Source organism: Medicago sativa, chromosome 7 (genome assembly GCF_051527215.1).
Source record: "Medicago sativa cultivar Bolivia chromosome 7, Bolivia_mono, whole genome shotgun sequence".
In the NCBI taxonomy this organism is placed as follows: Eukaryota; Viridiplantae; Streptophyta; class Magnoliopsida; order Fabales; family Fabaceae; genus Medicago; species Medicago sativa.
The window spans coordinates 50,223,456-50,295,076 of NC_140755.1; the positions used below are offsets into that span (position 1 = coordinate 50,223,456).

The 71,621-nt window shown below is 39.0% G+C and overlaps 6 protein-coding genes and 1 long non-coding RNA gene across 7 annotated transcripts; 3 read left to right on the forward strand and 4 right to left on the reverse strand.

Annotated features, from left to right (window-relative positions):
• Window positions 1-11,992: 11,992 nt before the first annotated feature.
• LOC146906479 (uncharacterized) lies at window positions 11,993-12,520 on the reverse strand. Its single transcript, XM_085728842.1, has one exon. It carries the CDS (start codon window positions 12,518-12,520, stop codon window positions 11,993-11,995), a length of 528 nt encoding a protein of 175 aa, XP_085584968.1.
• A 147-nt stretch (window positions 12,521-12,667) lies between these two features.
• Window positions 12,668-14,998, reverse strand: LOC146906480 (uncharacterized). Its single transcript, XM_085728843.1, has 2 exons — window positions 13,850-14,998; window positions 12,668-13,678 (listed from the first exon to the last, which is right to left on the reverse strand). The coding sequence occupies exons 1-2, from the start codon at window positions 14,996-14,998 to the stop codon at window positions 12,668-12,670; spliced, it is 2,160 nt and encodes a 719-aa protein (XP_085584969.1).
• Window positions 14,999-20,990: 5,992 nt separating this feature from the next.
• On the forward strand, window positions 20,991-22,413 carry LOC146906481 (uncharacterized). Its single transcript, XM_085728844.1, has 2 exons — window positions 20,991-22,074; window positions 22,325-22,413. The coding sequence occupies exons 1-2, from the start codon at window positions 20,991-20,993 to the stop codon at window positions 22,411-22,413; spliced, it is 1,173 nt and encodes a 390-aa protein (XP_085584970.1).
• An 11,834-nt stretch (window positions 22,414-34,247) lies between these two features.
• LOC146906482 (uncharacterized) lies at window positions 34,248-36,126 on the reverse strand. The gene is made up of 4 exons (XR_015019643.1): window positions 35,782-36,126; window positions 35,321-35,363; window positions 34,718-35,220; window positions 34,248-34,494 (listed from the first exon to the last, which is right to left on the reverse strand). It is a non-coding gene; the product is annotated as an uncharacterized LOC146906482 (long non-coding RNA).
• An 11,858-nt stretch (window positions 36,127-47,984) lies between these two features.
• Window positions 47,985-48,627, forward strand: LOC146906483 (uncharacterized). The gene is made up of 4 exons (XM_085728846.1): window positions 47,985-48,047; window positions 48,099-48,134; window positions 48,226-48,496; window positions 48,599-48,627. The coding sequence occupies exons 1-4, from the start codon at window positions 47,985-47,987 to the stop codon at window positions 48,625-48,627; spliced, it is 399 nt and encodes a 132-aa protein (XP_085584972.1).
• A 9,171-nt stretch (window positions 48,628-57,798) lies between these two features.
• LOC146906484 (uncharacterized) lies at window positions 57,799-58,329 on the forward strand. The gene has a single exon (XM_085728847.1). It carries the CDS (start codon window positions 57,799-57,801, stop codon window positions 58,327-58,329), a length of 531 nt encoding a protein of 176 aa, XP_085584973.1.
• An 11,550-nt stretch (window positions 58,330-69,879) lies between these two features.
• On the reverse strand, window positions 69,880-71,298 carry LOC146906485 (uncharacterized). The gene has a single exon (XM_085728848.1). The coding sequence runs from the start codon at window positions 71,296-71,298 to the stop codon at window positions 69,880-69,882; it is 1,419 nt and encodes a 472-aa protein (XP_085584974.1).
• Between the last annotated feature and the right edge of the window lie 323 nt (window positions 71,299-71,621).

Consider the following 71,621-nt stretch of genomic DNA (forward strand, 5'->3'; position numbering starts at 1 on the left):
AAAGAGATATTCAAACCAAAACCAAGCTTCTACACTTCTCCATGATCTTGAAGGAACCTAGGGTTAATTCTTACCACTTGAGGAAGAAGATCTTGAAAAGGATTGATTGTGAGAAAGAAAGGAAGAGATGGATGAACTTCATGAGAGAAAAAGAAGAGGTTCAATCTAAAATTAACTTGCACCAACTTAGGGTAACATGAGAGAACATGGAATGGATTCTTATCATGGGAGAGAAGAAAACTTAGGAAGATTGATGGTGAAGAAGAGAGGAGGGCGATGGAGAGTAGAGAGAAGGAAGAAGAAAGTCTTTGCCAACCCTAGAGAGATAAAGAGAATTGAAGAATGAGATATTTTGGGTCCAAACACAATTAAATATCCAATAGACGCGCAATTACCAAATTGCCCTTGCCTTAAAACGTGTTAAAAGCGACACTGATACTTTATCCATATTAGGCTGACATCTCATAATAAATATTCTCCATAAACTTTCTTTCAAAATAATAATCCTCTGACACACTCGACTGATAATATGCCAATACTGGCAGGCGGGATATTACATTCCACCCCCTTGAAAGAATTTCGTCCTCGAAATTCGAAAACCATCTACCAAACCCTTAGATTAAACTCGTCTTCTTCAGTTTTCAGTTAAACAAAGTCCGTTCATACTCACTCCAACAAGTTCAAAGCATACTTCCCTCATCAAAACATGTAATTCATCCTCTTTCTTAATCCGCATAAACGAACATAATCTCTTTATCAAAACACAAAACTATCTTAGAACATCTTGATTGATTCTTACCTTAATGGTTCCACACATTTCTTTTAAACTCTTCAGGACTTTTCTATCTTTCCACAATTTTCTCACACCCGAAACCATGGGTAGCTCGTCTATCTTGGCATGGAGAAATGAAATCAATTACTCCGATTCTCTTAACAATCAATAACCAAATGTATTTGTACTTGTAATTGAATACTCTTAGCAAAAATTAGTGCACCCCGTATGATATTAATATCACACCAACATTGCTAACTCCTCTTAATACTTTATCTCCATAAAACTGGCATACTTCCGAATACCGCTTCTTGTCAGTCAATAACGATACCCATCTAGTACTTTACTTCAAGAACTTTCTAAACTCTAATACTTAGGTTCTTGGAACGAACATTTACTTGAATAAAGAAAATCCCAATTTGAAACTGAGTTTGCAATGATACCTCAGAACCACAGGACGGGTCTTTACATTTATTAAAAAGGTTTTACCACCCGCCACAAACTTGTCTATATCAAGTTGGTCCTGAAGTCGGTACGTCTTAAGTGAGATTGCTCACTTATCGCGCACCTCATTGGTTTCATCAATGTTTAATATTATACTTTTAAAACAATTTCGTTTCCAAGTTCCTTAATACCAATCTTAACTTTAAGAAAATTTCAATCATATCTTGTCACTATTCTAGCAAGTATTGTTATCATTTAACAAGTTTGGTATAGGAGGGTATGTACTTCATCATGTAATTCTCGTGAACCTTACTACATCATTATAATTTATGCTCTTCTACATATTCAACAACAACAATTAGACAACCCGAATACTTCCTCTGTGGCAACTCTAGTCTTCTTTGTCTTACTTAAGTAAAGATACACTTCTTATCCTTTTACCTTAATCATCTCTGACCACATAAACATCAATACTTTCTCGCTACATCGAGAATTCCTTGTTGGTCTCATAGTACTTCTTATTAAACTTATATCACTTTCCCAAACATTCTTCGTAAAGATTCTTACAACCAAAGTTCCATAGTCACCGTTCACAACTTTACCAATTAATTTCCTTAGCGCTACTCTGATTCCCACCGGTTGTCTTTGACTAGTTCTCTAATCCGTTGAGACGAGTGGTCTTCACATTCCTTCTATTATTTCGATAATATCTTCGTGAGCTCTTCTCAAACTTTCTATGTTGCAACCATCTCTGCTATCCTGCTCTACCCTTAGCTTGTAAGATTAATCTCAAGATGACCTTTTCTCTTGACATACACCTACTTCACTCAACTTATTCTCGGTAATCTGATTTCATAGTACACATCTTTGATATTACATACTTACTATTTATATAATTCATCCTTCCAACTTCCTAGGGTAAACTCATCTTGCACCCTTACGTACCTTCCTTATGCATCTAACATTACAACTTGACATTCTCTCACGCTATGTTTTGCTCAATCTTACCATTGCTTGCTCGTTAGTTTTCTTTTAAAGAAAAATTTCATAATCTAGCACACGGGCCATTGACGTTGATGATTTCCCATTGTTTGTATATAAAAACCATACTGAACCTAGGCTCCAATCGTTACTCTAAATTCACAGAACGGGTTGACAACACAACCGTGCTATCAAATATTAGTTCCAGTGAGTTTAGTCTACGTTATATGAGTCGTAACAACCGGTACCTACAAATTCCTCTTTGAATTTCCAAAAATATCAACTTCAATCACCCATATGCGTATGTTTTTTCTAAAATCTTGTAAACTTTATAATTCAACATCCTAACGAGCCTTTGCAAATCAATTAAGCAAAACTTAGGTTCGAGGGATACTCATAACTCCACAAAACCAAGAACCTTGTGATTTCCTATAGCTCCACACCACTTTAATTCTTACTTCATGTCTTCAATTCCGTGACATCCATTCTAAATACCAGAACTTCTAGACTCTTGATCTGAACTCCTTCTCGACCCTTGACACATTAACTTCCAAAGTTACCTTGAATCGAATCAATTCCGTTGATAGTTGCTCATGCTTTCTTCTTTTGAAAATCTTAGGGTGTGATATGCATTCGTCACTTGTTGTCATAAAGGTTTTCATTACTTAAAATATTACTACGAAAATAACTCTCGAATAGTTACTGCAAACCCTTGAGACGAACTGACCGTTTTCGGAAAAATAGAAACCTCGCCTCAGGTTCTCTATTGGTGAGCTTCTTCAGTTCAACATTCTTTTCCAAAAACTACTTTGCATAAAATCCTTATTTCTCAAGTACCCCAATGCATATCATTCATTCCCATCATCGTAAAATGTTCTTTAATATGTGCACAACAACCATCAACCTATATCGATACAATTCTTGGCACGTCGGAAATTTAACGCCTTAGCTCTGGCAATCATAAACTTTCGCTTAAATCCTTATCTTCATCTACTACGAGTAACTTTCCTAGTTACGTCTTCGCTGATTGCAGTTCCCGTATACTAGAACCTTGTCCACCCTGATCTTACAAATTCACCAACTCATTTACATAACGCTATCCCTGCGAGCCTACTAATTCCGTCAACAACGTCGACTTCTTCCTGTACAATAAATCTGTTCCACAACAGCTCTTACTAAAACTTCAGATCATACATAAACATTTCCAAACTCTTACTTACGGGTATGCGAAGTATCTTCCACATCTTACCCAACACTTTCGGAACATTCCTACTTAACCTTACCTTACATCCCCAGTGGAACTATACTTCTACAACCTAGTTCACCGTCCACCTTCTGGCACTGCAACCTCTTACTAATACTCATCCCGAGTTCTTACCTTTCAAGGCAACTTCATCTCTTACTTCATTCCTCCTAGGTCCTATTCAGCTCTCAGGCGTCTATCCTAATCGTCAATTGTTAAATTGAGTTGATCAGGCTCAACCAACAATGACAACTAGAACTTTTACCCGGAACCCAATGGTCCCACTACCTTGTTGTAACTTAATGACCCAAGGCACGGTCTGAATCGAACTGCTCTGATACCAAATGTAACACCCATGCTAGACTTTCTAGATACGTCTAATATGGGTGTTACATTTAGTACTTCTTATTAAACTTATATCACTTTCCCAAACATTCTTCGTAAAGATTCTTACAACCAAAGTTCCATAGTCACCGTTCACAACTTTACCAATTAATTTCCTTAGCGCTACTCTGATTTCTAGATACGTCTAGTATGGGTGTTACATTAAAAGAATTTACAACATTAAAACTTCGAATGAATAATTTTATACAACAAATGTGTTTGTACAACATAAATACTACTCAACTCTTAATAAATATACTATATGCAACCTTGAATATCCATACATCCTGCAGCGGTACAAACGAACACTTGTCGCATCATCCATTCGGCTACTAGCTTGCTAAACCAACCTGATATCTGAAACAAAATAAGGATTGGGATGAGACATAATGTCTCAGTGAGTTCCACCTAATCCTAGGCTATAGACGACCAAGGGGGAAAACCTACGGTCATCACGTGTCTATTTTACAACCTAACGGTTGATTATACGTGTGTGGTCATATTTCCTAGACGGTAGTGCATGCTAGACCCGTCATAGGCTTATCTCACTTGTTATAGGCTTCTCATCCTATACATGTCATGGCGGTCGAAAGGGAACCTAGAACCGCATTGAACAAACATTATTATCTTGATTCATTTTACGGATAGTCCCGGGTGGAGTAACCCCGAGTACAATCCCATACATAACCGATGTACGTACATCAGACTCCCTCGGTGTCGTGCTGGTCCCTTGCGGCTTAAACCGTTCCCCTTAGGTCGAGAACCTCCCGTATCCCCCTAGCGTGGATAACAAGAGACACGAGCACCTACGTCTTGCTTATTTCAGTGACATGCGGGTCCCTTACGGCTTGAATCGTTCCCCTTAGATCGAGAACCTCTTGTATCCCCCTGATGTGGATAACAAGAGACATGCCACCTACTTAATAGTCATGGTCTTGTCGTATACATAAGTTAAACATGTACATACTTGATTGTTTACCTCGGAACCTTAATCGAACCGATTAGTGGTAAACTCTTACTTGTTCATATACGTACCTAATCATGGTGGAGTGATTGACTAATCAACCCACACTAATCATGCTTACTAACTTATTCTTGTTCATGTGCGAATATATAATTCGCATCCTATCATTCTAGGAATTCATGCTAACTTGCTAGTTATCGACGACTATGTCGAGGTTCTAGTTTTCCTTCGCTTAATGATTTGCCTGCTACCCGATTCAAACATACTCATTTCATTAAAAAGAAATCTCCTTTCAAAGTTTAACAATTAGGATCTTGGTTTGAGGGGTTTATTTCTCTTAAAAAGACTGCACAAGAAAAACCGCTCGCGAAATGCCGAAATTACCTGAGGCGAACAAAACAATGGGTTCCCCCACTGTGTTGCTCGCCTAGGCGAGTTGGGGGCGAGCAGGACCCCCCTGTTCGACCTTCTAGCTCGCCTTGCGAGCAGTTTACTCGCCGTGGCGAGCTGTGACAGTCCAGCAACTTCAAAATTGATATTTTTGACTTAAAAACCTCAAAACAAGCATCTCCAAGTGCTATATGACCCTTAGGATCCTTAGAAACCTATAAAAACAGTCATGGAACAAGTACATACAAGTATAGCAAGCATGGCAAGGAAAGGGGCAACTAACTTACACTTAAAACCCTAGAATTCATATAGTTTTCTTACTTGAATGAAACACATAAAACAAGGGTGGTAAGCTATCTAAGGAACTCACCTAAACAATTTCTTGAAGCATCCTCAAGTCCCAAGCTCAAACAACCAAAACCCTAACTCTTGCTCACTTGCTTCTTTGATCACCACATTCAATCTTGTTATTCTTTCTTGCAACTAAGACACCTTGATCTTTGGCCATAAAGAAACCATTTCTTGAATCAAACTTGAAACCATAACCCAAACAACTCAAGCTTCCTCTTTACTCAATAACAATCCCTAGCTTCTTGATTCAACCAACCACCAAAACCTCTAATCAATCCATAGTTGTTCCTTGCTTGCTAACATCCTTGCTTGACTTATTTTCTTAAACAAACTTGGAGATATTGATGATTGGAAGAGAAAAGAGAAAAAGAGTTTCTAGAGAGATGAAAGAGATATTCAAACCAAAACCAAGCTTCTACACTTCTCCATGATCTTGAAGGAACCTAGGGTTAATTCTTACCACTTGAGGAAGAAGATCTTGAAAAGGATTGATTGTGAGAAAGAAAGGAAGAGATGGATGAACTTCATGAGAGAAAAAGAAGAGGTTCAATCTAAAATTAACTTGCACCAACTTAGGGTAACATGAGAGAACATGGAATGGATTCTTATCATGGGAGAGAAGAAAACTTAGGAAGATTGATGGTGAAGAAGAGAGGAGGGCGATGGAGAGTAGAGAGAAGGAAGAAGAAAGTCTTTGCCAACCCTAGAGAGAGAAAGAGAATTGAAGAATGAGATATTTTGGGTCCAAACACAATTAAATATCCAATAGACGCGCAATTACCAAATTGCCCTTGCCTTAAAACGTGTTAAAAGCGACACTGATACTTTATCCATATTAGGCTGACATCTCATAATAAATATTCTCCATAAACTTTCTTTCAAAATAATAATCCTCTGACACACTCGACTGATAATATTCCAATACTGACAGGCGGGATATTACGGGCGCCAAATGAGATTTATATAGAAAGTTAAGGCCGTGATAGACTATTGAAATGAAGCAGATGGTGGAATATTGAAAGCTGAGAAACCATTGACGCTGTTTCTAATTTAGGTGGCGATTTAGATTTCATTGGCAGAAGAAAATACAAACTGTAGTAAAACTCTCAACTAATACGGTCGAATAATGAAAATGGGTGGATTATGAACTTGTATGACAACATTGTATTAACTAGTTATAATTTGAATTCTATGCATTGGGTTTAATTCAGTATTGAAATTTGATCGTACCTGATCAGAATGAGACTGTCGGTGCTTTGAATGCGGTGGTTGTGACGGTGGTGGAATGCGTCAGGATGCTTCTCAGAGCGGATGGGGGGTGTGTACCTGCAGGCACTCCGACGCTCAAGTCAGTAGAGATCAGAGAGTGAGGGTTTTAGAAGGAGATAGAGTTCTACCTTGGAGACTGCGGGGAGTCCCCTATTTATAGAGGTGGAGGGCTGCAGAGCCGTTAAGGAGGCACACCTGGCTCTGGCGGTTACGAAATCGTGGGAAGTGTAACCGCCAGAGATTTTATTGCGGGAACGTGCACAACGTGCAAGAGAGACGTTGGGGTTCGTTTGAACCGGTCTCTTTGCTTCGTGCACCCCCCTTCAGGCGAGGGGATACGTTGTGAGCAATAATGCCAAACGTGGAGTTTGGGCTTTAAATGATATTGGGCCTAAGTAAATAGGCCAAGAATCTCTTTGGCCGGTCCAGAATAGTAGCCCCCCAAGTCGTTGCTCTTGATAAAGAGTGATGACTTAAGTGCGGGCGTTTTGCTCGTAAGGAGCCGATCTCAAAGGAAATTCAGTTGGTATGTACTCCCGTGCTAGAGGTAGAGATGGATCTCGTTAGCGGACTTATGCGTGCCTTGACTTGGAGGATCGTTTGCGAGGCGGACTGAGAATGCTGAGACCTTGGGCCAGATAGGCTCGCCTGTCTCGAAGCGCTTGTTCTCCCTCTAACGATGTAAGTTCACCTGTCAATGTGGCGGAGTCCGGTATACGTATGTCCGGCGGTAAGATCGGATGGAAAGATTCCCTCATCAGGCAGTTTGGTCGGATGTCATTCTGTAATTAATGCCAGCATCTCGAGGAAGAAGTTTAGGGGACATGACCTTTGGTTTCTGAGTGACATGTGCGTAGGCTGTTAGTAGCACTTGAGTGCCTATAGTTTCCAGCGTGTTCTCGGGTTGTATTTCCGAGGTGCCATCATCACCGTTGATTGGATCCTGACATTTGGAGAAACGTAGTGAAGGATCATAGCCCTTGGATGAAAGGGTATGATCGAATCTGGGCCGTCGAAGCAGTGCTTTAGAGGAGGAGTAGCGAGTGAAGGGATGCACCGGATAGACTTTGTGACCTTTGGGTGGTTCGTGCAACGAGTATAAATAACTCCACTATTGTTTTGGAGAGTCACTGTATTTTCGAATTTCTCAGAGACTTAGAGATTTCCCACAGTTTTCACAGGCAAAGTTCTTTCGAGTTTTCGCATCCCAACCGCAACTTCAATCTCTTCTTCCTCACAGGTAGAGTTCTGAGACTCGTTTCTTTTACTTTTGTATTTTAGTTTCTGTTCTACTTTTAGAAACCGTAGGAATGCATGCTTCTTAGGGCAGGAGTAGTTTGAGTCGGTGGTTTCTGCCGTAGGTTCAGGCGTTTTCCACCGTGCATCAACGAGTTTGTAGGTATGCTGTCTGTTTTGTGTTTAGTGTTTAGAGAAACATTGGCGACAGGCTTGTGCTTCTTCCATAAGCTTTGGGTCTGTTCGCTGAGGGTAGATCCCCTCGATGCGTGAGTTGATTTTCTAGACCTCTTAGCTTTTTTATGGTAGCGATTTGATCCCTTCCTTGCCATGGCCGACCTGATAGGTGAAGGAAGGGTGGATCTGACTGTTAGATTCACTTTTTCCTTTGCTTTTTCCAGATCTGTCATGGCTGACGAGGGAGTTGCTGCGTCAATCGTTATGAGGCCCGGAAAGGAGCCTTTAAAGACTGAATCGGTGTTTGCCGCTGATGGTGTGAACGAAGCACCTTTTGATCTCATCGGTGAGGGTAGGGATTGGGAGCTTATTCTGCCGAGCACGTCCAACCGGGTGTGTTCGGAGTATGAAAATTACGTATTTCCCATGTACGAAGTGATTTTCAAGGACATGGGTTTTCGGCTCCCTTTCTCTAACTTTCAGCGGGAGGTGCTTCGCTGGACCAAGCTGTCACCTACCCAGATTCATCCAAATTCTTATGCCTTTATGAGGGCTTTTGAGCTGTTGTGCGATTATCTTCGCCTTCCTGCCTCCAAGAATGTCTTTTTCTCCTTCTTCACCGTACAGCGGGGTACGGACTGGGTTTCTTTCCGTCAGACCCAGAAGATGTTTGAGGCCTTTGCCGGGAAGATCCGGAGTTTCAAAGAGCGTTTCTTTCTGGTTTGGCCTAAGAGTGCGGCCGCCTTGGAAAATCTCTTGGAGGCTGCTAAAGAGGGCGGGCAGGAGCGTCGTCCTTACTTCCATCTATGCTGGTCTCAGGACCATCTTGCTTATGAACCGAAGGACTTCGGTCGGACGGCTGCCACCTTGACTGATGAAGAGAAAAGCCTTCGCCAACAACTCTGGGCTTTCATTGAGTCCCTTCCCCAAAGGGTTAAGACTGACCGACGGGGGGACCCTTTGATGAATGCGGACGGGACCCCAGTAACAGAACCCCGCTTCATCAATACTTATGAGTTGTTGACCTCTGATAATTCTGACGCTTGTCTTGGTAGCTTATTTTCTTGTTTTGTCTTCTTGCTGTCCTTTTGCTCTGTTTCTCCTAACTGACAAGTTTCTTTTGTCGTTGTGTTTGCAGAGAAAATGAAGAAAAACTTGAGAGCCCTCGTGAATGCGGCCAGCAAGAAACTCTCGGCCAAGAAAAAGCGTAAAAATGTCCAGTCTCTAGAGCATCTGATTTCTGGGTCTGGTCCTAGCTCCACCCCTGGTCCTGTGGTGGATTTGGACAGGGAGGAGCCATCTGAGGAGCTGGTGCAGGATCCTGCCAAGAGGCAGAGGGTGAGGGCGTCCTCTGAGGATCCAATCACGCCGATCAAGGCCATTCCCGTCCGTTCTGAGAAGGGAGACTTCCTCCAGTTGCCGAAGGTGTGGTCCGAGCCGGAGCTGTGTGGTCCCCAGTCGACCCTTTTCTTGGATGATTCTGAGCTGAGGATTATTCAGGATCTGGGTCCAGCTGGCCGGAGTAAGGCAATAACTGATGGGTTTATTGCCACTATGAAGGCTTTGGAGGTCGCTGCTGCTCTGAACAACTCTTCTCTAGACAGTGAGGTTCGGGTCGACGCACTGGTGCGGGAGAGGGATGTTTTGACCGCCAAGGTCGCTGCTCTTGAGGAGGATCAAAGGAGCAAGAGGTCCGTCGCTGAAGAGCGTGACCGTGAGCTTGCTTCTTTGAAGGAGCAGTTGTCTGGAGCTCAGACTGCTCTTGAGCAGGCGACCGCATCTTCTCGAAAGCTGGCTGAGGAGAAGGCTTTCTTGGAGGAGACTCTGGAGAAGGCAGACCTCCCTGAGGATGATGAGGCAGAAGACCTTGCTGTCCTGCGGCGCGCTGGCCTTGTGGACAGGATTGGTGAGCTGGAAGGAAGCTTGGTGGAGGCCATTCAGCTTGGCTTTGATCGGGCGGTGGCCCAGTTAAAGGTGATGAACCCTGGCATTGAGCTGAATGTCGAAGGAATTCACCCTCTTAGCGAGGTGAAAGATGGGGTGATCGTTCCGCCTCCCGATCTTGAGGAAGAAGACGGGCGTGTTGATGAAGCCCAGGCCTGATGAGGCCTTGTAATTAATCTCTTGTTCAACAACCAACTTGTAATGTCATTGTGCGCCCTTAGTGGTTTTAGCACCTTATAATGTGATTGTTTCATTCTCAATTATACTTGTTTCTGTATGTTTTACTTTCAAGTACAATGTTTTGAATTTTGCATGCTCGTTGCGTGAGGCTTTACTACTGTTTGAAGTATTTGTTGAGAGCGAATTATCTATCTATCTTGTATGTTTGACAGATTGTTATAATTCGTACGCTCTTAGCTGCTGTCGAGAGCGGATTATCTATCTGCCTTGTGTTTTTGACCGATTGCAATAATTCGTATGCTCTTAGTTGTTCAACTTTCGAACTTGTCTGCTTTTGGATCGCAAAGCTCTTTAAGTTGAGTGTAGCGGGACGGGCTTCCCTCCCGTAGTCATTATTTCGACGAAGTGACTTAATGACTGGGGAGTCTTGTGCGCCCGCCTGGCGTTTGGTAGCTTTGACTTGATGAAATCAAAGTTGTGCCTTTTGCTTTCCAGGTAATAATTGACTTCCCTTGGAGAGTTTTTACCTTTGCGTAGTTTTGCAAGGAAGAGCTCAGGCAAGAAGTTTTCTAACCGTTTACGCGGAGTATTAGTTAGAAGTGTTTGCACATCCAAGAGATCGTTTATCTGAATGTGTGTCCAAAGTTATGGACGTGTAACAGCGGATGAACGAGAGAAATTTTTCTAAGTTTTGATGGAGGTCTTCGAGTCCGTAAGCTCCTGTCCCGGTCTTCATCCGGATCCTGAAGGGGCCGTCCCAGTTGACGGCGAGTTTCCCTTCTTCGGAGTCCTTCTGGTTTTGCCGGAGGACGAGGTCGCCTACTTCGAATTCTCTTTTGATGACTTTCTTGCTGTGGCGAGCAGCTATTTTCTTTTTTAGTGCTGCCTCTCGCAAGGTTGCCCCTATCCTAACTTCGTCGACGAATTCGAGTTCTTCACGTAGATTTGCCGTGTTCGCCGGGGAGTTAGTGCTGGCGTCCGTACGCCATGTGAATTCGGTTAGCTCAATGGGTAAGACCGCTTCCGTCCCGTACGTGAGTCAAAAAGGTGACTCGCCAGTTGTGGAATGGGGAGTAGTTCTGTAGGCCTAGAGGACTGCGTGTAATTCCTCCGCCCACTGTGTTTTGGCCGCGTCTAGCCTCCTTCGTATTCCTCGCAGAACTACCCTGTTTGCAGCCTCAGCGAGACCGTTGGCTTGAGGGTGTTCGACGGAGGTGAAGCTTTGCTTGATGCCGGTATTCCTTAGGTAGTCCTGGAACCGTTGGTCCGTGAACTGTGTACCATTGTCGGATATCACTAATGCTGGCACTCCGAATCTTGCTAAGATGTTTCTCTTGAAGAACCGGAGTACGTTTTTAGCTGTGATTTTGGCCAATGGTTCTGCTTCGATCCATTTGGTTGAGTAGTCGATTGCAATGACCAGATATTTTAGTTGCCCAGCGGCTTTGGGGAATGGTCCCAGAAGGTCGATGCCCCACCATGCGAAAGGCCAAGGTGAGACCAAGGACGTTAGCTCAGCAGGGGGTGCTAGGTGCATGTCCCCGTGTCGCTGGCATTTATCGCAGAGGTTCACGTAGTCTTGGGCGTCTTTCAGCATGGTAGGCCAGTAGTATCCTGCTCGTAGGGCCTTTTTTGCGAGAGCTTTTGCACCAAGATGTTAGCCGCAGATGCCGTCGTGGATGTCGGCGAGGACTTCTTGGGTCTCATTGGGTCCTAGGCACTTGATTAGTGGAATATTGAAACCTCTTTTGTACAGGGTTCCTTCCACTAAAGTGAATGAGCAGGCCCTCCATTTCAACCTTGTCTGTTCTTGCTGATCGGTCAGGAGCTCGCCATTCTCTATGTATCGAGAGATGGGTCCCCTCCAATCTTCCAGCCCGATGATCGAGTTGACCTCTTGATGCAGAGTCCCTCTATTCTGGATGCTTGGCTCGCCGAGGACCTCTTGTATTACTGTCTTGTTTCCGTTCACAGTTCGTGTACTTGCGAGTTTCGAAAGAATGTCTGCCCGAGTATTCTGTTCGCGGGGAACGTGAATTACTTCTACGACGTCGAATTCTTTCATTTTCTCTAGTACTAACTGGACGTACTTTTGGAGGTGGTCTTCTTTTACCTGGAACTCTCCTGTGACTTGGGAAGCCACTAGTTGCGAGTCGGTAAAGATTTTCACCCTTGTGGCCCCCATGTCTTTGGCGGTTCGCAAGCCGGCTAGGAAGGCTTCGTACTCTGCAGTGTTATTGGTAACAGGAAAAGACAAAGCGAGGGAAATTTCGACAACGATACCTTTGTTGTCTTCGATGATTATTCCGGCTCCGCTTCCCTTGGCGTTAGATTATCCATCTACGAAGACGGTCCATTCTTCAGGGCTTTCCTCAGCTGGGAAAGTCATTTCGGCGAGAAAATCGGCGAACACCTGAGCCTTTAGTGCCTTTCTGGATTCGTAATGAATGTCGAACTCGGATAGCTCGAGTGACCATTTCATCATCCGACCAGCCACGTTTGGACAACCCAGGATCTGCCTGATGGGTTGGTCCGTCCGGACTACCACCGTGTGCGATAGGAAGTACTGCCTTAGTCTTCTGGCTGCGGTGAGGAGTGCGAGGGCCACCTTTTTGATCCTTTGGTACCTTGTTTCTGGTCCCAACAATGCTTTGCTGGTGAAGTATACTGGTTTCTGCCCCTCCGCCGTTTCCCTGATGAGGACGACGCTTACCGCGTCAGAGGAAACAGAGAGATATAGGTACAGTACTTCGCCTTGATCTGGTCGCGATAGCACTGGTGGCGCAGAAAGCGTTTCTTTGAGGTGTTGTAAGGCAGCTTCGCACTCGTCAGTCCATTCGAACTTCGTTTCTCTCCTCAAGAGTTTGAAGAAAGGAAGTGCGTGTTGAGCGGACTTTGCCACGAACCTAGAGAGAGCGGTCAGCATTCCGTTGAGTGTTTGGATGCACTTTTTGGAGTGGTGCGTTAGAAGCTCAGTAAATGCGCGGCATTTATCTGGATTTGCTTCAATTCCTCTTTCTGTAAGATAGAAACCGAGGAATTTACCCGCTTGGACTCCGAACGTGCATTTTTCTGGGTTGAGTCTCATGTTGTATTTCCGAGTTTGCTCGAACACTCTTTTGAGATGAGCGGCATGATCCACCTCTTGTTGGGATTTTTCGATCATGTCGTCCATGTAAACCTCTAGAATGTCGCCCAAAAATGCCTTGTCGTAAACTCTGTTCATCATCCGTTGATAAGTAGCCCCCACGTTTCGTAGACCGAAGGGCATTACATTGTAGTAATAGTTCCCTGATTCGGTCATGAAGGTTGTCTTCATTTTATCTTCTTCAGCCATGGGTATCTAGTTGTACCCAGAATAGGCGTCCATGAAGGATAAAAGTTTATAGCCAGAGGAATTATCAACGAGTTTGTCGATGTTAGGAAGAGGATATGCGTCTTTAGGGCAGGCCCTATTAAGATCGGTATAGTCAACACACATACGCCATTTTCCATTAGATTTTTTGACAAGTACAACATTGGAGAGCCAGGTAGTGTATTTGGCCTTGGAAATAAACTTTGCCTCTAGGAGGTCTTTTACAGCTTTTTCTGCAGCCTCCGACTTCTCGGGAGACTGCTTCCTACGACGCTGGGCTACAGCGCTAACTCCGGGATCCACTGTAAGTTGGTGACAGGCGACGCTAGGATCGATTCCGGGCATGTCAGCTGCGCTCCAGGCGAACAGGTCAGCGTTTTCCCTGAGGCAGGCAACCAGCTGGTTCTTGACAAGTTCGGGGAGATCCTTGCCAATCTTAAAGTTCTTCGAGGGGTCGTTGCCGAACGGGACCAGCTCGAATTCACCATCAGGAACAGGTCGAAGAAGTTTCGCGTTGAGCGGATCCTTCTTCTCCCGTTTTTGTTCCTTCAGGTCCTCCTTGGTGAACCTGGGGTCAAGTTCGACCAAGTTGGCGTCCAGGGTACTCGCAGCAGCTTTCCTTTTGTCCTCAGCAGGTTTGCTGGGTTGGGAAACCGAGTTCTGGGTTTTGTTGGCTTGGAGGAAACATCTTCTTGCAGCTTCGATGTCTCCGCTGAGTGAGGCGATGATGCCGTCTTTCGCATGGTCTTTCAACTTCAGATGAGCGGTTGAACATGCGGCCCCTAGCTGGGCGAGCCCAGTTCTCCCTATAATGCAATTGTAGAGAGACTGGCAGTCGATCACCAGGAATGGGATCTTTATTGTCTTTTTGGCCTCCTCTTCGCCGAAGGTGACCAGTAGCTCCACGTACCCCCATGGTTGAGTGGATGAGCCATTGAAGCCATATAGTTCATCCCCAACGTAGGGAGAAAGGTTTTTCTCCGTCAGTTGGAGAGTTCTGAACAGGCTGGTGTACATGATGTCGCATGAGGCCCCTGTGTCTATCAGGACTCGTCGAACATTTGCATTGGCCATCGATGCTCGAACGAGCAAAGGGATGGCAGAATTTGAAGCTCCACTAGGCAGTTCGGAGTCATAGAAAGCCAAGGGCGGCCTTCCTCCTCGGACGGATGGGGCCATGGTGTTGATCTCCATGAGCTCCTGGAACTTCCTCTTCATGCTGCCCATGGAAATGTTCAGCGTCCCTCCAGTGATGATGTTGGCGGTCGGAAACTGTTCCCAGGTGCATGAATAGGGGGTGATTTCCATGTTCTCTGGGAAATTACCTAGATGTTCTACGGACATGGCGATGGTCCGGCCAGGTTCAGAACCGTCACCGACGAGATCGACAGCTTTCCTTTCTGATTCTGGATTTTTCACGTATTGTTTGAGTCGACCCCTTTGGATGAGGAGTTCGATGGCGTCCTTCAGATGGATGCAGTCATTGGTTGTGTGTCCGTGGCACTTGTGGAACCGACAGTATTTTGTTTTGTTTTATCCAGGAAGCTCCTATCCCTCGCGGACTGGAAAAGCCGCCGCAAATGGACTCTTACGACGGAACTACCGATCCGGATGAGCATATTGAGAACATCGAAGCAGTTCTCACTTACCGATCGGTGCGGGGCGCCGTTAAATGCAAGCTCTTCGTCACTACTCTGAGGCGAGGAGCCGTTACGTGGTTTAAGAACTTGAGGAGAAACTCCATAGACTTTTGGAGCGACCTCTGCAACGAGTTCACCACCCACTTCACCGCGTCAAGGACGCAACCAAAAACTGTGGCTTCCCTCGAAGCCATCGTCCAAGGAAGAAGCAAACCTCTCCGAGACTACATCGAGAGGTTCATCAAAGAAGTCGTCCAGGTCCGGGGCGCAAATGAGACAATGAAGTTATACCTCATTGCCAAAGGCCTACGCGACGAGACGGACGTCAAGAAAGCTGTCCTCCTGGATCGCCCAAGGACTCTCAACGAGTTCCTAGCGATCGCCAAGATCTACATCGCCTACGAAGAGGCTTTGTACGTGGACAGCCTCAACAAGGTCAGGAAGGAGGAACCTACTGCTGAATCCTCCAAAAAGCCCTTCCATGAGAAAAAGAGGGAAGGCAAAGCTGCTCGCGAAAGCAAGAGACCAAACGGTCACTTCACCGAGTACACTCCACTGGCTATGTCAAGAGGGAAAATCCTCTCCGAGATCGCTGTAGCCGATCTAACAGAAGTCGGCATTAAGCCGCCAAAGGCTCCACAAAATACTGCTCGCGAGAACATAGCCACAAGTTGGAGCCTTTGGCGGCTTAACGCCGACTTCTGTTAGATCGGCTACAGCGATCTCGGAGAGGATTTTCCCTCTTGACATAGCCAGTGGAGTGTACTCGGTGAAGTGACCGTTTGGTCTCTTGCTTTCGCGAGCAGCTTTGCCTTCCCTCTTTTTCTCATGGAAGGGCTTTTTGGAGGATTCAGCAGCAGGTTCCTCCTTCCTGACCTTGTTGAGGCTGTCCGCGTACAAAGCCTCTTCGTAGGCGATGTAGATCTTGGCGATCGCTAGGAACTCGTTGAGAGTCCTTGGGCGATCCAGGAGGACAGCTTTCTTGACGTCCGTCTCGTCGCGTAGGCCTTTGGCAATGAGGTATAACTTCATTGTCTCATTTGCGCCCCGGACCTGGACGACTTCTTTCTTGAACCTCTCGATGTAGTCTCGGAGAGGTTTGCTTCTTCCTTGGACGATGGCTTCGAGGGAAGCCACCATTTTTGGTTGCGTCCTTGACGCCGTGAAGTGGGTGGTGAACTCGTTGCAGAGGTCGCTCCAAAAGTCGATGGAGTTTCTCCTCAAGTTCTTAAACCACGTAACGGCTCCTCGCCTCAGAGTAGTGACGAAGAGCTTGCATTTAACGGCGCCCCGCACCGATCGGTAAGTGAGAACTGCTTCGATGTTCTCAATATGCTCATCCAGATCGGTAGTTCCGTCGTAAGAGTCCATTTGCGGCGGCTTTTCCAGTCCGCGAGGGATAGGAGCTTCCTGGATACGCCGTGTGAACAGACCGTAAGCATTACGATCGGTTCGGGTATCACGGGTGTCCAGTGAACTGGAAGGTGACCGGGAGAATCTATTGCGCCTGGGTGGAGACCTCCTGGGTGGAGTGCGGCACATAGGGGATCTTCGCGACGGGGCCCTTCTGGGAGGGGATCTCCTTGGTGGAGACCGTCGGGGGGACCTTCTTGTCGACCTCCGGGAGTAGGATGGAGATCCGATGATCGCCGAATGTCGAGAGGATCTGGAACGTGACCGGCTTGGGCTCCCTCCTCTTCTGTTACGTACTGGGGAGAGAGATCACCGGGTTTGGACTGTCGGACGTGCTTGTTCCAGATCCATCAGCCGGTGGTTCTGTTCCTCGATTAACGACGTTTGTCGTTGAACCGTGCGGATCAGGTTGCTGATGAGTACGCCGGTTGACGCTGCGTCTTCTAGCGTCTCTGTAGGGCGGAGGGGACCTAGCAGAGGCCTTTGTTGGATAGGAAGTACCTGAGTTGGGTCCTCCCTGGGTGTATCCACAGGTGAAGGTGAGGATGTTACGCCATCCTGTTGAGGAATACGCACCTCACTTCGTAGCTCGGATTTGGCACCGTTGGCAGCCATGGTAGTTTTTTGTGAAAGCTTTGGTTTTAAGGGGTAAAAACGGGGAAGCTTGTGATTTTCCCACAGACGGCACCACTGATCGTACCAGATCAGAAGGAGACTGCCGGTGCTTTGAATGCGGTGGTTGTGACGGTGGTGGAATGCGTCAGGATGCTTCTTGGAGCGGATGGGGGGTGTGTACCTGCAGGCACTCCGACGCTCAAGTCAGTAGAGATCAGAGAGTGAGGGTTTTAGAAGGAGATAGAGTTCTACCTTGGGGACTGCGGGGAGTCCCCTATTTATAGAGGTGGAGGGCTGCAGAGCCGTTAAGGAGGCACACCTGGCTCTGGCGGTTACGAAATCGTGGGAAGTGTAACCGCCATAGATTTTATTGCGGGAACGTGCACAACGTGCAAGAGAGACGTTGGGGTTCGTTTGAACCGGTCTCATTGCTTCGTGCACCCCCCCTTCAGGCGAGGGGGTACATTGTGAGCAATAATGCCAAACGTGGAGTTTGGGCTTTAAATGATATTGGGCCTAAGTAAATAGGCCAAGAATCTCTTTGGCCGGTCCAGAACAAAATCAATATTGATTGTCGGAATAAGTGTTCATGAAGTTACACTTGTCGTGCTAGCTCAATGGTAACCGCTTAGCCTTGTAACCTCAAGATATTGAATTCGAATCTTCTCGAGGACAATGACCGTGGAAATGAAATGTGATGAAATGAGATACTGTCCTTAAGTGCATTTAATTTATGACTTTCTGAATAATTAAGACTTAATTTGAGTCATGGTTGACTTTGTGAGATTTGTTCAAGAACAATATGATGCTTATAAGAGTAACTGATATTTGTTACTTCATTTTTCTATATTTTCTATTCCCATCTCTGGCGCTTTGAGGGTGTCGGTTGGTTTTGCTATTACATTTGGTCCTGAATCTGAGTACTTGTACTGCTATATTGGGACTTTTCTTGTAGCTTTTTCTTGAAAAGCTACAACAATAATATTTTGAAATATCGGCTATAGCGGCCCTACAACACTAGGCATGGCATCATCGATTAGATTCACTGGAATTCAGGTTTTTTCTCTGTGCAATCAGCTACATAGTGTAACTGGAAATGGATTTGGCAGAAACCAGTATTTTCAACCTTAGTTTGGGAAGCACTTCGTTTCACATGTGTCATTCTTAACTAATAATGGATCATTCAGTTCGGTTCAAAAATTGGAATAGCGCTAAATGTTATATCTCTAGATTCAATTCGGAAACGCAAGTTACTCCAATAGCGGCAAATGTTATACAAAAAATAAGGACAAATAAAATTGCAAAGTTATTGATTGAAACCAGCCAAATATATTCTGAACTGAATACTAAGGTAATATTTAGTACAAAATATTACGAAATAGCGGCTATAGCACTGTTGCATTGCAGAGTTTTATTATTAAACCGTGTTTATATAACTAGAGTTAGTTAAGGTAGTTACAGTCTGTTAGATTTTTGTTAGAGAATTATAGTTAGTTACACAATTAGATAGTATAACTTGTGTCTATAAATAAAACCACCCTTGGAAACACACTTCTAAACACTTTCTACTTCAACAGTTTCATTTCTTATCTTCAAGATGAAAATTTAACTGTTAATTAATCACCCAGCCATATACACCTTGCAATCAAGAAACCCACCATACCAATCACTAAATCACTGTTAAAACGTTATTATGCATATGAACCTTCAGCTAACAAAAAGATCTTAGAGAATCAGAGGAAAGAAAGAATCAATGACAAAAACACGCTGTCTTTGACTTCTGATCACTCAAGACAAAAGAAAGTAAACACAACATTAGGTAACTTTCGTGCTCTCTGTGGAAAACTCGGTAACGAATTTACTGGCGACACGCTTCCTATCAAAGTGTCAGGGGTTCTAAAACAGAGAGGCAGGTTCATTCACGATGGAAAAAAAATTATTGGTAAAGTCCCTGGAATTGAAGTAGGTGAAAAGTTTCATTATTGGCAAGAACTCAATGTTGTTGGTCTTCATCGTCAGAATTTAAGTCTCATTGATCACGTGATAAAGGATGGGAATTTGGTTGCAACTAGCGTTGTTTCTTGTCATTTTGATGATATGGATGATACAAAAGTGTTCGTTTATACAGGGGAAGGAGGTAATGTCATTAATTCTGGAGAATGTGAAAAGGGAATCTTGCTTTGATGAATAGTTTTGCTGTTAAGAATCCTATTAGAGTTATTATAAAGTTTAATCAAAGAACGGTGATGGTGGTGCACGTGGTGGAGGTGAGGTGTATTGTTACTATGGTCTTTATAAAGTTGAATCTATTTGGAAAAAAAGGGAAATTAGATTTTAAATTTTGTTTGGTTAGATTGCCTGATCGGAAAGAGGTTGCTTGGAATGAGAAAAAATTTGAAACAAATAAATGTTTATATTTTGTTAAAGATATTTCCAATGGAAAAGAAGCTGATCCGATATGTGTGGTTAATCGAATAGATTCTGGCAAGCTTCCATTTTTTCAATACATTACTCGTAACATTTGTCCTGAATGGCTTTTCAAAGAATCCTCTGTTGGGAACCAGACACATAATCAATCAACTCATTCATCAGAAAACCAACAACAGACTCCTAAAGCTAATTAGGATGAACCTTTTTTATACTATCAGGAATGCCAGGTTGAAGACAGTGTGAAATCATGCCAGAAAAGTGTGATTGGTAAGTTCTTGTCTAGCAAGGTCATCCCTTTGCATCAGATTAATAACTCTTTGATGGGGATATGGGGTAATCCTGCTGGATTCAAGTTAATGGAATTAGAAGATAAATATTATCAAATTGCTATGGAAAAGGAGGAGGACATCCACAGAATTCATAAAGGGAGTCCTTGGATAGTTAGGAATGTTTGACTGGTGGTTTACCCATGGGACAGACAGGTATCCCCCTCTACTCTGAATTTTGCAAAGGTCCTGCTTTGGATTCAACTATGGGGACTCCCCATTCATTGTAAAACTGCCACCATGGGAAAGGCACTAGGTAGCCAGTTGGGTGAGGTACTTGACTCTGCAGTGTATGAATTACCGGATAATGCTAGTTTTGTCAAAATAAAAGTTTTGTTTGAAGTCTGCATGGAGAATTGGTAATGAGGTGGATGGAGTGACGTGGATTAACTTTAGGTTTGAGAATCTCCCCATGTTCTGTTTCCATTATGGTTTGGTAGGTCACATTGAGGAAAATTGCTTAGACAAATAGAAGGATATTGAGATATATGATGTAGGCACTGTCAACCCAAGAGGAGCTTGGTTGAGATCCAATAGCTATGGAAGAAGAGTCATAGAGAAGAAGAAAAAGACCTTTAGAAGAAACCCTAGAAAATCCCTAAGTGGTGGACAATTTAGTCCTGTTCCAAAAGGGTTATCTGATATGATGGCAAAGCTTAGAATGAATTCTGAAACTCAGAAGACTGCCTCCCCTGGGCAGCAAGCAAATGATAGTAACATCCAACTCAAGACTGGAAATGGAACAGGCTCTACTGTGCAGACATCCCAACTTAAGAGAAAATCTGAAGCGATTCCCAGCACTGTTTTCAACACTGAGAAGAACCAAGATGCTGAAATGAGAATGGCAGACCTTATGGATAAGGCCAGCCAAGGATTATGAAGATTCTTACTTGGAACTGCAGAGGGTTGGGCAACCCTGATGCAGTTAGAGCCTATAAAAGGCTCCTAAGGTCCAATTGCCCAGATGTGGTATTTCTTATGGAGACTAAGTTGAAAAATTCTGATTCTAATGTTTCTAATAAGCTGTGTGTAGGTTACCTTCAGAATGACTTCATTGTGAGTTGTAATACTGAAGGTGGTGGTAGATTTGGTGGTTTGGCCCTTATTTGGCATAATGATGTACATCTTCACATTACAAATTTTAATAATATGTTGATTGAGTTTTATGTTTTGGATAGCTTTAATAATAATACATGGTATGCTTCTGGGTTGTACCGGTACCCTACTCAAAATAACAAGCATCTTACTTGTGAAACTATTAAAAATCTCTATAATAGTTATCATAATAAGAAATGGCTACTCTTTGGTGATTTCAATTTATATTTGAATAGCTCTGAGAAATTAGAAGGCAAAAATATAGACTATAAGCACTGTAACCTTTTCAATTCCACTCTTAATGATTGTTACCTCCTTGATTTAGGTTACCATGGAAACAAATTCACATGGGTAAACAATCAAGGGAGTGAACACCACATTAAGGAAAGGCTGGATAGATATTGTGCTAACCCCCATTGGATTAATTATTTTCCTAGATATACAAATTTCCATCTGTTGAGATTCACATTTGATCACTCTCCTATCCTTTTAGAGTTTTGGGACAAGTTTGTTTGCAGACAAAACACTCGCAAAAAGAAGAAAATTATAAGATTTGAAGAATTGTGGAGTCATGACAAAGAGAGTTTTAAAATTGTCAAAAACAGTTGGAATCAAGCCATGGAAGATAGTGCTTATAAAGGACAGGCCACCCTGCATCAACTCCATGTTTGGGGTCACCAAAAATTTGGTGACATCCCTAATAAAATAAGACAGTTGCAGGAGACCTTGGGCAAGCTGAAAAATAAAGTCCCTAATAATGACATCATGGTCCAGATTGTAGAAGCTAAAAAGAAGCTAAATTCAGTCATACTTCAGGAGGAAGTATGGTGGGCTCAGAGAGCTAAGACTCAGTGGCTCAAATATGGTGACTACAATACAAAATTCTTTCATTTCAAAGCTAGTTAGAGAAAGAAAAAGAATACCATATATGCAACTACTGATAATCAGGGAGTACTCTGGCAAGACCTTCCTCATATTCATGATATTTTTATTAATGATTTCAAAGATTTTTTTTTCTACCTCAAACCCTATTGATGGTCATAATTATCTTGAAGTTATTAAAAATAGAATCACTGATGATATGATGACTGATCTTAGTATGGATTTTACTCTAGATGAAGTGGTGACTGCTATGAAAACCATGAAGAGCACCTCTTCACCTGGCCCTGATGGGTTGCCTGCTCTTTTTAACCAAACATACTAGCACCTCATTAGTAATGATGTTACTAAAGTGGTGCTTCACATTCTTAACAATGGGGGTGATCCTTCTAATATCAATCATACATATATTACCCTTATCCCTAAAACTAACAACCCCACCCAGCCCTCTGATTTCAGGCCTATTAGTTTGTGTAATGTCATTCTTAAGATAGTTACTAAAACCATAGCAAATAGAGTTAAAAGGATTCTTCCCTATATCATCTCCAATCACCAAAGTGCTTTTATTTCTAATAGACTCATCACTGACAATCTATTAGTAGCTTTTGAGACTTTTCACAAGATCAATAAAACTTTAAATTCTAAGAAAGGTTTAGTAGGGATCAAGCTTGACATGGCCAAAGCCTATGATAGAATAGAATGGGGATTCCTCAATAATGTCCTTCTTACTTTGGGATTCCCTAATAATCTGGATTTCCACTATTTTGAAATGTGTTTCCACTGTTTCCTTTTCTATTCTCATCAATAGCCAACCTATTGACTCTTTAATTCCCCGAAGAGGACTGAGATAGGGTGACCCACTAACTTCCTATCTGTTTATTCTTTGTGCAGAGGTCCTCTCTGGACTTTTGACTAAAGGGCACTGATGGGAGTTTCCATGGGGTCATCATTGCCCCCAATGCTCCTCCTATATCTCATTTGTTCTTTGTTGATGATAGTTTACTTTTTTGTAGATCTCAAAATACATTATGGATACTCTGAACCTGTACCAAAGTTTCTCTGGGCAGAAAGTTAACCTAGATAAATCAAAAATGATCTTCAGTTCTAGGCTCAGAGAGGAGGTCAAAAGAGGTTTCCACTCTCATCTACCTATTAAAATTTCAAGCAAGATACCAAAATATTTGGGTTTACCTACACAGTTTGGGAGATCAAAGGTTCAAGACTTCAACTACATCATGGACAAGATTACTAAGAAAATCAAAGGTTGGAAGGAGAAAAATCTGTCTTTTGCAGGCAGAAGTGTCTTAATTATAGTTGTGGCCCAGGCCATACCAGTTTTTGTCATGAGCTATTTTCTTCTCCCACGGGAGATATGTGATAAAATTGAAAGTGTAGTGTGTCAATTCTGGCGGGGAAGTAAAGGAGATTCAAGGAAAATTCATTGGGTCAAAAAGGAAAAACTTCTCAAATCAACTATGGAAGGTGGCTTAGGTTTCAAGTGTCTTAGAGACTTCAATGTAGCCATGCTAGCCAAACAAGCATGGAGGCTGCGCACTAACCCAACCTCTCTTATTGCTCAAGTCTACAAAGCAAAATATTACCCCCACTTGAATATTTTAAAGGCCAACATTGGTACTACTCCTAGTTATGCTTGGAGGAGTATTCATCAATCTCTATGGATACTTAACAAAGGCTGCTGTTGGAAAGTGGGTAATGGGTTATTTATAAACATCTAGGAAGATAGGTGGCTCTTCTATCAAAATGATTCAAAGTCATCACCCCAAGCTTTAAGGACTCTAACATTCACATGGTCAAAGATCTGTTAATAGGCTCTCCACCAGATTGGAATAAAAAACTCATAGAGGACACTTTTCTCCCTTTTGAACGGATTCAAATCCAACAACTCCCCCTAACCCATAAGGAGTCTCAAGAATCACTCATGTGGAAGTTTTCAGAGATTGGAGTCTACTCAGTCAAAACCGGTTACCAAGAAATACAATCCTGGAAAAATAATAGGGATCAAGGTCCCTCCAATGAAGAGATAATAAAGACAGCTTGGAAGAAAGTCTGGGGCCTACAGACAATTCCTAGACACAAAGTTCTTATTTGGAAAACCATTAATAGAGCATTATCCGTTAGAAGTGATATTATGTTTGTCTCAGATCTCATTCACCTTGATATTAGATGTTGGAATGCTCCTTTAATTAATGAGATTTTTCTCCCTTTTGAGGCTCAACAAATTCTTCAATTGCCAATTTCTTTCTCTCAATTGAAAGATGAATTTCTGTAGGGTGCTTCACGGTCGGCTAATTTTTCTTTTTCGCAGGACAATAATCACCAAGTGTGGAAAAAATTATGGAAAATAAAAAGCATTCCAAGATACATCCACTTTTCTTGGAGGATTCTACATGAAAAACTACCAGTAAAAAATGATCTTTTTAAAAAAGGAATAAGTAGAGATCCATTGTGTGTTCTTTGTGGGGAAGATAATGAGACAATTTCACACCTCTTTATGGAGTGCCATTGGTCAAAGCAGATATGGTTTGCTTCCTCTTTAGGTGTGGTATTTAATTTGCATGATTCCAGGTACATTCCTTTTAATAAGTGGTTGGGGGAAAATATTATTGACGTTGATGAGGATATTATAGTCCATGTTTTGGCCTTGTGTTATGAGATATGATGTGCTAGAAATAAGAAATGATTTGAGGAGACTGATGTTGATGTGGCTGCCACTATTCAAAAGGCACAAAGATCTATTGTGAATTTTAAGAGTGCTGGTACAATGTTGGTGGAGACACTAAGTGGAGGTCCAATTTTGCAATATCTGACCTTTATTGGACACCTCCTTTTAGTGGTTTCTATAAGCTAAATGTTGATGCAGCAGGTCCGATAGATGGTGATAAGTGGGGTATTGGTGTTGTGGTGAGAGATAATGAAGGTGTTGTCGTTGGTGTTAGTTCCTGGCAAGTCTTTTCATTACCAGATTCAGAGGTTGCAGAAGCTTTAACTATGCGAAAGGGTTTGAAATTTGCAAAAGACATGTGTTTTCTGAATCTTACAGTAGAATCAGATGCTTCTAATGTGGTTTTAGTGTTGAATGCTCATCAACAATCTCTCAACTATGTTGGCTCTATTATTCGAGATTGTATTAGTTTTAAGGGTAGCTTTTGTAGTTTAAATTTTCTGCATGTTAGGCGTGAAGTCAACCAAGCTGCGCATTATTTAGCTAAATATGCTGTTAAGAATTTAGATTGCATATGGATTGAAGAAGCTCCGCCTTGTATTTCTGCAGTCTTGACATTTGATTTATTGTCAGACTTTCATTAATGAATTGGTCTTTAACGTCAAAAAAGAAAAAAAATTAAAGGAAAAAATCTTAATTCTATGAGAGCAATATTTCCACAGATGCAAGAAAAAGGAAAATAAATGAATATGAGAGAAATATTTCAGCCTCAAAACTATGACAGTTAATTTAGCAAAAGAAAAGGCAAACAGGGTGCTAAAATACATAGAATTATCAAGTAAGTTGTCATGCACAGATGCAAAAAATAACCATTATCTATGCTTATTTTAAAAAATTCATAGACAATAACACTTGAAGTCGTTCCTCAAAACGAATTGGCTCAATATCTATTTTTCTAATCCAACGGAAGAGAAAAATGTTATCTGTTTTCGTTATGACTCAAAAAATTAAGCTTAATTTTTAGTTTTTTCAGAACAAAAAATTATTAGTTTTTTCAGGAATTATAAAACAAAAAAATTATAATTCCTACTTTTTTTTCAGAATTTTTTCTCCATTTTATGGTATTTTTTTCGATTTTTTTTAAAAAAGTTATTCAAAATTTTGTAATTAAAAAAAATTAATTCAATATTTAATTAGATGGATAATAAGATAATATTTTAAAATCCACATAGCACCGCCACATCAGCATAAATGAATTTAAATTTGATTAGGGGGATAAAATCCTGGAAAATGTAAAATAGGGGGGTAAAATCAAGTTTAAGTCAAAATAGAGGGGGCAAAACTGCACTTAAGCCTAATTCTTTTCATTAATTAGAATGTGTTCAATATAATTTGGTATTTCATCCAATATCCAGAAACTAGTTAATAATGAGGTATCCCTTGCTAGAGTATCTGCTGCCTCATTTGTTTGTCTCCGCACAAACTCAACACTAGAGTTTACATAAAATTGTGTGAACAGAGATCTACAATTATCAATTATGTCCCCGAATTCATTGACATCAGAGTTGGGTGGCGACAATTGATGCACTTCTCGTTTTGAATCAAGCTCAAAATCAACAGATCCCAGCTGAAGCTCATGGACCCAATTTAACGCCGACAAAAGGTCTAACAATTCTCCTATGTGAACCTCACAGATTGGGTTAAACCATTCAGTTTTGGCCAATACAAATGCACCCATTTCATCTCTAATACACATGCCAGTGCAAACTCTAATATATTGGTTAGAGAAAGCTGCATCAGTGTTGCATTTGTACCTCCCAACACTTGGCTTGACCCAATTTGTTGTTCCTGTTCACGGTGCTTGCTAGCTGGTTTGATGATATACTTTCTGTGTTGTTTGCCACTAAATGAACATAGAACTTGCTCGTTCAACCACAAAGGATTGAGCATCAACCATCTCATTCCATATCCTATTGTTTCTTTGCTCATTGATTCCACCACGAAATTCCAAGTTGAAGACCTTCTCGGATTGGCTCCCACCTGAATGTCCAAAAAACGATAAGGTACACTATCTATGGTTCACAAAAGAAAATTTGATGGAGCGTACATAAAGGAATCCTCCAAGTTCAGCATATATAACTGATTTTTGAAACAGTTAACCTTTAGACTCGAAACGAGTTCAAAGCTTCTCAAATTTGTTTTTATTCTCCACAAATTGTCGTAAGAAAGTTCTCTCGAGAATTCTATCGTCGGCGTATTGTAAAATATTGTAATGCAAATTGTCATTTACCATAGAACCTCTCCGCGGCTATGAAGAAAAAAACCGCGCTTATGGATCTCCTGACATAGTACTAGAGAATATACACACGCATTCAACTAATACATTTGTTTTGAGAAACCCATCTTTCGAAACATGAACAACAAATAACTCCAATTAATTAAGTCATGCACCTTTACTAAGTCCACTTTGAACATCAAGCAATTATACTTCCTTCTTTTCACTAAATCTACTTGTCATTAACCACAACGACTCGATCTAACAATTGTCTTCCCAAAAGAAATGCTGTTTGATTTTTATAAATCACTCTCCAAAGCACTCTTTTGAACCTATAAAACACGAACAATAATTTTAGAGTGAAAACCTAATTTGATCTTTCACAATAAAAAATAGACTCAAACTAAACCATGACATTTCTATATCGGAAACAAGTTAGTCCCTCTATTCTAATGAATTAGGTTCTAATTCGTCCTTCGTATGAAAATGCCAAGGAATAATATGAATTTATTTTTTGTCGGATATTAAACTTGACTGAGAGAAAATTGTAAGAGATCAAATTGAATTCTCAGTGATAACTTTATACAATGTCTAAACACTAATTGGGAAAACACCAGGACAATACTGGTTTGTGACATATTAGTGCTAATTAAATATGAACGGATGATAACAGAAAATGTGAATGAAATCATGTTCTATAAATACCGAGACAAGTACAAATGGAAGTGATATATTCTGCATAAAAAAAAGGAAGTGATATATATTTAGCGTAAGCAAGAAGAATTTATTCCTTTAACCAAAGCTTGGTAACATCTTCTTCAATTGCGTCTTTGCTCTGTCTTCAAGATTTTTTCCAGTTACCTCTTTTTGGTCTTTCTTTCTCTTTCCAATAAGAATTGAAATGGCTAATCTGAGAGAAGAACAAGATTTGAGTAAACATGAAGTGGGTCAGTTCTGGCAATCCTCATCTTTGGGTTAGTATTATTAGTCTCTCTTTATTTTGTTTGGTTTTCTACATTGTTGAGTTCTTGCATGAATTACTCTTGAAGTTCTTTGTCAAAACTCTTTTTCTTTCTCTCTTTTCCTTATAATTAGTTTTGACCCTACTATAAATTAGTGGTAGAATTAATAAACATGTGATGATCAAGATTTGCAATGAAGTTGTGTTGCAATTCTTGATATTGTAAATAATTAATTAGCCACAATTCTTTTCTCTTTTCCTTGGAATGTGTTTAATTGTTGTTTTTAAAGTTTGTGGCTCTTGTGTTTTTTGTTGGCTGGTTTTGAATAAGATATTTTGCTGTTGTTTAATTTTTTGTGCATGGCGATGTATTCATCATTTTGTGGTAGTTCTTAGGTTTCTAGAACTAGCTTTAGTTATATGCCACTTGAAATGGAATATTAACTAATACCAATAAGGAAATTAAACCATGCAGGGAATCTTGATTATATCCCACAGGAGGCACTAGAAAATTTGGAATGCTACACTACTTTTTGGGATGACATGGAGAAATTAGAAAAGGTCATCAAATTGAATGAATTAATGGGTGAGAGAAAAACACAAGAAAATCCATCTTTCAATGTGTCAAATGTTCAAATTAATCAACAAGACAATATTGATACAAGTGTGCTTAATCATCATCAGAAAATTCGCAGCAACTGTGAGACCAAAGAAACTATTCAAAAGCCTCTACGAAGGACTAGAGCCAAGACATTCATAGGAGAGAGAAGTTGCAGCCATTGTGAGACCAAAGAAACTACTCAATGGAGGTTGGGTCCTTTGGGAAAAAATACTTTCTGCAATGCATGTGGATTACGATACAAGTTAAATGGATTGGTTCAAGGGTATAGACCTAAGGCAAGTCCAGCTTTTGATATCAGAAATCATTCAAATTTACACAAGAAGGCGATGAGAAAGGAAGGAAAAACAATCATTTAGATTTTTTGTTATGTTATTATATATATATATATATATATATATATATATATATATATATATATATATATATATATATATATATATATATATATATATCGAGCTTATATGCGCCATATTCTTTTCATTAATAGATTGAACCATATATGTTATTAGATGATATTACTTATGATGATACGGGTAGTATATGTGCAAATATCCTGAGCATGGAGTCCAAATATTTTCACTTTTTTTTATTAATAATTGTTATTATGCTTGAATCGTAGCCATCAATATCAATCCTATCCTAATGAGGAGAACATTATATTTAAATCCTGAAGCGACCAATTTGAGAATTTAAGTCTCTGACTCTAATGTCTCTAAACTCTGATAGCAACCAAGAATATCAACATTGAAGAGCAAAAATTTTTGTAACCCTTATTTGATATGTTATTTTATCCTATTGAATTGATAACCTCCTTTGTTATTATATATAGAGAAAATTTATGACTAACATGTGAGAAACTTTGGGAACAAGTAATTCACATTAGATGTAGTACTAAAAATATCTCACATTTAGCACTAAAGTATATTAGATTGCATACCAAAATATTTCAGATTACGTTCCAAAATATATTAGATTGTGTTCCAAAATATTTTAGCAAAATATACTTGATTGCGTTCCAAAATCTAAATAATTCTTGCTTTCTTACCTCTTCGAGGTTCTATAACATTTTGTTTATTTTGCGCCTTACTAGTGTCTCCACTATTCTTTAATTTTCATGGGTATTTATTTTCATAGAAATCGGCATTGTTTAATTCTACAATCACTTTATAATTTAGGTCATAAAACACATATGTTTTGCTATTTATAACATACCCAATGAATACACATTCATATTAGACTTTTGACCAGTGCGACGCACGGGTCTTGTCGACTATAATAGAGACCAATGAATAATCTTTATTCCCGTAAGATCATGAATCGATCAATAAACGTAAATTATAATATTAGAGATACAATATTACTATCAAATTTGTCTTACTATGTCCTTCAATGACACTTGAATCTTATCAAATTTTACATTTTAGTTTTGAAAAACTAATCAATTAAAAAATGTTATTTTATTTTATCACAATATATTATTGGGGCATTATCTTCTCATTTTTTTTAAAAAAATTATAAAGAAAAAGATAAAAAGAATACAATATTATACTGTTGCACGGGTCCATTTTATTTATCACTTTTATAGTTAAACATCAAAAATTGACTTGTAATAATTGTTTTAAATTTCTACTAACATGAAAAACAAAGTCACTTCAATTAATAGAATTTCTAAATTACACATACAACTCTAAAAAGAATAATTACACTTTGATATTTACTAAAAGTAATAATATATTTTTCCAACCAAATACATATCATATCCAACCAAATAGAAGAGATCTTATACAATGGATTAATTATTTTGAAGATGTGTGCTTGTTTCAAGAGCTATGCATTTTCCAAGGGGTATAGCAATAGATGTAATTTAATGCAATTCATGGTTCCTAACAAAAAATTTTGAATTTCAAATTGAAGAAGTGTTGGAAGGAAATAGTACATAATTAGGATTAGCACTTAGCAATTAATGTGAATCATTTGGGGGGAATTTTCTAGGTTTAGTTGTTGCAAAAATTAGGGTAGCCGAGTTTGCATGGAAATTAGGGCATTCTGTTTGTAAACGTATTAAATAAGTGTACAACAACTTGTCAAAAAAAAAAATCTACAGAAACAGTAGATATATACAAACGATGACACAACTTGATAGGAATGAAAAGCTCACAAGTGAAGAGAAATATTAGGGATTGCTGCATTTTAGAGGGAATTTGTTAGGTTAAATTGGTGCACCGCATTTTAGATGGAATTTGTTAGGTTAAATTGTTGCTAACAACATTTTCGAGGGAAATTATTAGGTTAAGTTGGTGTAGACCTAATAAAATTAATAAATAAGGATGCTCACCCTATTGGGGTCCGCAATCCAAACATAGGTAAGACAATCTCAAATTCAAAAATAAGATAAGTTGGATTGTCAAACATTAATAAGGTAAGTTGTTCAAAAATTCATAATTAAGTATAAATTTTCTTCTTAAACTTGAGTACTTTATTTAGCACAAATCAATCAATTAATTTCCCTCAATATTGAGACGTAGTGTTGAAATTAAGTACGATTTAAACAACTAGCTCAACAAAGGTTCTAATTTTTTCTTTTTAGTTTTAACGTTCATTTTATGTTAGTAAGATGTATTTGTTTCATGAATAATTTTGTATACTTTATAAAACTCATTGAAAATGTGGGGATCATATTATAAGCTTTTATCACCATGAAAAAGTCTGGCATGACAAATATTAAAATCACACAAATGGTAAAAACAAAGGGAGAATTTTAATTTTGAACATACCTTCAGTGGAGTCAAGTAACCCAAGAAGAATACAAGGTGCACAAGTCTCTCTTTAAGTCTTAGTGAAACCAGTCTCATTAATTAGAAATCTGTAAACACGATCATTTCTTATTTATAGAGCATATATCGCATCCTAGATAATAATTTACTTTTCAGACGTGAATTACAACTCCACATATCTAATGCAACAACTATAGTGGTGTAAGAAGATTCTAACAACAATTTCTTATTTTCAGCAGTAACACAATCATAGGATTTTGACCCTCCATTAACTTCAACCAACTAGATTAATTTAACTAGTCATAGTAGTGAATTTTTCTTTAGTCAGGTTAGACTGGGGAGCAGCATTTTACATGCTCATATACTTGTAGGATATATGTAACATCCAGCTCGTCAAGTCCGAGGATTTAGCAGTCGATGTATCTGAGGGAGAGTGTCCAGGAAGGTTATGGTAAGACGGAAGATACTATTATGCAATGTCAGTTAAACACGGGTTGAATTATCAGTGTCAGAGAAAGAACGATTAAGACCAAGGGCATTTTGGTATTTGCACGCAAGAAGTATATAAAGGTGTTTGGAGCCAAAATCTTCATAAACTCTTGTTGTTTCTCTCTCTAGGTTTTGAGAGTTAGAATTCTCTCCTCCTTCTCTCTAAAAGTGGCGCCTCCTTCCCTCTCTAAATCATCCTTCCAAGTTTGTGTAATTGGTGAATCAAGCAAGGATGCTAGCAACACAACAAGAAAGAAACAACTATGAGTTTGAAGTGAAGATTTGAGGTTAACTTGGAATCAAGATCAAGAGCTAGGGTTTGGAGTAAAGTGGGACTTGAAGATGGAATCTTGTTATTAACACTACTACAAAATACCTCCTTTAATAGCGCTCATTTAGGCGTTTAATAGCGCTTGTGAAGCGCTAAGAAAGCCCCCGCTATTATAGGTCAGTACCCCTATAATAGCGCTTCTAAAATGCTATTAAATAGCAGCGTTTCAATAGCGCTTTTAGAAAAGTGCTAATAAAGCCTTCTTTTTTTTGCTATTTTAGACGGATGTTTCTTAGCGTTTTCTGGAAAGCGCTATCTTAACTATCCCCCAATTAATAGGGCTTTCAGAAAAGCGCTAATAAAAGTCCCAAAATTTTTATTTTAAAAATTAAATATACAACCAAAAGCTTCATAATAAGATACTGACCAGACAAAAAACAAATATATACGCATCAGAAACACTGGTAATCCATTGAATGATATAAGCAACAATAATGTGTTGATCAGAAACTTATAACAAATGACATCTAATGCGCACTTGAATAAAAATTCAAAGTCTATGCACAGTACTTACATAGATATATATATATATATATATATATATATATATATATATATATATATATATATATATATATATATATATATATATATATATATGAAAGATGACAAACCTAAAGTAACTAACAAAACCTTGGCTTTTTTCTCCAATTTTCCATACTAATTGGAACCTCCCGACGAATGATGACTCCAATATATCTGACAAAACCTTGAATTTCTTCCCCAACTTGTTGACCTCGAGCATTCCAATGAACCTGAAGTAAGATTGCGTCGTTTACAAAATGAATTCAGCAATGCATTAACAAGTCCAAAATATCCCCATAAGGGACATGACATAGTAATTTATGAGTGTTTCATTGAAAGATGATGAGGCAAAACCAGAGGTCCATATTTACTCACAAATAAAAGAGAAGGAAAGTCATCAAATAGAAATAAAGTATTGTTATTGTACAATACTTACAATATTAAACATCTATTCCAAAGAGGTAATCAACAACCTATATTCAAATCCAAATTGTTTAATTTGAGATTATCTATTGATATAAATACTTGTGAGATTGTTTGAAGGAGATTAGATAAACAACATATGACATGTTAAGCCATTTTCAGTTTATTTCAGTAAGCTGTTTAGGATAGCTGATAAAAACAGTTTATAGCTAATATGAAAACATATTGACTTTAATTAATTTATTTTATTATAAAAAATATACTATAAATAAGCATTTATATGATAAGCACTTATATTATAAGCTCTCAATTAAACTATTAATCCAAACATGTTTTAATTGAGAGCATTTATATTCATTGATTAATGGTAAATCAAATATATATATAACTAGCATGCAAGATGCATACTCAGTTTCTTCTTACGGGTCAAGAAGTTTGTTGTTAATTTAAAAAATGATCATATAAAATTTACTTTAAATTTTTAGTTGTAAAAGTATTTCATCAGCCAATTTCAATTAATAAATATTTGTTTATCTTCAACAGAAGTATATTACAAGCACTATCAATCAATTTATTAATATGAGATGAGACTAGTATTAGAGATATGATCAAGAGCAGTAACTGACCAAGTATTTAAGTTACAAAAGTTCTTTCTGCTCTTAACAAGCCACTTCTTGTGCATCTATTAAGGTATAATAATAGAAAAAAATGCTTATGGAATTTGTGGGAATCTTCCACACATGTGCCATGTAAGCTGTCAATGACTGATGGCAAAATTTGTGAGAATTTCATCATTATTTTTTAATTTTTAAAGTATTTTACCCCTTTAGCAAACTATCTTGTAGACTTTACATGCATTGTTATAGTCATATACACTAAAGAATTCAAATCATACATTATCAATTTTTAAAAACATTTTATAATTCCATGAATTTAGAATTACAAAGTCCTTGACCGTCAAACTTGTCCATTCAAATCTACCCGTAGCTATCTATCAAAAGGTACATAGCTAGTCTCAAGATAAGCACCACAATTTAGTTATGAGAATTGATTCTTACCTCTCGAGCTTAACCTGAAGCTCACTTGCTCGACACCAAGCTTAATAAATCTGCAGCATCATCAAGCTTAACCTGAAGCTCACTTGCTCGACACCTTAGGACGCATGACTGGAACGAAGCTAAAACTCCGAAGCATCATCAAAGCTAAAGAACACAACCGATGCACCAAAGTAGAACCCCAAAATTTTGCAGCATCACATCAGCTCTTGCAACATCATAAACTAATCACAGTAGTACTGATAAGCCAAAACTAAACTGCAAAATTCTGCAACATAACACCAACTCAGACATCGACAAAAATAGAATACTCAAGAAGCGCTAAGATGAACCGATGAACCAACCACAACATAGCATAAAAGGAACACAAATACTTGCTTTCAAAACATGAAAAATACTAACATGAACAAGTGTTGTGACAATTGATTTTTTTTTTTTTTTAAATTTGAATAGAAAAATGAAATTTAGAGAAACAAGGAGTACGGTATAACCTTGAATAACTAGTTCAATCAGACTTTGGCATTCCAAGTACACATGTAGTTGAAATACCAACACCACAAATTGCCCCTGAAGCAACATGGACCATCCATATAATAAGTTTGGTTGTGAAATTGAAGACACATGCTCGCGCGCGCATATAATACACAAAAGCTGACAAGACTAATACACAACCAGCACTAGAAACAACTAGCAAAATCCTCAAAGATAAATGTCAAAATAGAAATTGAGCCACCATTAAGAAACAAATCTAGCTTTTATCTCATCACAACTTGTCTACAAGGAGGCTTTATATTATTTACTATATACTTTTGACCACAATTATCTACGTTAATTGTTAGCCATTCAAGACTTACAACCTAACTATATGCAAAATGAAAAGTGAAATAATTGTGAAGCCAACAAATGAAAAAGTATGTCAAGAGCATATAATACTTGTAGATTTCCATGTATTCCTCGGTGCTGGCTTCAACAACTTTGAAAAAGCATTCAATTCCTGCACCAATAACCGCAGAAACTCTAACTGATGTTAAATTACTTAAAAGTTGTTCAGTGCCAAAGAAAGGCCAGAGTTAAATTTGACTAGTACGACTGACCTCGACTTGCTGCTGTTTGGAATACCTCAAAATCTTTCAATCACTAGTTACATGAGTTCAACAAAAAGACAACAAAAAAAAAATAAATCAGTGCCAAATGTAAAAGAATACTCATTATGTTAGACATAATTGACAAGAAAATGAATTGCAAATAGGGTAATCATTTTATTTTTCAGAGCCAAAACAAATAGATTCAGCCCAAATATGCAAAGGAAGGTAACAACTACAATCAACACAAAAAAAAATAGTCAACATAAATTAATTAGACAAAAATTCCATTAAGGTAATATACAACATCAAAGTACACAATAGCAGGATAATTCAATTTCATAAGGCATCATCTAACGAAAATTATTATTCAATTACATACAGAACCTTTCAAATTCATACATGAGTTACATCAAAAAAATTAGCATCAAAAGTACCCATTTCGCACAAAAAGAATTTAGGACTAAACTTACGGTTTTTAAAGGATAGACGGAGACGATGGCGGCGATGACTCGGAGCAATGGAACAAAGATGCAGACCCTCCTTCTTTCTAAGGTTTCAACCAATTTCATAATTATGGATTCAATCAACTCTTAGGGTTTCAATTAACATTCATGGGTTTCAATCGATGAATGAAGTAGGAGCAATTGTGAGTTCGGAAGAAGACAATAATGGGTTTTGATTCTTCAAATTTGTGATTAAGGTTTCTGGGATTTAACGAATTGAAGTGTTGGTATTATGGGTTTTGAAGAAATGAAGAGTTGGCAAAGACGGTGGTGATTCGACGAAGTGAAGTGACGGTGGTGAGTTGGGTGTTCGATAGATTCGTCGGAGAGTGACAATGGTGTTCGCAGAAGTGAAATAGATAATGTTGAAGGAGAGTGAGATCTTGATATGTGTTACTGAGTAGTGAATGTTGAAGTAGTGTTCACGAAAATAAATATTTTCTGGCTATTACTTTTTTGATATTTAGATCTGCAATAGCACTTTTGTAAAGCGCTAACAAATGTGTAGCTTAATAATAGCGTTATTCCAAAAACGCTATCTAAGGGTAGTCAACTTATAGCACTTTCTAAAAAGCGCTAACAAAGCCTTTTTTATGAGCAACCTATATTAGCGCCCGACCAAAAGTGCTATAATAAGCCTGTCAGTGGTATTTTTGATAGCACTTACTAAAAACCGCTATTAAAATTGCGCTATTAAAACTCAAAATTGTATTGCAGAATCTTAGGTGAGTTAATTAGATAGTGTAAACCTACCTTTGGTTGTGTGATTCTAGTGAGAAAACATGATTTTAAGCTAAGTTTAGTATGATATGATTTTAGTACCCTTTTATGTGATTGTTGTTTGAAATAGGTTTATATTGCCATGCAATCCATTTCCTTTTGTTTTTATGCATTTTGGATGATTATGGTGCATTAGGTTGCTTAGGATTGAGGTGAAATGTTGAAAATTGCTTTTTCTGCACTTCTGGTCCGAAGAAACTCGCTATTAGCGAAATTATTTTGCTAATGGCAAAATTTACCAGAACCATTTCGCTAATAGCCAAATTTTTGCTATTAGCCAAAATTCCAAACAGCTCACAGAGCCATTTCGCTATCAGCGAAATTCTAGCGAATGGCACATCAAGTTTCACTTTTTGCTGGCTTTGGGGCCTTGTATGCCATCCGAAACCATTTGTTTAACACTTATTAATCTAAAGAAAACCCTCAATCTCTAATAACCTAATGTACCATCACACTTGAGTTTCAAACGGAAAATGCATGAGACATAAGAACATATTTCAACAACAATGGCACTCGAGAGAGTTTAAGCATGTTTACTCGGGTAGCGATAAACCAGGGACGGAGGGAAGTATAATGGAAAAGGGGCTGCCGCCACCCTAAGAATTATGTACTACTACTTATCCTTTATATTAACATGTAGTACTCCCATGTAACACAAAACAAAAATATACAGTTTTCGCCCCCCAATAATATGAGTAATCAATGCAACCAACCTTGATAACTAAACTGGAATAGCATAATAGGAGTAATATTATGACTTTTCACTTCAAAGTTTTCACACACACAAACTTAATAAATACAATCTATTTTTTTTTTACTCAAACTACTATTCTTTAAAAGGTTTCACTTATTCATTGTATTAAAATTTTTAAGCACAGATCTAATAAGAATAGCATCATTAGACATTAAGTTCAATAAAAAAACAGTAAAAAAAAATTATAATTTCAACATTCAAAACAACACAGGCTCAATGTCGACCATTATTATCGTTTCATAATAAAATGAGCACAATGTTAGTGAAAATAAGTTTCATTGAACTAGAAATATAATTTTTCTGCTAAAATTTTTGACTATTTATATTGAAAATAATATGGTGAAGACAATTCATTAAAAAAGAGTTTTAGCAAATAAATAATCGAATAACAATATAATTTTCGCGATTGTATTACTATGTGTATTTTCTTTTGATGGATATATAGTATTTTATTTTTATTAAGCTAAATTTTCTACAATTATTAGTAGTCAAAGTTAGTTATTGTTTTTATTGCTTATTGTTATTTTTCGCCCCCCTCGATATTTTTTTCTGGCTTCGTCCCTGCGATAAACTAAAAATGGGGTAAAAGCATAGAGCCTCGACATAGATCGTCGAGAAACTAGAAAGTTAGCAAGAACCCTAAGCAAGTTAAGTTATGAATTGATAGGCATATTCTTTTCATTAAGCAAGAATGACTAAGTAAGCAAGTACTAAGACAAATTATAATATATGGTTACGACCATAAAGTAAGATGTAGGTGTCGTGTCTTTCTGTTATCCACGCCAATGGGGATGCGAAATGTTCTCACAAGGGGAACGGGATACGCTCCGCAAGGTAGGCCCGCACGTCACTGAGGGAGTCCGATGTACCTTAGCTAGGTTTTCATCGGTCAAATAAGGGATTAACTTCCGGGGTTACTCCACCTGGGATTAATCCGTAAAATAAACTCAGATAATATTGTTTGTTCAACGCTAACCGCTAACTTAATGAATGAACTTGAAATGATATGCTTACGTTTATGATAAGATGCAAGTTATGTATAAGTTAGGAATCAAGATAAGAACAAGAAGTTATACCGAATACGATCTTAGGATTCCCCGATCGTCCGGTCTAGGATCATGTCATGAATGTTTTATGTTTAGGTCTGGATGCGTTTATCGTATCTCGACATAGCGGTTCAAGGTTCCCTCGACCGCCACAACATCTAAAGCAAGAAAGACCTATGAGCTAAGATACAAAGAAGCTACGACGGACCTAGTATGCACGACCGTCTAGGTAAGCAAATCCACACACGTATAATCAACCGGCAGGTTGTATTGTAGACACGTGGTGACCCTAGGTTTTCCCCGAGGTTACCTATAGCCTAGGATTAGGTAGAACTCACTAAGACATTATGTCTCATCCCAATCCTTATTTGTTTCAGATCAGCAGGTTGGTTCAACAAGAGTTGGCAAGTCGTAGCCGGATGGATAATCAGCAAGTGTTCGTTCGTACCCGCTGCAGGATGTTTGGATTTCAAGGATGTATTTTCTATGTTTTGGACTAGTAGTAGTGTATTGTTGGTTGTACGAACGCACATTGTTGTATAAAATATTCATTCGAAGAACTTATGTTGTAAATTTTAATGTATCCAGTACTAAAGATAATGAACATGCTAAACTTTCTAGATACGTTTAGTATGGGTGTTACAATATATCACCTGGTTTTTCACAACTATAGTAAATTAATTATGACATAGTGTGATTTCTTGAAGGTGGAGGTTGGTTTTCATTATAGGACCTTTTCGAGGTTCTCATTCTCGTGGCAGTTGGAGTTCTTATTCACAATGCAATTTTTATCTTTGAAAAAAATTTCAAATTGATTCAGAGCGACATATGTGAATTCCTTAGTGTTCTTGTTTAAAACAACAAGCACTTCATCGTTTCAGTTGAAAGATGTATTTACATAGCCTGATTTATCCTTGTTGTATCTTGTCGCGTCATTTTTCGGACTGTCAAAAGCCATTTGATTCGGCGTTTGACCCGCTTTTGATTTCACGACTGAACATTTAATTCTTTTCAAAAGAAAGTGGAAAAAGGTTCAAATACCACATTTTTAGGGATTAAGGGTTCGGGGGTTGGTTATATTTAGGGAAGGTGTTAAGCACCCTAAATATTCGTAGTACTCTACGAGAACCTCTTGATTTTATTTAACTTTTGTGCTATAAACTTGCTTGCTTTAAAAAATGGAATTTGCAATGATGAAAGAAAATAGAGACCTAATTTATCTACACTTTTATTGATTTGGAAGGACGCACGTCCTTTGCCTACGTACCCGTGAGAGATCAAAACCTCGTAGTTCGGGGTAGAAATTGACGTTTGATTTGTTGAGTGCTTTTTAATGTTTTTGAAAAGGTTTTAAAATGAAAAGCCAAATAGCAAATTGGAATTGGTTTGTGTGTTTTATATTGAAAGCAAAATCACTCAAAGTAGCATTACATTGATTGATATTTGATTAAGAAAGAAAATAAAAAAAGATGATCACTTGATTGAAAAAATCAAGGTTTGCTTATAAAAATATTTTTGTGATTTTTGATTATTTGAATGTTTTTGTTATTTTGAATAATGACATGGAAATTATATGAGCAGAATGAGAAAAATAATATTAAGCTGAAATATGAGGTTATTTTAATACGGACCAGAATACTCTGAAGAATGATTATATAAGCAGAAATATAATATTAACAGTTGATTTTAGGACCAGAGCACTCTGGATTAATTTAATTAAACAAGGACCAGATCGTTCAGGAGAATAACTAAATTAAACGAAAATATAATATTAACAGTTAATTAGGACCAGAGCACTCTGGATTGAGGTGTGTATTTAATGACAAAATTTAAATATGCATATAATAATAGTAGATAATAGAATGTAATGCGAACAAAAAATAAAAATGCATGAACGAGAATATAAAAGGCAAGATAAAATTAAAATGCATGAAAAATAAATAAAGTTAGATGCAGGGGGTGTATGAAGTGATATGGGGGTGTGCAGAAAGCAAAAGAGTAGTGAAGAAAATTAGCAAAGGGAGCACCATGCTGGGCCTAAAGCTAAAACGAAAATGGGCTTGGAGTGGGTTAAAAGTTGGGTCGGTTATGGAGCAGATCCATGGGTTAATGGGTCGGGTTAATGGCTAGTATAAATAAATATTTCAACCCCAAAAATCATTTCAACCCTTTCTTTCTCTCTCTTCTCTCATTCTTAGAGAGAGATAGACTCTCTTCTCTCTCTATTTGATTCTTCTTCTCCGATGGAGAAGTGGTGGCCGGCGAGCTTTCACGGCGGCGCCACCGCGCCGGAGTTAAAAAACTCCTTTTTTTTATTTTTTTTCTATTCTCTTCTACTCCTCTCCCTCTATTCACTTCTAGCCTTAGAAATTTCAAAGAGAGCATGAGTAACCCTAGATCTACAAAACAAAGACGCAAACTACCTTTTGATTCGGTTTAGGACCGATTTCGTGATGGCTTAGTGTTGCTGGTTTTCTTTTGAAACGGTTTGTGATGATGATGGTTTTGATGTTTGCGTGGTGGTATGTGTGTGCGTGTGTATGCGTGAGTGTGTTTGTATGCGTGAGTGTGTTTATAATTGTAGGTTTATGTTTGTTGACATCTCATGATGAATTTGGGTGAAATTGTACTGTAAAATTGTGTTTTGAAGTTGCAGGTTTTTTTGGAAGATTGTGTTGTGAATTTAGCTGTTAGTTTTTTTGTGTTGGATCGAATTCTTCCCCTTTTAGACTTGAATGCCTTCCTCTATTTATAGAAGCTTGGAAACTTGTTGCCCACATAAAAAATCCAGCTGCCTTGCTTTAATTTAAAAGTCCATTTTGCGCTCCAAAATTGTTGCCTCAAAGAAGCACATGTTATTTGGCACTTGCAGATTGATCTTGAGAATGATCAGCAAAAGTGAAGAGAGAAAGCACACGTTTATGCAAGCTCTTTGTTGCCTTGCGTGAAACAGCTCATGGAGAGTTGTCTTTGAGTGATGTCATGTGATGATGTCATGTGATGATGATTTAGCTTATGTCACTTTTAGATGCCTTTATGATAAAAATAAAAACAAACAACATAATAATAATAATGATGAAAATAAATAATGATAAAATAAAAATATAAAAAAAGGACTAAAAATAATAACAAGATGAGATAAAAATAAGGATTAAAAATCGACTTTAAAATTAATAAAAGATGGAAAAAAAATTAAATAAAAAATGAAATTTGAGAGAAGAGGGCCCGACTCGGAACCAAATATGAGGTATTTTAAAATACCTCTGCCGAAATTTTCGCTGAAAAGTCAAATATTAGTCGGGTTTAAAAGACACGTGTCGGTGTATGAATGCAGGGTCTAATGGTCAAAATTTGGGGTATGACAGATGCCCCTTTTTAAGTTTCTTCGTCACTGGGTTAAAAAAGATAAATTTTTACATCAATGGGTCGAAGAGACTTAAATACTAAGTACACCAATTTTGACCAGTTGTAATGCTGAGAATGCAATGCTTATGAATATAATGATATGAATGCATGTGATGCTATTATGAATGCAACAAGCGGCAAACATATGCCGACTGAGGGACAAACTGATAATTATCACTGGTGAGAGAGGACTGTCTAACATCATTACTGTGGTGAAGACGAACATATTGTCAGCTACTCGCATGAGCAACGACCACATACAGAAAGAAAATATTGTCAGTTACCCGCATGTGTAACGACCACTTACAGAAACAAAATGCCGTCAGTTACCCGCATGTGTAACGACCACTTACCCGCATGAGTAACGACCTCTTACAGAAAGAAAATGATATCGGTTACCCGCATGTGTAACGACTACTTACAGAAACAAATTGCCGTCAGTTACCCGCATGAGTAATGACTACTATCAGAAAGAAAATGATGTCGGTTACCCGCATGTGTAACGACCACTATAGAAAGAAAATGTTGTCTGTTACCCGCATGAGTAACAACCATCTACAGAAAGAAAATATTGTCAGTTACCCGATGTGTAACGACCACTTACAGAAAGAAAATGCTGTCAGTTACCCGCATCAGTCTCTCTTTCTTTTGTTTGGTTTTCTACATTGTTGAGTTCTTGCATGGATTACTCTTGAAGTTCTTTGTCAAACTCTTTTTCTTTTGCTCTTTTCCTTTGAATTTTCTCTTTTCTTTGTCAAGTTAGTGGTAGAATTGATAAATAATTAGTGGTAGAATTGTCATAATGCCATTGCATTTTAAAATCACGTGGCTCTTTGTTATATTTTTTATTGGCTGGTGTTGAATAATAAATTTTGGTTTTGTTTAATATTTTGTGTGTGTATCGCAATGTATTCATCATTTTGAGATAATTCTCAGATTTCTAGAACTAACTTTAGTTATTTGCCACTTCAATTCGAATATTACTTAATACAACAAGGAAATTAAACTTTGCAGGGAGACCTTATTATGTCCCACGGGAAGCACTGGAAAATTTAGGATGGTACACTACTTTCTGCGGTGACATGGAGAAATTAGAAAAGGTCATCAAATTCGATGAATTAACGGTTGAAGGAAACACAAAATCAAATGTTCAAATAAATCAAGATCAGAACATTGAAACAAGTTTGCCTAATGATGGAACCAAGACATTCAAAATCAAAGGAAAGAGAAGTTGCAGCCATTGTGAGACCAAAGACACTACTCAATGAAGGAAAAATACATTGTACAATGCATGTGGATTACGATACAAGTTAAATAGATTGGTTCAAGGGTAAACCTTTGCCATAAAAAAAAAAAAAAAGAAGGGTATAGAGCTACGGCAAGTCCACCTTTTAATATAAAAAAACATTCAAATTTTCACAATATCTCGTATAGCAACTAAGAGTGTCAATATTGAAGTAATTTTTTTTTTTTACCCTTATTTGACATGTTATGCTATGCTATTGAATTCCTAACCTCCTTTGTTATTATCTTCTGTCTATATTGTTGACGGTTAGTTCCGTTTGGGATAGTGATGTCAACCTATTTTAGATGAATATCTTTCTCGAACTCTTCATGCAATTGGTTTGCTTATAAAAAAAATTTGAGCAACGCCTAGACAATACACTAATTCTATTATTAATCGAGTGATCTGCGCATATTTAAGAAATTATGCCGAATCCTTCATGAAGGCATCTTATTCCGTTTTATGAAGGATAATGTTATGAACACCAGCTGCGGGTTGTTTTCCACAAATACCAGAATTAAACCACAAAACCTGTTTTGCCTATTTCATTTTTATATTTTAATATTACCTATTCCTTTGTATCTTAAGTTGCCTACGTTCAAAAAAGTAGTCAACTTTGCTTCATGAAAATTACCGAAAAACATATTCGCTATATATAGCACCACCCTATGTATAATGTCGCGTATAACTTTTATATGAAAAATTTACTAAAGAAAGTATAATCGTACTCAAAATCCATTACAAAGAGAATGTATCGAACATTTTTTATTCTCCTATCCTTATTGATAACCAAATCCACAACAATATTTTTATTTGATCCGACACACCTGAAATATCAACCACCATCCCGTTAAAAAGTACATTGTTTAGCTCCAACCAAATACAACAAATGGTAGTTAACCAAACAAAATGCACCACATCTGATGTTTCCTGCATAGTTTCAATTTGCAGCCAACCATACACTTTTTTTCCCCCAAATCTCTAACACTTTCAAACATTGCAAAAAAAGATGGTTAATTGACTCTAAATCACTAAAACAAAATTGATACTCGTGTCGAATCACCACTCTATTCCACAATTCATCTCCAGTAGGTAACCTTCCCTGTTAAAAATCTCCACCGAAACACATCGATTTTCAACCGAATTGACGTTTTGTAAAAATATGGACAATAGTTTAAAAACCTGTTTATGCTAAACCTGTTGTCCATGAGCAGACCAGGAAATTGTATCAAGAACTGACTGCAAAAAATCTCAAAATTATCGAGAAGCGAACATAGGGAGAGCCTGACATTCCAACAATCGGACATGGCTTCCGTATATTTAATCTCAGATCAGATTTTTCAGTATTTTCATTAGTATCAAATCTATAATCTTACCAAGGCGCATGTTGGAATTCCCCATGTTGAAACTGAAAGTTTGAACTGAATCGATCCCTAGAGATTTTTTGATTTGTGCCATTACACAATGCAGTAAAATTCTGTGGTTTTTTACTTGGGGTTTAACCTCCTCCTCCAAGTGGTGCGAGCTGTTCTATCTACTCCTATTTGGCATTTGTGGCGAAATCGGTGTAATGCACGAGGGGACTAACAGTTGATGTTGACTTAAGAGATCATTGTACTGGTTTTTGGCTTATCATCTTACATCCTATCAATTGATAAATGTTCAATTATTTTTCCTCGAATTTGTTACTTGGGTAAAATTTGAATTATTTTTTATGAGCGGTTATGATTGCTCTAATTGGTACTATTTATTTTACCTTTGCAGTTGGCTATAAATACGATTGAAGGTTCCACATGTATTAGAGATATATGTTAGATACTAGTTAGTATTAGTCATGGAGTAGTATATATAATTGAAACCACCTCATTAGAAGGTATCTCTTATCATTTGTAATATTCACTTTTATCATCAATAATAATATTCTTTGAGTTTTCTCTCATTCCTTCATTGGATATCATGTTTCCTAACATGGTATCAGAGCTAATCTGGTATCCACCTTGAAGGATATTTTCCGCTGCATTTTCTCGAGAATATAAAATTTCTCGCTTTCACTTTCTTTCTCTTATTTCATTTTCCTTCGTTTTCTTTTCTTCCTTTCTTGTTTCTGTTTCCTCCTTCATTTTATTTTCTTCCTCGATCGATTTCTTCAGTTTTGTTCTGGCATGTTCTTAATCCCAAATTCTAGGTTATGTGGTTTTCAATTTCCTTTCATTACAGTTCATGATTCTACTTCAATTGCAAATTCGGTTTCAATTTCTGGATTAGAATACATTTTCTGATTGATTTTCACCTTCGATTTGAGTTTCTTATTCGAAATCAATCGTTACTGCAATTTTCCCCAAATCCTAGGGTTCGTGATTCCAATTCAATTTCGATTCGTTTTCTTGTTTTTCGTTTTTGGTTCGGTTTTCTTTCATTTGTTTTTCTGTAAAACCGATCCTTCATTCTTCAATTATCAGATTCGGTTTCCATCTGTCTTTTCATGTTCAATTCGAAAATCGCCGAAGTTTTCAATCATTGACTCTGTTCGGAACTCCTTGTTTGTTCCAAACGTGATTTTGATTTCAAATCTTTGATTCGGCTTGGAGTCATTGTTTTTCGTGTTGATTCTCTTTGTCGTATTGAGAACTCTATTTTCAGAAACAAGTTGTGTTGTAATTGCAGTCTGCTCACAAGGTGTTTGTGGAAAGTTTTCACTGAAGCAATTTGGTGTTGGGCTCCGTTCGACGACGGTGGTTGTTAGTGCGACTTCACTTGTGAGTTTCTGCTTGGTTTTGATGCATTGTGTTAGTGTGGATTGACGACTTTGCTTCTGCATCCTTGTGTTCACATATTGAGGTTCGTGTCCTGGATTGTTGAAGTTTTTGGTCAGGCTCCAACATTGTGTTGGATTTGTTTTGAGATGTTGTTGATGGCTGCTGCACGACATTGCTGGTCTTTGCGTGCATTTTCTTGTGAACCACTTCATCACCACTGGATTTTTGGTAATCATCTTGTTTTGAGTTGTTCTCGGCCTCTATGTTTTGAATTTGGTATTATGTCTGAGTGTTGCAATTGAAAGTTCAATCTTCAATCATTGGTTCTCATCAATCTACGTAAGGAGCAGTTCTTATTATGGTATTCTTATATGATGATTGAATGTAACTTTGAGATATTGTTTGGATGTTGTTATTACTGCTAGAGATTTGGATATGTTTTGAGGTTCACAAGATGTTTGGTAAAGGCTCTCTATGATGGTAAATTCTCATGGTGCTCCTTGTAGTTAATTGGATATGTTACATATTTCAAGTATTTTTTTTAACAAGGTTGCTTCAGATTGCAATATCAGTGCAAGTTTCTTGCTAGGCTTGATGACTTCTTTGAATCATTCCACTACCGTTGTGAATTGACGATTGATGCATATAACCTGAGATATATTGTTATATTTTTTTCATCATGACACACTGTTGTTGCTTTACTTGCTCTCTTGAAATTTTGTCAAGTTTGGGATTAGATGAGACTTAGTTGTTGTAACTACTCATGTTTGAGGCTTATGGTTTGAACAAGTTATTGAAGTTTGGTTTTGGGTTTTCTACTTTAGTGGTTCAACTTTGTTTGAGGAGTTGGCTTATGGGAATGCTTGATGATTTCCAGTTTGTGAAGCATGTATTAGTTGTGGCTGCCCATGATCACTTACACCAGCTGTTTGTGTTGTATCCACTTTGGAGATAGGTTAAAGGTTCTTAGTTTTTGGAATTATTGAGTACTGATACGGTTATGCCTCTGCTACATAATTGCTTTACTTGGTAGAAATTGTAGAACAATTTTGGGTGGCTTTGGTTGGATTCTTTACTGGATGCTTGCGATTCATTGCCTCTTTCTATTTGGTCCTGGATCGTTATAGCTGTTTTTGGCCTCTGCCTTTGCTTATGGTGCTATGAGATTGCCTCCTATTCTATCTGGTGTTTGTGGGATTAAGGACTCTAGCAACTTTATTTGATGCTTGTTTTGGCAACAATTCTATTCTGTTTTATTGGATGCAAGTCTGCACCATTGTTTTGTTCATGGTTGCATTCTCAGTTTTCCTATTAGCATATGATGGCTTTGATTCTTGTCTTGTGCTTCTGTTCATGATGGTTAAGACATGTTGATATGCTTCCGTCATGAATGGTTAAGCGTTGTGCTTCTGTCCAAGGATGGTTAAGCGTCGTTTTTTTTTTCCTTCTTGTGCTTCTGTCTTAGAGTTATTGAGAACTCTTGATGGTTAAGCGTTGTGCCTTTTATGGCTTTGTTGATGATTGCTTCTACCGCCTGGAAACAGCCTCTTGTGTAAAACAGGGTAAGGCTGCGTACAATACACCCAATGGTGGGACCCCTTCCCGGACCCTGCATATGCAGGAGCTCTAGTGCACCGGGTTGCCCTTTTTTTTATGATTACTTCTACCGGATGGTGGTTAAGCGTTGATTTGTTTCTTCTTCCTCCAAGCGGTTAAACCTTGAGTTGTGGTTTTCTCTTGTTGGATAAGCATTTGGTTGTTGACTATGCTTTTGGCCGATGTGTTTCCGGCATCTCTTGTTATTTGTTTTGTTCGATGTACTTTTGTATTTTCTCATTTCAAGTTGGAAGTGTTTTGAACACCTTCCAACTTGAGGGGGACTATTAGAGATATATGCTAGATACTAGTTAGTATTAGTCATGGAGTAGTATATATAATTGTAACCACCTCATTAGAAGGTATCTCTTATCATTTGTAATATTCACTTTTATCATCAATAATAATATTCTTTGAGTTTTCTCTCATTCCTTCATTGGATATCATGTTTCCTAACAACATGCTCATCACTTCCACCGCAGAACTTTTGTTTTTGTTTCATCTCTTTCATCCCAATCCTATTATCAATCCTGTTCAATTTTTAGAGAATGGCTAATGCGTTTGATGATGCCTCTTCCATTGTTTCTGGTAAGGAAGTTGTTAGGATTAAGGTTCGTGTTGTGGGGATGTAGTGTGTTTCTTCCTTTTTGAATATAGATCAGGTTAATTCTGTTGAGATAATTTTGTGTGATGAGAAGGTATGTAATTTTTTTTTTATTTTGTTTTATTTTTCTGTTTTGCTGCACTGATGTTTGAGGTTAATTTTTGTCTTTGTATTTGAATTTGAAGGGCTGCACTATACATGTTACTGTGAGGATGCAACTTCTGTATGTCTTTCAGAATAAATTGAGTGACGGCGAAGTGTACAGGATGTCATACTTTTCTGTCGGTCCTAACTCTGGTGCGTATAGATCAGCTACATCTGATGGTTATAAGTTGATTTTTCAAATGAAGACAAAGGTGCAGGCATGTGAAGGACCTCGCATACCTTTGTATGGTCTGTCGTTGAAGAAGAACGGAGATGCATGTTCTGAGGGTTATGATGTTGATTATTTGGTTGGTATGTAAGACCCAGTGTTTTTTTGTTTGTTTGAGTTTATGTTTCATTTTTTTAGTCTTGATTTGTTGCTAAATTGGGCTGATTGTTTCATTCTTTGTGTAGATGTTGTTGCAATCATTACTGAGATTTAAGATCAGATGGAGTACAAAAAATTGATTGTTTCAAACAATCAATCAAGCCCTTTTTCTTAGAATACAAAAAATTGTTGCACAGCTAGAAAACTCTGATACCGTTATACAGTCTTATTATAACCTACTAACGTAATTTTTATAGGTGGTGGAATTGGAAATAAGGTGTGATATGTCACAATTGCAGGTCATGGTGATACCTCAAAATTTACAAGCAAAGGATGCTATAAATAAAACTCTTTTCAGCCTTATTTCATTTCATTGCCATCATCTTAGAGTAAATAAAACATAACTTCAAGTTCCATAAAATTAGGATAAAAAAGAAGGAAAAGAAAATATAATTATTCGATGCATATACAAAAACTAAATGAAATCTCATGAAATATTCTATCATATGATATTGTACATTTATTTTGCTAGGACAAAAATGATCTCTCAAATTAGGAGAACCAGGTCTTCTTATGACAAAAGGCATGGAAATAAATAAAAACAAAACATAAAAATATTTAAGAATTTCAGCCATATTTTTTCCTCTTTACATCTAAAATATAGGATATGATTTGATCTTTTTATAGTGTATAAAGTTCATTCTTTTTTTGAGCAAAGTATAAAATTCATTTTATCATGAAAATAATTAAAAAGTTTAAGCATTTATGAAATTTTAGAAACCCTCCATGAAATTAGAACTCCTACTAAATGCCACTTAAGTATATCAATGAGTTTTGATCATATAATAAACTTAATAATGATAAGAACCAAATATTATTTAAGTAACTTTTCATTACCTTATCCTTAAAAAAAATCATTGCCTTTTTAACCTTTCGTTAAAGTAAAGATATATTTTGATCGTACCTGATCAGAAGGAGACTGCCGGTGCTTTGAATGCGGTGGTTGTGACGGTGGTGGAATGCGTCTGAATGCTTCTTGGAGCGGATGGGGGGTGTGTACCTGCAGACACTCCGACGCTCAAGTTAGTAGAGATCAGAGAGTGAGGGTTTTAGAGGGAGATAGAGTTCTACCTTGGGGACTGCGGTGAGTCCCCTATTTATAGAGGTGGAGGGCTGCAGAGCCGTTGAGGAGGCACACCTGGCTCTGGCGGTTACGAAATCGTGGGAAGTGTAACCGCCAGAGATTTTATTGCGGGAACGTGCACAACGTGCAAGAGAGACGTTGGGGTTCGTTTGAACCGGTCTCTTTGCTTTGTGCACCCCCTTCAGGCGAGGGGGGTATGTTGTGAGCAATAATGCCAAACGTGGAGTTTGGGCTTTGAATGATATTGGGCCTAAGTAAATGGGCCAAGAATCTCTTTAGCCGGTCCAGAACAGTAGCCCCCCAAGTCGTTGCTCTTGATAAAGAGTGATGACTTAAGTGCGGGCGTTTTGCTCGCCAGGAGCCGAACTCAAGGAAAATTCAGTTGGTATGTATCCTCGTGCTAGAGGAAGAGATGGATCTCGTTTAGCGGACTTATGCCTGCCTTGACATGGAAAATCGTTTGCGAGGCGGACTGAGAATGCTGAGACTTTGGGCCAGATAGGCTCGCCTGTCTCGAAGCGTTTGTTCTCCCTCTAACGATGTAAGCTCGCCTGTCAATGTGGCGGGGTCCGGCATACGTATGTCCGGCGATGAGATCGGATGGAAAGATTCCCTCGTCAGGAAGCTTGGTCGGAAGTCATTCCGTAATTAATGCCAACATCTCGAGGAAGAAGTTGAGGGGACATGACCTTTGGTTTCTGAGTGACACGTGTGTAGGCTCTTAGTAGCACTTGAGTGCATATAGTTTCCAGCGTGTTCTCGGGTTGTATTTCCGAGGTGTCATCCTCATCGTTGATTGGATCCTGACGTTTGGAGAAACGTAGTGAAGGATCATAGCCCTTGGATGAAGGGGTATGATTGAATCCGGGCCGTCGAAGCAGCGCTTTAGAGGAGGAGCAGCGAGTGAGGGGATGCACCGGATAGACTTTGTGCCTTTTGGCTGGTTCGTGCAACGAGTATAAATAGCTCCACTTTTGTTTTTGGAGAGCCATTGTATTTTCGAATTTCTCAGAGACTTAGAGATTTCCCAAAGTTTCCAAAGGCAAAGTTCTTCCGAGTTTTCGCATCCCAACCGCAACTTCAATCTCTTCTTCCTCACAGGTAGAGTTCTGAGACTCGTTTCTTTTACTTTTGTATTTTAGTTTCTATTTTGCTTTTAGAAACCGTAGGAATGCATGCTTCTAGGGCAGAAGTAGTTTGACTCAGTGGTTTCCACCGTTGGTTCAGGCGTTTTCCACAGTGCATCAAGAAGTTTTGTAGGTATGATGTCTGTTTTCTTTTTAGTGTTTACAGAAACATTGGCGACAGGCTTAGGTTCTAGGGCTAGGGTTAGCCATATCGTAGGTTTTGGCGTATTCCCCGTCCCTTAGATTTTCTTCGTGATGGAACCTCATGGTTCTGGAGGAGACGATAGTGACCTTCTCTGTATTTTCCTCCTTCAAGGTCTGATCGTGGTGAGAAACCTAGGAAAGGATAGAAGAGCAATGTTCGTTGACTCCTGGATAAGCGGGATGATCTTAGGAGCGGCGTCCCAGTTTGCAGCGGACGACGTTGGGGTAGCTCCGCGCTGTCCAATAGGGAGGAAAGAAGATTGGGAGATCCTCCTCCCTAAAGTAGCGGACTGAGTGTGCTCGCGCTTCCCCAGAGATCGTTTTCCCATGTATGAAGCAACTTTTAAGGAAGTGGGTTTTAGGCTTCCCTTTTCCCCTTTCCAGGTCAGCGTTCTAGAGTGGCTGGAGATGTGTCCTTCCCAGTTGAGACCCGACTGCTTCGCCTATATGTCGGCTTTTGAGTCGGTATGTCGTTTCCTCCGGCTTCCCGTCTCAAAAGACCTCTTCTTTGCTATCTTTGCTGTCCGGCGAAATTTGGACAAAGATGGCGGCTGCGGCTGGGTGTCGTTTCATCAGCGTACCTCTCTCTTTGAGGTTTTCAGTGCTGGTGTTGCTGATTTTCGCGAGAGGTTCTTCATGGTGAGGCCTCGGACGGAAGCAGCACTTCAAAGGGTCTTGAAGATTGTTGACCGACCCAGCGGGGAGGGTGGTGTCGCTCCCGTGCGTGTCCCTCGGATTCGTTTTAAATGGAGTCGCGACCATCTGAAGCATGAGCTTACCATGTATAGGATTAGCTATGACAAGTTGACCGAGCGGGACAAAGATAGTTTCGCCAAACTAGTGAGGTTTGTAAACTCTTTTTCTCGATCGGCGGTGGTCGATGATGGCGGCGATCCGGTGATGGATTTGCGAGGAAATCCTGTTACCAAGCCCCGATTGATTGATACCCGTTCTTTGGTGTTTTCCAAGGATCCTCTAGCTCTTCTAGGTATGCTAGTGTTGTTGTGTTTTCTTTACTTCTTGTCTCCTTGAGTTTTCTGACTAACGATTCGTCCTTGTTTTTCACGTGCAGGAAAGATGTCCCATATCAGTTCCCTAGTGAACAAGGCTAACCAGAAAGTAACCGGGCAAGGTAGTGGCAGCAGAAAGAGAGATGAGCAGCGGGAGAGGACGGCGGATGCGTGGTTCCTTGCTCGTTTGACAGATGATCCAGTGGAGGAGGAGAAAGCCCCCTTGAAGAGGAGAAGGACTGCTGTCCTTGACAAGGGTAAGCAGGTTCAGGTTCAGGATGCTGCTCCTTCACGGGGTGTTCCTCCTGCTGGTGAAGGTTTGTTTCAGTTGTCGAAGGTGTGGTCTCAGTCGGATCGCTTTGGTCCTCAGGCTTCCTTGTACCTTGGTGACTCTAAATTGAAAGCCATTTGTGATTTGGGGACCGCTGGCCGGACTCGTGCTGTGACCGAGGGGGTCGTGGGTTGATAGATCTCTGGCAAGTGCACCAAATACTATCGAAGTAGTAAAAATATCGATCCCACGAGGACTGTTTTTAACTTCAATAATTCAATTTCGTTATATAATTAGGATGTGTAAAGTTTATTTTTAGTTTGCCACTAGGCAGAAGATTTGGTTTGATTTTATGAAATCAAATAAAAGAGAATAAAGATTTGATTAAGAAAATATGGAGAGAAAGATGAGATCAGATCCGTCTAATCCTCTAAGTTCCCCTAATTGGTCTACTGCACCTATTTGTTATGAACCCTCTTCTAGTTTACGATGATTAACAAAATAGCCCTAATCAATCCCTTGAGTTAGGACCCTCTTCTTAAACTACAGCCCCTAATTCCTTAGGTGGTCTAATAATTCTTGAAGGTTTTACCGAACGTTAACGTATTATCACTAACAAACGATTATCTATTCCTAGACTAACCCTGTTTATTAGAACAATTCAATTAGGTCTAAGTTGAAAGCCATGGTCAGTGGTCATTCATTCTCACGAAATCAAGTTATATGTGATCAAGATATAAAAAGCATTAAGAACAATTGAATTGAATAAACTAGAATTGAATTCATAAACGAAATAGAGTTTCACATCAACATGTGTCAATTAGGGTTACAAAGATTCATCTTGGATCTAATCTCTAAGAGATTTAGCTACTCATAATCGAGTTTACAAATAGCATAATGAATGAAATAATTAAAACATACATGAATTGGTAAAAGGTTGAAGAAATCGCCCTTCTAGCCGTCTCCGATGTCTCAAAATCGCACTTTGCTCTCCAAAATCGTCACTCTTGTTCTCACCAAAGAGTGCAGTATTTATAGAAGTCATGGGCCTGACCCATCAAAATCGCGCCGCGCCTTGTATAATGGCGTGCCGCGATTTCCCTCAGACAGGGAGGATGTAATTTTGCTTCAAAAATCGCAGCACGGCTTGAAATTGGCGTGGCGCGATTTCCTTCAAACAGACTTCAATATTTAAGCTTTTTGCACTCCAGAACAGTATAAATTGCATGAGAACTCTATCAAAATGTCACAATAAGTCCCTAATATTACGTAATGACAGGATGTCATCACAACCCCAAACTTAAACCATTCCTTGTCCTCAAGGAATTTGCTTGCAACAGTGACAAACGACAGTAAAATAAAAGTTATCTGACAAAACGATAGTACCCAAAAGTTCATTCTCCTTCTAGCTAAAGATGAGCTAGTTTGACTTGTTCTCATCCACCAGTTCACAACTCCACGCATCAAATTGAAACAGGGTTCTACCAGTCGACATGCAGGTCTACATATTACCATACGCTTGAAAAGTTTCTAAACATCAATCAAAGTCAATATCATTACACACTTTTGAGGTCTTTAGGGTTATAACGGGGCTTAGGTGAAAGGTGGGATATATTTGGATAAGTAGGCTACACAAAATTTGAGTTAGGCATTCCTACGGAAGTTAAAGCACAAAATTCAATCCTTCAATCATTCACCTTGTGGAATAACAATCAATGCAAAGGTACTAGAGAACATTTTTATCATTTAGGGACAATCGAGTTTGAAGTTACTCGGATTTTCAATGTTTTGTCCCTTTTTCATCATTCAATTTCTCTTTTTTTTTTTGATACACCATTTTTTTGTGTGTATTTTTCATGATAAAGTTCATTCTTTGTTCTCTTATTCTCTAGTACCCCCACCCCAAACTTAGTTGGTTGCAAATTCCAATAGCAACCCCAAACTTAATCTTTAGTGACATTCTACAATGCCTTAACTCAGAAAATACATTAAGGGACAAGTCCTAAAGGTCTCTAGGCTTGTAATGTAGTTTGTCACCGAACAAAAAGTTCTAATCCTACCGGCTCACAATTGGTTAAGAAAGGATAAATTCAACAAATTAAAAACAGGGTAGGCTTCAAAAAGGCTCACAGGACCAAGCACTTTTGCCTCAGTGTGTAATTGACAAAGACCAATCAATAATAGAGAAACAATGCAAGTTCTAGAAATGTAGTTGCATGGAAAACTATTCTAAATATAAGTAAATTGAAAAACAAATTTGGCAATGAACCTTATGGCTGAAATTCCTTGGAGTGTGTGACTACCTAGCAACGCCGTACACTTCGCCTTTGAATCAAGTCACCCCTCCTTTAGAACTTTTGGAATATCGTTTCATCAAACAACTGTTACTAAACTGGAATAGGTCACATGAAACAAAGCAAATTCATTAATAATAAACAAGTGCAGGAGCAATTACAATAGGGAAATAAGTTCAATGGACTTTGACATAAAAAGAAAATAAAGAAAATACATCAAAAGAAAAATAACTGAAAATAAAATACAAAGCAGAAAATGCTAATCCATCAGTAGATCAGCCCATGTTCACATCATCATCCGAGTGTCCAGCCCCCGGTGTCCTTAATCCTTCAAATATGCCATCCCCTTGATCGTGCTTGGTGGCATTGAAATCGTCAGTGATTTCCCTCCTCAGTTTCTCAACCCAACACTCCTCCGGCGGTTGAACATTCAGCAATGCATTAAGGGCTTCAGGGCTGAAATCAATGATCTTGCCCCAAACAAAAGATTGAAAGGGTGTATCGGAAACCCGTGCATTTGAAAAGAATTCGACGATCAAGGTTTTGTTATTCGCTTCATCGATCATCTCATTCAACTTCGTCCACCCTCTCCTTCGTAACTCAGCCTCAAAGAACGGATAATTCACAAGCTTTGTGAATTCAAACTTCCTCTCCCCCACAACTTCAAAACTTTTCATGGCTTTGTGGAACTCTTGGGCTTGGTCATTGATAAAATGAATGGCGTTTTCGGGTGGTTCAGATGCGGTACGAGGGCGTTTGGCTTTTCTTGTGGATGGCTTGGGGTTGGTGGCTTTCTTTGAGCGGGTGTTTCGTGAATTGGAGGCCATTTGTGGTTAAGGAAGATGGTGAAAAGGAAGTTTTGTGAAGTTTGGGAAAATTATGATGGATTGTGATGGATTGTGAATGATAATGGTTTAGATTGATGAATTTGTGATTGGATTGTGGTTTGATGATGTTTAGGAAGTGATAAGGTAGATTAAGATGGGAAAAATTCGTGAATGGGAAGTCTAGGGAAATTTTTGGTAGAGAAAAGTAGGAAAAATGGAATTAAAATGATGATGAATAGTGAGGTTTTTATAGGCTGAGGAGAAAAATCGCGTTGCGGCCATATACAGGCGCGGCGCGATTTTGTAGAAACAGGGAGTTCTCTCATGCCAAAACTTGTTTTCTTGAAAAATGCCTGAGTCTTATTGAATTTTTGAAAAACTTTTGAAGAGAGAATCATGCAAGACATCAGTACCTTGCATGATTTTCTTGATAGGAGGTACTAGAACAATTTTTCGAAAACTTTCCTGCCTCATATTAAAAAGAAAAGAAAAATATTTTTGTGTTTTTATTTTTGAAAGTAATAAAATCATACCTGAAAATTAAACAGTGGGTTGCCTCCCACCCAGCGCTTTCTTTTACGTCATTGAGCTTGACGCTTCAACCACTGTTAGGGTGGCAAATATGTCAGAAAGAACACATCATCCTTCTTCTTCCTCTTGTTTGGTAGGAATTCCATGAATTTGTAACAAATAAGTAGATGCTCCCATGAACTCACAATTAGACCTTTGAAATTTAAGCTCTCCCACCTTAGAGAAGGACAAGCAACCATCTGCACACGAGTGATTTCCTTAACCCCTGTTTATTCAGACTTCGGGAAAATGTCAGCACTCCTCACTTTTGGATTTTCTTCCACCACAACCTTGTGACACTCAATCTCCATCTGAACCAGCTTCCTTTGAGACTCATGTGCTTTCTCAACAAGATCACCACACTGAACATCAAACTTTTCAAATAAAACTTGATTTGACACCAAGAAATCATCTAAAATATTCTGAAGTTGAGTATTGTAATCGATGTTGATCACCTCTTTCTTCCCTTCACCATCACTACCTGGTTGATTCGCCTCATAATGACCACAACTCGAGATTTTGTTGTCCAAAATTTTGATCTTAAAAGATAGCATATATTTTTCATACTGCAACTTAGCAATCTCTTCTGTGTCATAGAGGAGTACCCTGTCTATCATAGCTGCAAAACTTGGATAAACTTTTCAGTAGCACATTACAAAAATATAAATGACAGAAATCCTAAATTATAACGCAATTGCCTTGTTGAAATAAATCAACAGTCCCCGGCAACGGCGCCAAAAACTTGATAGATCTCTGGCAAGTGCACCAAGTACTATCGAAGTAGTAAAAATATCGATCCCACGAGGACTGTTTTTAACTTCAATAATTCAATTTCGTTATATAATTAGGATGTGTAAAGTTTATTTTTAGTTTGCCACTAGGCAGAAGATTTGGTTTGATTTTATGAAATCAAATAAAAGAGAATAAAGATTTGATTAAGAAAATATGGAGAGAAAGATGAGATCAGATCCGTCGAATCCTCTAAGTTCCCCTAATTGGTCTACTGCACCTATTTGTTATGAACCCTCTTCTAGTTTACGATGATTAACAAAATAGCCCTAATCAATCCCTTGAGTTAGGACCCTCTTCTTAAACTACAGCCCCTAATTCCTTAGGTGGTCTAATAATTCTTGAAGGTTTTACTGAACGTTAACCTATTATCACTAACAAACGATTATCTATTCCTAGACTAACCCTGTTTATTAGAACAATTCAATTAGGTCTAAGTTGAAAGCATTGGTCAGTGGTCATTCATTCTCACGAAATCAAGTTATATGTGATCAAGATATAAAAAGCATTAAGAACAATTGAATTGAATAAACTAGAATTGAATTCATAAACGAAATAGAGTTTCACAGCAACATGTGTCAATTAGGGTTACAAAGATTCATCTTGGATCTAATCTCTAAGAGATTTAGCTACTCATAATCGAGTTTACAAATAGCATAATGAATGAAATAATTAAAACATACATGAATTGGTAAAAGGTTGAAGAAATCGCCCTTCTAGCCGTCTCCGATGTCTCAAAATCGCACTTTGCTCTCCAAAATCGTCACTCTTGTTCTCACCAAAGAGTGCAGTATTTATAGAAGTCATGGGCCTGACCCATCAAAATCGCGCCGCGCCTTGTATAATGGCGTGCCGCGATTTCCCTCAGACAGGGAGGATGTAATTTTGCTTCAAAAATCGCAGCACGGCTTGAAATTGGCGTGGCGCGATTTCCTTCGAACAGACTTCAATATTTAAGCTTTTTGCACTCCAGAACAGTATAAATTGCATGAGAACTCTATCAAAATGTCACAATAAGTCCCTAATATTACGTAATGACAGGATGTCATCATGGGTGCTATGAGGGCCTTGGAGGTCGCCGTCTTTCTCAACAACTCATCCATGGAGGAAGCTGTTCGAGCAGATGCTCTTGCTCGCGAACGAGAGGCGACGACCAAGAGAATAACTGAGCTTGAGGCGGAAGTGTCCGCACTTAAAGCGAGCGCTTCTGAGAATGGCAAGTTAATAGCCTTCCTGGAGGAGAAAGCTGAAGTGGGGTCTCGCTGCCGTCGTGAGCTGACCGAGGTTCGTGCCAAGTTTGCTGCAGAGAAGAGGGCTCTGGAAGATGCTCTTCGTGATGCAACCCAGCCTGGTGAGGACGAGACCGAGGACACTGCGATGGTGGGCCGTCCTGCCTTGGTGTACAGACTTGAAGAACTGGAGAGGAACCTTGTAGGTGCTGCTCATCATGGTTTTGACAACGCTATCGAGCAACTCAATGTAGTGAACCCTGGCGTACAGCTCTGTGTGGACGGGCTTAGCTTTCTGAAGTATGTGCGGAATGGTGAAATTGTTGAGCAAGACGACGAGGGGCATGTCTGAAAAGCCCGGGCTTTGTGTTGCCCTGTAATATATTTTGCTTTTGCTTGACTGGCCTTCGTGTCTTTGACATTATACGGTCCTTTGTGGCTCGTATGTTTATTTTCCCTTTAAACATTTGTTTCCAAAATGCATGATTTATTTTCCGGTATGATGTTTTGAACTTTGCATGCTCGTAGTGTGAGGCTTTACTGCTGTTTGAAGTATTTGTTGGGAGCGAATTATCTATCTATCTTGTGTGTTTGACAGACTGTAATAATTCGTACGCTCTTAGCTGCTGTCGAGAGCGGGTTATCTATCTGCCTTGTGTTTTTGACAGATTTCAATAATTCGTGTGCTCTTAGTTGTTCAACTTTCGAACTTGTTTGCTTTTGGATCGCAAAGCTCTTTAAGTTGAGTGTAGCGGGGCGGGCTACCCCCCGCAGTCATTATTTCGACGAGGTGACTTAATGACTGGAGAGTCTTGTACACCCGCCAGGTATTTTGTAGCTTTGACTTGATGAAATCAAAGTTGTGCCTTTTGCTTTCCAGGTAATAAGTGCCTTTTGCTTTCCAGGTAATAAGGAAGAGCTCAGGCAAGAAGTTTTCTAACCGTTTACGCAGAGTATTAGTTAGAAGTGTTTGCACATCCAAGAGATTGTTTATCTGAATGTGTGTCCAAAGTTATGGACGTGTAACAGCGGATGAACGAGAGAAATTTTTCTAAGTTCCCTCCACTGAGGCGTGAAACACCCATCGCGAGCTGGGGTTCTACCTAACATGCTGAGCAGTGATGTCGCAGCGGTAAGCGTACATACTGAGGAGTAAGAGAATTTGTTATGTAAAATCATCTCATCCTTTTTCTTTTTGGATTCGGAGTGGCACGACTTTCCTCTTCCGTTTATTTGCTCGACGGGGAGCGAAGAGTTCGTTGTATCGAACTAAGTACATACATTAGAGTGAGTTGGCGTTGTTTGCCATCTAAGTGTAGTACTTTTTAAGTTTTTCTGCATTCCAAGTCCTTGGAATTGCATTTTGATGGAGGTCTTCGAGTCCGTAAGCTCCTGTCCCGGTCTTCATCCGGATCCTGAAGGGGCCGTCCCAGTTGGCGGCGTGCTTCCCTTCTTCAGAGTCCTTCTGGTTTCGCCGGAGGACGAGGTCGCCTACTTCGAATTCTCTTTTGATGACTTTCTTGCTGTGGCGAGCAGCTATTTTCTGTTTTAGTGCTGCCCCTCGCAAGGTTGCCCCTATCCTGACTTTGTAGACGAATTCGAGTTCTTCACGTAGATTTTTGGTGTTGGCCGGGAAGTTAGTGCTGGCGTCCGTACGCCATGTGAGTTCGGTTAGCTCAATAGGTAAGACCGCTTCCGTCCCGTACGTGAGTCGAAAAGGTGACTCGCCAGTTGTGGAATGGGGAGTAGTTCTATAGGCCCAAAGGACTGCGTGTAATTCCTCCGCCCACTGTGTTTTGGCCGCGTCTAGCCTTATTCGTATTCCTCGCAGAACTACCCTGTTTGCAGCCTCGGCGAGGCCGTTGGCTTGAGGGTGTTCGACGGAGGTGAAGCTTTGCTTGATGCCGATATTCCTTAGGTAGTCCTAGAACCGTTGGTCCGTGAACTGTGTACTATTGTCGGATATCACTAATGCTGGCACTCCGAATCTTGCTAAGATGTTTCTCTTGAAGAAGTGGAGTACGTCTTTAGTCGTGATTTTGGCCAATGGTTCTGCTTCGATCCATTTGGTTGGGTAGTCGATTGCGACGACCAGATATTTTAGTTGTCCAGCGGCTTTGGGGAATGGTCCCAGAAGGTCGATGCCCCACCATGCGAAAGGCCAAGGTGAGACCAAGGACATTAGCTTAGCAGGGGGTGCTAGGTGCATGTCCCCGTGTCGCTGGCATTTATCGCAGAGGTTCACGTAGTCTTGGGCGTCTTTCAGCATGGTAGGCCAGTAGTATCCTGCTCGTACGGCCTTCTTCGCGAGAGCTTTTGCACCAAGATGTTGTCCGCAGATGCTGTCGTGGATGTCGGCGAGGACTTCTTGGGTCTCGTTGGGTCCCAGGCACTTGATTAGTGGAATGTTGAAACCTTTTTTGTACAAGGTTCCTTCCACCAATGTGAATGAGCAGGCCCTCCGTTTCAACCTTGTTTGTTCTTGCTGATCGGTGGGGAGCTCGCCATTCTCTATGTATCGAGAGATGGGTCCCCTCCAATCTTCCAGTCCGATGATCGAGTCGACCTCTTGATGCAGAGTCCCTCTATTCTGGATGCTTGGCCCGCCGAGGACCTCTTGTATTACTGTCTTATTTCCGTTCGCAGTTCGTGTACGCGAGTTTTGAAAGAATGTCTGCCCGAGTATTCTGTTCGCGGGGAACGTGAATTACTTCTACGGCGTCGAATTCTTTCATTTTCTCTAGTACTAACTGGACGTACTTTTGAAGGTGGTCTTCTTTTACCTAGAACTCTCCTGTGACTTGGGAAGCCACTAGTTGCGAGTCGGTAAAGATTTTCACCTTTTTGGCCCCCATGTCTTTGACTTTTTCCTTTTTGGCCCCCACTAGCCAGCTAGGAAGGCTTTGTACTCTGCAGTGTTATTGGTAACAGGAAAAGACAAAGCGAGGGAAATTTCGACAATGATACCTTTGTTGTCTTCGGTGATTATTCCTGCTCCGCTTCCTTTGGTGTTAGATGACCCGTCTACGAAGACGGTCCATTCTTCAGGGCTTTCCTCAGCTGGGAAAGTCATTTTGGCGAGGAAGTCGGCGAACACCTGAGCCTTTAGTGCCTTTCTGGATTCGTAATGAATGTCGAACTCGGATAGCTCGAGTGACCATTTCATCATTCGACCAGCCACGTCTGGATGACCCAGGATCTGCCTGATGGGTTGGTCCGTCCGGACTACCACCGTGTGCACTAGGAAGTACTGCCTTAGTCTTCTGGCTGCGGTGAGGAGTGCGAGGGCCACCTTTTCGATCCTTTGGTACCTTGTCTCAGGTTCCAACAATGCTTTGCTGGTGAAGTATACTGGTTTCTGCCCCTCCGCCGTTTCTCTGATGAGGACGGCGCTTACCGCGTCAGAGGAAACAGAGAGATATAGGTACAGTACATCACCTTGATCTGGTCGTGATAGCACTGGTGGCGTAGAAAACGTTTCTTTGAGGTGCTGTAAGGCAGCTTCGCACTCGTCAGTCCATTCGAATTCCGTTTCTTTCCTCAAGAGTTTGAAGAAAGGAAGTGCGTGTTGAGCGGACTTAGCCACGAACCTGGATTGAGCGGTCAGCATTCCGTTGAGTGTTTGGATGCACTTTTTGGAGTGGGGTGTTGGAAGCTCAGTAAATGCGCGGCATTTGTCTGGGTTTGCTTCAATTCCTCTTTCTGTAAGATAGAAACCGAGGAATTTACCCGTTTGGACTCCGAACGTGCATTTTTCTGGGTTGAGTCTGTCGCGCCATTTTTCGGACGGTCAAAGACCCGTTTTTGATTTCACGACTGAACATTTAATTCTTTTCAAAAAGAAAGTGGAAAAAGGTTCAAATACCACATTTTTAGGGATTAAGGGTTCGGGGGTTGGTTATATTTAGGGAAGGTGTTAAGCGCCCTAAATATTCGTAGTACTCTACGAGAACCTCTTGATTTTATTTATCTTTTGCGCTTTAAACTTGCTTGCTTTAAAAAATGGAATTTGCAATGATGAAAGAAAAGAGAGACCTAATTTATCTACGTTTTTGTTGATTTGAAAGGACGCACGTCCCTTGCCTACGTACCCGTGAGGGATCAAAACCTCGTAGTTCGGGGTAGAAATTGACGTTTGATTGGTTTTGTGTTTTTAATAGTTTTGTTGAAAAAAAGGTTTTAAAATGAAAAAGCCAAATGGAAAATTAGAATTTGTTTGTATTTTTTATATTGAAAGAAAGATGACTCAAAGTAGGATTAAATTGATTGATGATTTTGATTAAGAAAATAAAATGAAAAGACGATCGCTTGATTTAGGATCAAGGTTTGTTTATGAAAATATTTTTGTGATTTGATTATTTGAATGTTTTTGTTATTTTTTGAATAATGATATGAAAATTATATAAGCAGAAATACAATATTAACAGTTGATTTAGGACCAGAGCACTCTGGATTAATTTAATTAAACAAGGACCAGATCGTTCTGGAGAATAATTAAATTAAACAAAAATATAATATTAACAGTTAATTAGGACCAGAGCACTCTGGATAGAGGTGTGCATTAAGTGACGAAATTAAAATATGCATATGATAATAGTAGATAATAGAATGTAATGCGAAAATAAAATAAGAATGAATGCGAAAATAAAATAAGAATGAATGCGAATATAAAATGGACCAGAGCACTCTGGATTGAGGTGTGGACAAAATTTAAATATGCATGATGATATAATAAACCTGAAGTAAAAGAATAAAATGCGAAAGAAAATATGAAAATGCAAGAAAATGTTAAAATGCATGCAAAATAAATAGAGTTAGATGCTGGGGGAGTGCAGGCAATAGAAAGGGGGGTGCAGAAAGTAACAGAAAGGGAATGGGCTTAAAACAGGGAGAAGGGCGCTGGGCTCTGTTGGGTTTGGGTCAGACCGGTTTGGTTCAAAAGAACCGAACCGGTTCGACTTTATATATATGGTGAATTGGTTTTTTTTTCCTCATTTCTAACAATTCTTTCTCTCTCTTCTCTATCATTCTCTCTCGGTTCTCTCAAGAACACACATGGTGTTCATCATGAACCCAGTTTCCGGTGGGGTTCCGGCGGTGGCTGGCCGGCCGGTGCGGCGGCACCACCGTGCCGGAACCCTAAAAGTCAATTTTTTTATTTTTTCGAATCCCCTCCTTCTCTTCTACTTCTTTCCAGACCTGAAATTAACAAAACATAGTGAGAAAGTCTAGATCTACGCGAGATCAGGGACTACCTTTTTGTTCTGTTTTGAATCGGTTGTGTGTTGTGATGATATGGGTCGATTTGAACTGTGCTGGAGGCTTTGTTGGTTCGATTTTAGTGGCCTTGTGCTGGCCGATTTGAATGGTGTTGTTTGGGTGTGATGATTATGATGTGCGTATATGAATGGTTTGGATTGTGTGTTCTTGATGCTGGTTTGGATCAAAATTTTTGCTCTCTGTTTGTGTGTATTTTTATGCAGGTTTTGTGAGGAAATTATGTGTATACGAAATTGGCTGTGTAATTTTTTCCTCTTCCTCTTGTTGAACTGCAGGCTTCTATTTATAGAAAGGGATGAGACATTGTGTTGGTGAAGGAACGACAGAAACCTGCCTTGGCTTGGTACAAGGGGACAGCACAGGCTGTCGTGAGTTGTGTTTGGAACATTTGGATATTTTTGTTGGACAATAAATAATAATAATAATAATAATAATAATAATAATAATAATAATAAAAAAGCAAGATAATAATGATAATAATGATAAGAAAAAACTAATACGGTTTTTTTAAAAAAAGAAAATAACTAATAATAAAAAGATTTTTTTTTAAAAGCAAGATTTGAGTTAATTTAATAATGAAATAAAAGATGGAAATTAATATTTAAGAAAATAAAGAGAGAAGAGGGCCCGACTCCGAATCAAATATGAGGTATTTTAAAATACCTCTCTGCCGAAATTTTCGCCGAAAAAGGCTGAGATTGGTTGGGTTCAAATGACACGTGTCGGTGTATGAATGCATTTTTTGGTCAAAATTTGGGGTATGACAGATGCCCCTATTTAAGTTTCTTCGTCCGGAGATTTGAAGATAGAATCTTTGATTTTGACAGGTCGAAGAGACTTAAATATCAAGTACACAAATTTTGGCCAGTTGAAATGCTAAGAATGCAATGCTTATGAATATAATGATATGAATGCATGCACATGTAATTATGAACGCAACAACGGCAAACATATGCCGACTGGGGGACAAAATGAAAATGATTGCTGGGGATGAAAGAGTGTCAATTACCTTTGAAGTGATAATAGTGAACATTACGAGGAAAGAAACCGTCTATTACTTTTGAAGTAGTAAAGACTAATGCAACACTGTCTATTACTTTTGAATTAGTAAAGACGAACGTAACAAGTAAAAAAAAAGAGTCTATTACTTTTGAAGAAGTAAAAGACAAAGTCTGTTACCTTTGAACTGGTAAAGACGAACAAGAAATAAGTTTGTCAATTACTTTTGAATTAGTAAAGGACAATGTCTGTTACCTTTGAACTGTTAAAGACGACAAAGAAATAAATTTGTCAATTACTTTTGAATTAGTAAAGGACAATGTCTGTTACCTTTAAACTGGTAAAGACGAACGAGAGATAGATTTGTCAATTACTTTTGAATTAGTAAAGGACAATGTCTGTTACCTTTGAACTGGTAAAGACGAACAAGAAGTAAATTTGTCAATTACTTTTGAGTTAGTAAAGGACAATGGATGTTACCTTTGAACTGGTAAAGACGAACGAGAGATAGATTTGTCAATTACTTTTGAATTAGTAAAGGACAATGTCTGTTACCTTTGAACTGGTAAAGACGAACAAGAAATAGATTTGTCAATTACTTTTGAATTAGTAAAGGACAATGTATGTTACCTTTGAACTGGTACAGACGTACAAGAGATAAATTTGTCAATTACTTTTGAATTAGTAAAGGACAATGTCTGTTACCTTTGAACTGGTAAAGACGAACAAGAAATAGATTTGTCAATTACTTTTGAATTAGTAAAGGACAATGTATGTTACCTTTGAACTGGTACAGACGTACAAGAGATAAATTTGTCAATTACTTTTGAATTAGTAAAGGACAATGTCAGTTACCTTTGAATTGGTAAAGACGAACAAGATAAATTTGTCAATTACTTTTGAATTAGTAAAGGACAATGTCTGTTACCTTTGAACTGGTAAAGACGAACAAGAAATAGATTTGTCAATTACTTTTGAATTAGTAAAGGACAATGTATGTTACCTTTGAACTGGTACAGACGTACAAGAGATAAATTTGTCAATTACTTTTGAATTAGTAAAGGACAATGTCAGTTACCTTTGAATTGGTAAAGACGAACAAGATAAATTTGTCAATTACTTTTGAATTAGTAAAGGACAATGTCTGTTACCTTTGAATTGGTAAAGACGAACAAAAAGTAAATTTGTCAATTACTTTTGAATTAGTAAAGGACAATGTCTGTTACCTTTGAATTGGTAAAGACGAACAAGAAATAAATGTGTCAATTACTTTTGAATTAGTAAAGGACAATGTCTGTTACCGTTGAATTGGTAAAGACGAACAAGAAATAAATGTGTCAATTACTTTTGAATTAGTAAAGGACAATGTCTGTTACCGTTGAATTGGTAAAGACGAACAAGAAGTAAATTTGTCAATTACTTTTGAATTAGTAAAGGACAATGTCTGTTACCTTTGAATTGGTAAAGACGAACAAGAAGTAAATTTGTCAATTACTTTTGAATTAGTAAAGGACAATGTCTGTTACCTTTGAATTAGTAAAGACGAACAAGAAGTAAATTTGTCAATTACTTTTGAATTAGTAAAGGACAATGTCTGTTACCTTTGAATTGGTAAAGACGAACAAGAAGTAAATTTGTCAATTACTTTTGAATTAGTAAAGGACAATGTCTGTTACCTTTGAATTAGTAAAGACGAACAAGAAGTAAATTTGTCAATTACTTTTGAATTAGTAAAGGACAATGTCTGTTACCTTTGAATTGGTAAAGACGAACAAGAAATAAATGTGTCAATTACTTTTGAATTAGTAAAGGACAATGTCTGTTACCGTTGAATTGGTAAAGACGAACAAGAAGTAAATTTGTCTATTACTTTTGAATTAGTAAAGGACAAATGTCTGTTACCTTTGAATTGGTAAAGACAAACAAGAAATAACTGTGTCAATTACTTTTGAATTAGTAAAGGACAATGTCTGTTACCTTTGAATTGGTAAAGACGAACAAGAAATAAATGTGTCAATTACTTTTGAATTAGTAAAGGACACTCGAGATAAGGTTCGAACAAATACTGGGGAAATTCGAGAGGACAATGGTAAAAATGTGAAATAAATGGTGGGACCTGCCCCTTGAAGTAATTTTAAAGGTGGTAGACTTTTGAATTAGTCGTATTGGGGGTGACGCTTTTATGAGATACTATTGAAATAAGACACTGGGTGACAATGCAACCATGTATGAATGATATTTGTATGCATGTTATGTATGAATGAATGAATGAACGTATGAATATGTATGAGACTGATATGACAATATGATGGTAAGATTGATGAGACAAAGCTGGGAAGGTCCGATAGAAAGTGGCCCGACATCATGCTTCAAGCATTCAGCACTCTTCGTTGGGGATAACATCACTTGGTGATGAATCAAACATTGTCGGGGTAAAGCCCTTTGAACAAACACTGGTAGAAGTCGTCATTTTTGGGATGAAACCCATCCTACAGTCGTCGTTAATCGAGCGAGCATAAAGTGCATTATTCCATTTGGCCCACTTGAAATGTGATGCCTCTGTCTTTTTGTTCATTTTTTTCATTTTTTTTTGTATTGTTTTTCTTTTGAATCCCTAATTCTTGCCTGGATCGCCCTTTCAGGTTTTCAATCCACCAGGATGCTCATTTTTGCCTAAGCCGCCTTTTCAGGTTTTCGACTTAGCGAGCTCTTTATTACTATATATATATATTTTTTTTTGACAGAGGCATCTCACAACTTTTGGTCATACTTGCAGAGTTTAAATGTCCTTGAGACGGATGTTGATGTATGTTTCCTTTACGTATAAGTTCAAAGAAAATGTACATGTTGTTTATGCTTTTCAAAAGACATGAAAAAGGTTTTAAAAATAAAATTTTTGCTTTAAATATTAACATCAAAAATAGAAGAAAATTTTTTTACGAACCGAATAAACGAGAATTTCAAATAAATAGGCATAGGCTCAAATTAATGTAAAGGAGTGGTAGCATGCCAAAGGCGTGGCTCCATGGATTAAGAAAATTTTGCAAAAATGGTAATTATAAAGGGAAAGATACATTGAACACAATAACCATTATACTCCCTTACAACTTTGAATTTCATTGTACCAAGTCATTGATTCGCAGATGCTTCATATCGGAGATTCTTTTGACAGTTGAAATGCCCCAGATGAATCATAACTGATTTGCTGCAGTTACCTTGATATAGATAGGAAGTCTTTTTATGACTGAAATGCCCCAAGCTTTGAATTGGATGTTCTTTGATAGCAGGTATGCCCCAAGCGGATTGTTACTGGCTGGATGCAGTTACTTTGTCATTTGATCCTTAATTTTTGCATAGATCGCCTTTTTAGGTTTTCAAACTATCAGGATAATCATTTTTTTGTGTCTCTAATTTTTGCTTGGACCACCCTTTCGAGTTTTCAGTCCACCGAGACGCTCATTTTTGCCTAAGTCGCTTTTTCAGGTTTGTGACTCATCGAGCTTTCATTTTTTTGACAAAGTGTTTCTTGACCGCATCAGTATTCACATGACATACAAGTTTGCTATCATTCATCGTAATTGGCATCCATTTGCCCCTGGAATCGGGTAATATATTTGTGAGCACAAAGCCACTTTCTTGACATTCGCGGGGACACGTTTGATCCTTTTGATATAACTGTCTACGTCGTACGACAGTAACACTTTTTAAATCTTTCATTGGAACTCCCGTTGACGCGACTTTGACCTCCACGATAAGCACTGCCTTTATGTTGTATACTGAGGGATGAAGGGGGATTGCCCCCGTTGAAGTGTGTACTGAAGTACAATACCCGTGCAAGGTAAATCGTGCCGTCTTTGTAATTGAAAGTTCTCTCCAGGACAATCTTTCTTGATTTTTGCAGCTTCGACGACCGAAATGCCCCAGTAGGCGAGAAATCCCATTGGAAAATTTCTTCATCATCCTCCTCTTTATCCTTGGATATAAGGAACTCAAAGCCGAGAGAGAGTACAGGGTTAAAGTGTTCAACAGGTTTAAAAATGCATGATTTGATTGTTGATATAACCATTATGATTATGCAGACATGTAGAAATGATTAAAGGAAAATAATTTTTTTTTGGGGTTTTTTTTTTTTTGTATTACCATTTTTCCAGAAAAAGTACAAAAATAAAAACAAAGCCGGGATCAAAGCGACTTTTCATTAATGATGAAAATACATAAAGCAAAAAGCCCTAAACAAGTTCACTTCCATTTCGAGTGGGACGAAAGGATGATTTTTTTTTTTTGAAGAAAAACATAAAACAACAAGCAAACATTTTAATTGCACAAATGAGTAGTAGAAATCAGCAAAAACTCAATTGCAGTGTATGCATTCCATTAATTTGCACATCCAAATGCAAACTCTTCGAAAGGTATGAGATCGACTTCAATCAACTTTCGGACCTCTTCCTTCAAAGGATAGCACTGCTCAGTGTCGTGACCTAGTCCCCCTTGATGAAAGGCACAACAGAGGTCAGGTCTCCATCGAGCTGGCAATTTCTTCGGTTTTAGAGGAAGTGGCCTTGTCCGAACAAGGTTCCTCTCAAGCAAATACGGAAGCAACTTGGCGTACTTCATAGGGATCGGGTCATACTGCGGAGCTTTCTGAGCCTGTTGTCGAGGCTGTTGTTGATGTCGTTTAAACTGGGGTTGATGACCCTGATTTTGAACAGCATTCATGGTGGGCCTAACAACGGCAATAGAGTGAGGAGCCAGATGATGTGGTTGAAGTAGTACTTTTATATCCCGGTCCTCAAAGGACCATGATTTATCTTTGATCAACTTCTGCACTTCATCCCTCAAAGCATAACACTGCTCCGTGTCATGACCTGGCGCCCCCTGATGGAAAACACATGTGCGGTCAACGCGGTACCACGGTGGTAAGGGATTTGGCACCCGAGGCGGTAGCTTTGTTTGAACAAGTTTCTTCTTAAGCAAGATGGGAAGCAAAGTCGCATACTTGATAGGAATTGGGTCGAATTGTGATGCTCTCTGAGCCTGATTCTGAGAAGTAACCGATTGAGGGGCCGAACTCGGAGGAGTGCGCTGATGCAGAGCCTGTTGTCGAGGCTGTTGTATGCACATTGGTTGATAGGGTGGCTGAAGCCTTTGTTTGACAAACGGTGATTGCTTTGTAGCCATCAATGAAGATACTAGGCTAGTTAATTTCTCCACCTCAACCCGAAGTGTTGTTACCTTTCCACGAAGTTCATGGACTTCTTGCTCCAGCTGATCAAGTTGATGTGTTTGCACGAGTGTTTGCATATGCGAGCCGAATTTGGATGAAGACGTCGGACCACTTTTGACCTTTTGGACAAGAAAATTTGGTGAGACTCGAGTTTTGAATTTATGAAATGCAAGATGATGCATGATATGTTTATGCAAAAACAGATATGTTATTTTTTTTTTGTTTTGTTTATCGAAGGACTTATAACTCCGTAAACATCATGATTCAAAAATTTCATTGAAATAAACACAAGGTAATTTCCTTTTAACAAAACCGAGCCAAGGATAGACTCCAAAGTACATGATGGAAAGCTTGAAAGAAAAGAGAACAAATGGGAAATTCTTGAACCCCTGAAGCATATTACTCCTCAAAGTCTGGGTGTGCCCCTGCGAAGAGATCCATGCGTCTCTTCTTTCTCCCAGGACAAATCTTGTCCAGCAAATCCTGGTCTTCTTGGATAAAGGCTTTCAATCTAGCATTTTCATCTTTTTCCTTGCGATTAGCCCGAATCTGCTGATCTAATAGATTTTTCGCAGTATCTAATTCTCGATCCCTCTCGCGGTATTTCCCTTCCCACATGGACTTCTCACGTCTTTCGATGTCCAACTGCTTCTGATACCCATCCAAGGACTCGAGAGGTAAAGGTAAAGGTATAGCTGAAATGGTTGAGGTCACCAATCTCTGTCGAGGGTAAGGTATCTTCAGTTTATTGGCTCGATCAATGACCCACTGGACATAATCTTCATGAGTAATAAACGACCTCCTTCCTAACTGATTTCTATCTTTTCTGACAATGGAATACCAGGCTTTCTCAAACTGCGTTCTTTGATTTACTTCATCCTTTTTGTAGAGGAAGAAGTCATTATCGAGGATGAGGTACACAGGATTCATCTCCATATAATACCCAAACTGTCGTCTAGCAAGAACTGGGCTATAGCTAATTCCACCGCGCGTACCAAGAAGAGGTACGTTGTTGAAGTCCCCGCAACTGTTGATGATGAATTCTGGGTCACATGCTGGGTTACACCAAACTATGTCTTTTGGGGTCCAGGTCATGAGTTTTTGGGACCAAGAGATTCGTTCTGGTCGAAGTTTAGGACGGGGTAAGTGTGAGGTAATCCAACAGTGGAGTAAAGGTGTGCAGCAAATGATGGTCCCTTTTCCCTTACGAGTGCGTTCATGAATAGAAATATAGGTGTCAGCGAGCAAAACAGAAACCGGGTTTCGGGTTAAGAAGATCCGAATGGCATTCATGTCAACAAAATTGTCAACATTTGGGAAGAGGAATATACCATAGATAAGCAGGGCAATGATAGACTCAAAAGCATTGGTTTTGGATTTCTCAAAGCAAATGGCGGCTTTTTGCTGAAGGAAATTATAGGATAGGCACTGAAGGCCATCTTTAAGGGTGAATTCGTCTTTTATATCGGCTACCTCAAGGTGAAGGGCTTTTGCGATGGTACGGATATTAGGAGTGAGTCCAAAGGACTGGAAGGGTACTTCGTTGAGCACGGGTAAACCAACAAAATGAGAGTACTCCTCTAAGGTAGGGACAAGCTGAAAATCTGGGAATGTGAAGCAATGATAGATCGGATCGTAGAACTGAACCAAAGTATTGAGGAGCACCACATCCACTTTTGTCCTGAGGACATCGAGTAAATTACCATACTGCTTCTGAAAATAATCTGGGTCCTTCACCATCTTTGTCAAGCTCTTTAAACTTTCTGTATCCGGACTTTTGAATTTATACCCATGAGTTCTCCTTCCAACACTTTCCATGTCCTATGATGTTTATAAAAAACTTATATAAGTTCTTCGATATTTTAATGGATGGAAAAAAAATATTTATGGATGAATGCATGTATGTATGTTTATGCAACACAAACGGTGAAAACATGGTGAGGTTTAGTTCCACAATGTTGGAGTTTATAGTAACAACGCCATTTGGTAAGGACTATGGTTTAATTTGCAATCGTCACAAAGGTTCTACCAAGTTCCCAAAGTCCAACCCCCTCCGAATTTTATTGGATACCGAGAAAACACCCGGTCCAACAACGTTCGTAGGAAAGTCTCGTTCGAGTGTAGTATCGTGTGTCGACTAA

Excerpts from the sequence above, each read along its gene's own strand:
- LOC146906480 (XM_085728843.1), bottom strand. The coding sequence starts at position 14,998 with ATGGAAATCACCCCCTATTCATGCACCTGGGAACAGTTTCCGACCGCC. Across the intron at positions 13,679-13,849 it reads CTACCTGGCTCTCCAATGTT|ATACCCATGGCTGAAGAAGA; the intron begins GTACTTGTCAAA and ends GGGTACAACTAG.
- LOC146906485 (XM_085728848.1), bottom strand. The coding sequence starts at position 71,298 with ATGGAAAGTGTTGGAAGGAGAACTCATGGGTATAAATTCAAAAGTCCG.
- LOC146906481 (XM_085728844.1), top strand. The coding sequence starts at position 20,991 with ATGAAGATTCTTACTTGGAACTGCAGAGGGTTGGGCAACCCTGATGCA. Across the intron at positions 22,075-22,324 it reads GACTCAGTGGCTCAAATATG|ATGAAGTGGTGACTGCTATG; the intron begins GTGACTACAATA and ends ATTTTACTCTAG.
- LOC146906483 (XM_085728846.1), top strand. The coding sequence starts at position 47,985 with ATGGCTAATGCGTTTGATGATGCCTCTTCCATTGTTTCTGGTAAGGAA. Across the intron at positions 48,135-48,225 it reads TAATTTTGTGTGATGAGAAG|GGCTGCACTATACATGTTAC; the intron begins GTATGTAATTTT and ends TTGAATTTGAAG. Across the intron at positions 48,497-48,598 it reads TGATGTTGATTATTTGGTTG|ATGTTGTTGCAATCATTACT; the intron begins GTATGTAAGACC and ends TTCTTTGTGTAG.
- LOC146906484 (XM_085728847.1), top strand. The coding sequence starts at position 57,799 with ATGGGTGCTATGAGGGCCTTGGAGGTCGCCGTCTTTCTCAACAACTCA.
- LOC146906479 (XM_085728842.1), bottom strand. The coding sequence starts at position 12,520 with ATGGGGGCCACAAGGGTGAAAATCTTTACCGACTCGCAACTAGTGGCT.